The 60948-nt window shown below is 39.1% G+C and overlaps 2 protein-coding genes across 2 annotated transcripts; both read right to left on the bottom strand.

Moving 5' to 3' along the window:
* Positions 1–1979: 1979 nt before the first annotated feature.
* On the bottom strand, positions 1980–24159 carry LOC140884186 (uncharacterized). The gene is made up of 9 exons (XM_073290852.1): positions 23790–24159; positions 16644–16731; positions 16025–16138; positions 15588–15670; positions 4679–4793; positions 4383–4474; positions 3284–3349; positions 2829–2922; positions 1980–2265 (listed from the first exon to the last, which is right to left on the bottom strand). The coding sequence occupies exons 1-9, from the start codon at positions 24023–24025 to the stop codon at positions 2152–2154; spliced, it is 1002 nt and encodes a 333-aa protein (XP_073146953.1). The 5' UTR covers positions 24026–24159; the 3' UTR covers positions 1980–2151.
* An 892-nt stretch (positions 24160–25051) lies between these two features.
* LOC140880649 (probable microtubule-binding protein TANGLED) lies at positions 25052–31836 on the bottom strand. Its single transcript, XM_073285270.1, has 4 exons — positions 26342–31836; positions 26150–26259; positions 25990–26048; positions 25052–25917 (listed from the first exon to the last, which is right to left on the bottom strand). The coding sequence occupies exons 1-4, from the start codon at positions 26429–26431 to the stop codon at positions 25154–25156; spliced, it is 1023 nt and encodes a 340-aa protein (XP_073141371.1). The 5' UTR covers positions 26432–31836; the 3' UTR covers positions 25052–25153.
* Positions 31837–60948: the final 29112 nt, after the last annotated feature.

Genomic DNA, 60948 nt, shown 5'->3' with positions numbered 1-60948 from the left:
TAAAATACAACTCCAAAAATAATCAAACTTTCCAGAAATGTCTAAAAATAATGCAGAAATGATCGGCACATGAAATCTTAAAAATCGAGGCGGAGCGTGAAACTCACGAGCCGGTGTGACGGCACGTATGGCGGATCCGGCAGCCAAGCACGACTGAGCTTTGGCAGGTAGATGTATTATTTGATTATCTACAACTTTCATGTTGAACACATTTTGAAATTCACGGCCGATTTTGTACAGATTTTGAAAAACAAAGATGATGATCATGCTTGTTCTGGCTGTCTGAAAACAGTACTTCCGACAATGTTTTGGATGATCGACCGCCATATTTTTAAAGTAGAAAATATTTTGAACAACTTTTGTGTTGAAACCGAAGTGAAATCCATCCAAGAAGAATGAGAAAAAGAAGCTAGAAGTCACTACATTGGACACAAGTTTCTGGAATTTTTTCTAAAAACTGTTCTTCACGGAAATGAATTTTTTGGGAAGATTTGGATCAAGATATTGTTACACCTCCAACACTCTTCGACTTCTGGGTAAGGAAGAAGTGTTGTGTGAAAATTTGAAAATTTTTGGACAAAGTTTGGTATTTTTCCTTGAATTTTCCTTACTTTCCTCTTATTTGTACTCAACTTTCCCCTATTCTCTTTTCCCAACTTTTCTCTCTAAAGACTCACGTTTTTGGCTGGAATATTCAGATGAAAAAGGCTTAGAATGTTTCAAGCTTAAAACACCAAGTGTCAAGTTTTAAGAAATAAAATAATAAAATATGAAAAATAGATACTTGAGCACCAAGTATCAAGTTTTAATAAAATAAGAAAATTGTATATAATTTATTAATATATTTAGAATATTTGTAATTTTAATTTATTTTTTGATTTATTGTCTTCTATTTAAAATATTTTTGGGGAGAATATTAATAATACTAAAATTAAGTTTAAATTTTAAATAAACACCTCAAATAATTTTTGGGGTGTCATAGTTCAGTCCTAAATTTAATATTTGACAATTAAATTTAAGATATTCATCACATAAAAATCAAATTTTGACTACAAATTTGAATTTAAGTTCTAACTAGATATTTTTGAAAAATTAATTTGCTCAAACGCACGGATTATTGAATATAACTCAATTAGACCCAATTTGTGTGTTGAATTATTGTTTTGTTCGATTCAAACCATGCCCAAATCCTACTGAGGGTGAGGGAGGTTCAAGCCACGCACGGAATATCTTTTAATTTTTCACTTAAGCTCTCTAGCTTCAAGAGAATATATTTGAATTTATAGTTCCTAGTCATTGTTTTTTTATTGCACAACGGTAAAAATGATGAAATACTAATAGTGGCAAAACGACGAAAGATAAGATGACTTCGGATGTGTTCATGTCGGCGCAATGTTGTAAAGAGAGGGAATTTAGTGAATGAAGATGTGTTGTGTACTGCTCTTGGAATATCTCAGGAATCTTAGAAGACATTAAGACACCGTTCTGTTCACGATATTACTAATATATGTATAACTCATACCATCTCATCCCACGTTCTTCTCATCATATTATTTATCTATATATTAGCTATTTATTTTACATCAATCAAATCATTAATTATTTATCTCACATCAATCAAATCATTGAATTCAAATTACTATATTACCCCTTATAAATAATATAATTTTTATTTTATTTATTGTTAAAAGTACAAAATAGTCATTTAACATTTTTATATAAAATTTAATCAATCAAATCAAATAAACCATAATCTATCAATCAAATCCAATATTATTTTAACTATCATTTCTTATTTATTTTTTATTACATTATACTACTTATCTATATATTACTTATACCATACCTCAAACCAAACGGTGCCTAAGTCAATAATGTGCCGTGTAATTTCCTTTTAAGTGAAAACCAACAACCACTTGCCAATTTCTAATTGATATTACTTAAAGTAGCTCAACCAACAGGCTTGAACACGATAAAACTGTAGTTAAAATTTTCAGAAACATTTTTCGGAACTGAATCAAATAATTGTACATAAATACAATAAAACTTGGGCAATTTATTGCGAAAGATATACAACATGGAGCTAACACGGCGTTGTGAAACTGCCTTCAATCAGTAGGAAACATGACTACTGATGATAAGAAGATAAAATTATCTTGAAATCACTTTCATAAATCTATTTATTGAAGAGAAAATGCCTGCTGCTTGATTTAAAAATGATGATGTTCCCCTTTCTGGCCCGTCTCCTCCTCCTCCAAATATTATCTGCGCATATATGCAAAACAAAAACAACAAAAAACTTACTATACTGTCTGTCTAATTAATCTCGATCTTATCCAAATGTTTCATGCATGTGAAATATAGGCATGCGTCTATAAGATTATTTTGAAATTTATATTTGATAAACACATGTTATCCATGTGTGCATATGAAAGTGATAGAGAAAATCTGATTGTAAACCATCGGACATAAAATGCTCATACAACAGTCAGCTCGACAGCTCCTTCACATAGGATGATTAATTAGTCAGGTACTCTTTTGGTTTTGTTCTGCTTCTGTCTCCTAACACTCTCGTGTCACCAAAAAAATGAATGGAAAACATAAACTCTTTGTCTTAAACTTTTCTAAAGAAGCTCGAGATTATAATATTTCCTATACTTTCCTCCTTGAAACTAACAACATTTTCTTCACTTCTGTTAACGGAAGGTTGTAGTCGTTCATACACGTGCAATCTTATTTTTCAAGACGACCCTATCCATGCTGGCGTGTCCTTTTGCTATGAATCTAATACTGATTTAATTGAGAGCACAACATAAAGGAGAACCAACCTCGAGATCTTCTATATCAGGACGACTTATCTGTTCCTTGGCAAGAAGATATCTGTTGGGCCGCTCTTTATCATCAAAAAAGACCTTCCATGATCTGCCGGGAGAGAGTCCGATCATCACGAAAATGGATCAAACAAAAAGACTAATACTGTTATGATGGTATGAGTTGTCTTATACTGTGCACGCCAGAATTTTTTGTTATGCAACAAATTGCGTTATGATATGATTATGTAAATTATTTAGATTTACTAATTTTGAAAGAAGGAAATGAAGATAATAACTAAGGGCCAATGTAATATTTGGATGTCTCGTCTCACATTGAACTAAACTACCATAGGCTAGTTTCATTACAAGTCTCAATAAAGGTTCCAACAGAAGATTGCCGAAGAAGTGAGGGCCAAAATTCTTGAATGTCAACGAAAATTCATAATAGTTAAATTGAAGTACCTACTTACCCTGGATAACATCGAAACACAGCACCAGATGGAAGAGGTTTCATTGAGTATACTACAGTAAAAGTGCTGCAAAATGATATAATACATTAATATGAAAACATATATTACATGAAAATGAAAATGAAAATAAATGACACCAGAATTTCATTCGAATAATATAACTGACTCGACCTTCTGTAATGAACTATTTTGGTGAGACCTTCTCAACTTCTAAAACAATTTTCAAACATAATAGCAACAATAGATGCTGAGTAAGAAATGGAATTCAAAAGAAAAATGAAGGCAGAAAAAACACAATAAATTATGGGAAAATTGCATATATCATCCCTGTAAAATGTCGGGTTTGCGTATAACTCCCTGTGAAATATTTTTGAGCTTATAACTCCCTATGATTTCACATTTACAGCACGCGCATCCCATTCAAAATTTTAGTATAATAAAAAATCAAAATGACGAAATTGCCCCTATCTTATCTTCCCAAAGGAAGTACGGATCGGGGAAATTGATGTGTGTTTTGTTCTTCTGGATAGGAGGGTCACAGATCGGGTTTTTTTTGGGAAGATTGGTGGTCGGAGTTGGTCGGAAATGAAGGAGAACCAGTCGGCTTCGCGGTGAGTACCTGCGTAAGATTGGAGCTGGAGCCCGAAAAATTGAGGGAAGAAAATTAAGGGGAAAAGGTCGAGGCTTGTAGGGGAGGTGAATAGGAGTCTAAAGCAAGCAAGGCGACGTCGGAAATATGGCTGGCCGGAGTCGCGATCGGAGAAGATGAAGGTGACGGGTTCAATTGCCGAATTGATCGGGTATCATTTAAGGGTATTTTAGACCGAATTTATAAAAAACACTTGCATTTTCGCATCTAACATCGTGTGAGCCACAAAACACAGCGAGAGGCGTGCGCATGCTACCGATCCGAAAACATAGGGGGTTTTTAGCTCAAAAAAATTTCACAAGGGGTTATCAGCGAACACGGAATTTCACATGGGTGATATATGCAATTTCCCCATAAATTATTTATTTATGAAGGCTTGAGTAAAAATTCCTCCCAAAGCAATATACTGTTTTATAATATAAATAAATTTAGAGTCAAGAACTTAAATACCTTAAAAAGTTCCGTCGTAACCGACGAACATTAATTCCGACCCCAACATCCTCACTAATAAGGCGTGGATTCCACATGATCAGAGGCCTAGGCTGACAATATAGTTTAAAAAGTATTCCGACAAAAGGTCTCAGTAATATATTCTTCACATTTAAAAAAAAACACCTCAAAAAATAAGAAATTACAATAAAATATACTCCCACAGAATAAGGTTGCACAACAACAACTGTTAATATCACTAATTTACATTCAAATTCATTCACAAATACAACTGAAAAATGATAATGCAGTCGTACCGAATCATTTGAGATGTCGGATGCAATTCTTTCAACATATTCCAACATCTGATAATCGGGAACAACCATCACAACGATATCATCTTCATTATCTACAGGTTTCCTATCACCTAAACTGGATAACATAGATGATGAAGAATTACAAAACAGTTGAAAAATATTTTATGCTAGATAGCTGGGTTCTTTGCTACAAATTTCAGAAATATATGCAGAGACTTGGTAACGATCACTTGCACAAATATGGAGCTGAAATGTTAGATGTTCATATTGATTCAGGAAAACTGAAATACGCAAAATATTCAAATCCTAGAGATGAACTCTGTTACAAAGGTAATATCCTATCCTTAGCATCAGCTAGGTGTCACATAATTAAAAATGATAACTGATTCTCAACAAACTCTCTCGCCTCTCATTTATCCCCCTCCCCCACGAGATTCCCTATTTTCCTTATTTCTTGAGTAAACATTCTTTACAGTGTTTCTTTGTTACCCATTGGGATTAAATTTGTAGCAATACCCTCGCCTCAAGAGCAACCTCCTTGTCCTCAAGGCTGACATTAGGAAATTGGGTGATCAGATCAGCAGCATCCATCCACGCAGTTTCCTTTCCAATGGATCAACACTTGCTGCCTTCGCTTGCCTTCCATGTGTTTGAATCATCTAGCCATAACCTACTCCCATTTGTATTCCATGATCAGATCAGTGTCCATGCACATACAAAGTTTCTGCACAATAGATGGATGGACTGACCAATGCCTTCTGTTGAATAATAAACTCTTAGCTTATCTCATTTAATTGGATAAATGCTTATCTATTTATTTGATTTTAATTTTAAATTGTAGGATTAGATTGGTTTATCTTTCTGATTTGTTGAGATAGAGGTAGGATAGATCTTTATAAATAATGTAATGTATAGAATGAGATGAAAAAATCATCTTATTTCTGTCAAAGCGTACAGGAAATTAAATAGAGGATGAGGACACCACAGGCTGGTGACTATCCATAATTCCAGTCCTACAAACAAGGAAATAAAATCCTATCTAACCAAAAATATAACCTTGTTGAAGATTTCAGAAATCATGTAGAAGATATTGTAGATATTATTTTGTATACTCTTTCCTTCTTCTTGTTATCTAGAATAGGAAATGATCATAAGATCAATTAAGTGATTTAGTTACCTTTTATTCTAGGTATGTAACTTGTATAAAGGCTCTACATTATCAGTAAAAATGTAAACAAGATTTTATGGAATAATTATTCTTGTTTCATGGTATCAGAGACACCGATCCAAGCTGTTTCTGCATCCTCACATTTTATTTTTTTCTCCTCAAAATTACCATAGTCTCAGATGGAAAACCTCGGGTCACTTCATCTCAAACCATATCCTCAGATGGAAAACCTCGGGTCACTTCATCTCAAACCATATCATCTAATCTCTCGTTTGACAGTCATTCACTGCAAATCACCCAACACAAGCTTAATGGATTAAATTTTCGAGAATGGTTTCAATCTGTCATTCTTGTAATCAAGGGGAAGGGGAAGATTGGATATTTGACAGGTGTTGTCAAAGCCCCATCAGAAACTGACTCAAAATTCAGTACATGGGAAGTTGAAAACTCGATTGTAATGGCTTGGCTTATCAATTCTATGGAGCCGTCCATTGGCAGAACGTATCTCTACTACAACACAACCAAAGAGATTTGGGACGCAGTTAAAGAGATCTATTCAGACCTGGAAAATACCTCTCAGTGCTTTGAGATTCGATCGAAAATTTGAAACACAAGGCAAGACAGCCTGACTGTGACCGAATACTTCAACACTTTGATGGAGTTATGGCAAGAAATCGATCTCTTTTATGAAATAGGATTGGCTTGCACCTCTGATGAAGAAAAATACAAGACAATGCTTGAAAAATAGTGCACCATCGATTTCTTACAGGGCTTAAATCCAGAATTAGATGAAGTACGCGGACGATTGCTTGGCACAAAACCATTTCCTTCACTTCATGAATCTTTCGCTGAAGTCCGAAAGGAGGAAAGTCGGCGCCGAGTTATGCTGAATTCTTTGCGGCGGGATACTTTAAATTTAGATACCCAAGGATCGGCCCTGATCGTGCACAAAAAAGACTATGTGCGCGATATCCCGCATAGGCCATATAAACCTGATATGGCCCATGGGTATCAATCAAATAATCGCGATCGGGTTGTGTGTGATGTTTGTAAAAGGCCCAACCATAGTCGTGACATTTGTTGGGAAATTCACGGCAAGCCCACTGATTGGAAGTCCAAGAAGCAACGGCAACAGCCTAAATCAGCCCATATCACGGAATCCACTTCGACTGTCGCTTCTTCTGAATTTTCCAGCGAAGATTTGGACATGTTGCGCCAGCTATTGCAACAAACTAAACTGTCCACGGGATCTGGAAATCAAAACCCATGAACGCCTACTGCAGCTATGGCAAAGACAAGTATAATCCATCAGAATTTTCTATCAAAATCTCAACCAGATTGTTGGATTGTTGACACTGGGGCTTCAGACCATATGACTGGGTCAGAAGAGGTTTTTGATTCTTATAAAAATTGCAATAGCAGCACCAATGTTTGGGTTGCAGATGGAAAAATTTCACCTGCGATGGGAAAGGGCACGGTTTGTTTATCAAATATGAGTTTAAAATCAGTGTTGTTCGTGCCAAAGTTGTCCCTCAGTCTCTTGTCAATCAGCAAACTTACAGAGGATATGAATTGTGTTGTAACTCTTTATCCTTCTCATTGTGAATTTCAGGACAATTCTTCGGGAAAGATGATTGGGAATTGCAACAGCTTGACATTAAGAACGCGTTCTTGAATGGTACCCTTGATGAGGTGTACATGAAGATTCCACTTGGTTTTCAGTCTAAACATGAGAAAAATAAAGTTTTCAAACTGCAACAATCGTTATATGGGTTGAAACAATCCCCACGAGCATGGTTCACCAGATTTAGCTCCACTCTCATGCGATTTGGATATCGTCAGGGAAAGGCCGATCATACTCTTTTCATCAAAGAGAAGATGGAAGGAAGACCATCCTCATTGTGTATGTGGATGATATTCTAATTACAGGTGATGACAGTAGTGAGATTTGTCAACTCAAAGAAAAATTGAGGAATGAATTTGAGGTCAAAGATTTGGGATCATTGAAGTATTTTCTCGATATGGAGATTTCTAGAATTAAAGCGGGCATCTTCATTTCTCAAAGGAAATATAATATTGATTTGCTACAAGAAACATGAAAATTGGGGTGCAAACCAGTTGGAACCCCGTTAGAAAAAAATTGGAAGTGCAGGATTAAGAAAAATGAACCTAGTACAGACATCGAAAGATACCAACGTCTGGTTGGTAGATTAATATACTTATCTCTCACACGACCTGATATTGCATATGCTGTTAGTGGTGTGAGTCAATACATGCATTATCCAACTCAGAGTCATCTAGAAACAGTGAATCATATTCTGAGATATCTCAAAGGAACTCCTGGCAGAGGTCTCATGCTCTTGAAAAGTGATAATCGAAGCATTGAAGGATTTGTTGATGCAGACTGGGCTGGAAGTGATGATTGTAAATCAACTTCTGGATTTTGCTCGAAGCTGTGGGGAAATCTGGTTACATGGAGAAGCAAGAAACAAACTGTGGTAGCAAGAAGTAGTGCTGAGGCTGAATTTTGAGCTATTGCACAAGGGATATGTGAAGTTATTTGGTTAGAAAGATTTATGCAAGACCTGAGAATTCCCATCAGCACACCAATCAAGGTGTATAGTGATAGTAAATCTGCCATTAGCATTGTGAACAATCCAGTCCAACATGATCGAATGAAACATGTGAGGATAGACCAGAGTTTTATCAAGAATGAAATGGATGAAGGAGGAATCAAACTATGTTATATCTCTTCACATGATCAAGAAGCTGATATCCTTACCAAGAGTCTCACTAGATCAAGTCATGAAAATCTTTGGATCAAACTTGGAATGCAGGATATCTTTTCCTAAGCTTGAGGGGGAATGTTGAAGATTTCAGAAATCATGTAGAAGATATTGTAGATATTATTTTGTATACTCTTTCCTTCTTCTTGTTATCTAGAATAGGAAATGATCATATGATCAATTAAGTGATTTAGTTACCTTTTATTCTAGGTATGTAACTTGTATAAAGGCTTTGCATTATTAGTAGAAATGTAAGCAAGAATTTATGGAGTAATTTTTTTTAATATAAAAAACAGATATTTTATAAAAACTTAATAATAGTTACATATGAAGGTGGACCAGTGGTCCACTATATTCTCTATACAAGATCTAGGACAATGCTAATTGAAAACCAAACTTCAATCTCTATACAATTCTGAAACTGAAAATGATTCGAAGAGTGGTGAATTTTGTAACCAAGCTGCTACTCTCAACTTAATCTTATCCCAAATATTTTCCTCGAAACCTCTTCTTCCTAAAAAATCCTCCTATTTCTTTCCAGCCAAACGATCCAACAAATGCAATGAGTTATGGCTGTCCAAAGAATTCTCCCCCTATTGGGCAAATAGCTCCCCAAATCTGTTGCGAACAATTTCTTCGTAGTCTTCGGTGTCACCCACGACAATCCCAAATCCTTCAATGCTAACCACCATAAGGATGTTGTGAAGGACAATGCACCAACATGTGGTCCTGACATTCTTCCTCTTGCTTGCAAAGGACACACCAATTCGGATTTAGGAGACATTTTGGGAACCTCTTTTGGATCATTTCACAAGTCAGCAGCCTACCCAGTACTGCAGCCCAAGATAAAACCTTTACCTTTGAAGGAATCGGAGCTTTCCATATGGATTGAAGAAGATCATCTTTTGGGAACCGACTTTCCGAAAAAAAAGAATGAAAGAAAGATTTCACTGTAAACTCACCTGAAACATCCTATTTCCAACACCTAATATCCTCTCCTCCCTCCCTAAAACTAACTGATCCTCATGGGATCTTCCCAGAAGGACAACAACATAATTCCACACTCCCCCTCAAGCTAGGAGATATATGTTGATCATTCCCAGTTTGGAAGTAAGATTCTCAAATGTGCTTCTTGGAATAGCCTTCGTGAGAATGTCAGTTGTTTGCAATCCAGTTGGTGTATAAATCAATTTAACCATTCCTTCCTCAATTTTCTCTTTGATAAAATGCCGATCAATCTCCACGTGTTTTGTTCTGTCATGATGCACGGGATTTTTCGCGATACTGATCGCAGATTGATTATCACATAGCAATCTTATGGAGCCTTCATAAGAAATCTTCAACTTTATTTAGAATTTTTTTCAACCACATTCCTTCACAAATTCCATTAGTCAAAGCTCTAAACTCGGCTTCGGCACTACTTCTGGCCACAACTGGTTGCTTTATACTTCTCCAAGTAACTAGATTACCCCAAACATAGATACGATACCCAGATGTTGATCTTCGATATGTTAGGGAACCTGCCCAATCAGCATCTGAAAATATCTCAAGAGTTTTGTTATTTCCCTTCTTGAAGTACAATCCTATTCCCGGAGTCATCTTTAGGTATCTGAGGATACGATATTTTGCATCGAGATGTTCTTCTGTAGGATCATTCATAAATTGACTAGCTACACTTACTGAATATCCAATGTCAGGTCTTGTATGAGATAGATAAATGAGTTTGCTCACAAGGCGTTGATATCTTCCTTTTTTTATAAGATCTTAGAATCTCAGGGAATTATTGATTCCTATTGTTGTATCTATACATTCTGTCCTTTGTGACCTAATGAATTCATTCAGAATTGTTGTGCATCAATTCTTTTATGGTATCAGAGAAATTCCAATCCATTATTTGAAAAAAATGGAAAAATGGCGTCTGAAGAACCAAAGGTCGAGTCATCTGAGGGTAACAGCCATTCCACTGTAGCCTCAGGACAATCTCCAGGAGATATGACACCCTCTCTAGTCATTACTACCCACAAGTTGAACGGATTTAATTTTCTGCAATGGTCTCAATCTATGAAGTTGTTTCTCCTAGTCAAAGGAAAGTTCGGCTATCTCACAGGTGACAATCCCGATGCCCGAACCCACTGCTGCTACGTTTAAGACATGGGAAGCCGAAAATTCAATGGTCATGGCTTGGCTCATTAACTCCATGGATCCAACCATTGAAAAATCCTATTTGTTTCTTCCATCTGCTCAAGATTTGTGGGACTCAGTCAAGGCGACATACTCCGATGTCGGGAATGCCTCACAGATGTTCGAACTAAAAACCCAGATCCGCCGGACAAAGCAGGGATCCCGATCTGTCACAGAGTTTTACAATCAGTTGGTGGGATTGTGGCACGAGAGTGATCTCTACATTGACTTCCAATGACACTGCTATTGACCGGCTCCATTTCCAGCGATTTCAGAATATTGAGCAGGTCTTCGACTTCCTTTCAGGCCTCTCTAAGGACCTCGATGATGTTAAAGGTCGTGTCCTCGACCGATCTCCCTTTCCAAACATCCGGAAGGTGTTTGCTGAAGTCCGCCGAGAGGAAAGCCGGCGAAAGATCATGTTAAGCAATGTTGTTTCCCCTCACATTCCAGAAACATCTGCGTTGGTCTCTCGGTTTGAAGATCAGCCTCGTCGCGCTGGTAGGCCATGGTGTGACCATTGCAAGCGTCTGAGTCATACCAGGACACCTGCTGGAAATTACATGGTCGCCCGCTTCATCACAAATCATCTCGTCCTCCGAGAGACAGCAAAGCTCTCCACACAGTTGCTGCCTCCAGTCCCAGTAACGAATCATTGCCAAACGAATCCCCTCTCTCCAACAGAGAAGTTCTCGAGCAATTGTACAAACTCGTCTGCCTCTCATCCCATTAATCACTCCCCATCCATGTCCTGCGTACACCGAGGTAATCTCCCGGTTGCTCTAAATGTCAATCAAGGGGATTTCAGTCCTTGGATTATCGACTCTGGAGCTTCCGATCATATGACCTATGACTCCCATATTTTTTCAACCTATGTTCCTAGTCCGGGTAATCTTAGGGTCACCTTAGCCGATGGTACACCATCCACAATCTCAGGTAAAAGTTCCATAGTTATATCTCCATGTTTAACCCTACAATCTATACTCCATGTTCCCAAATTATCCTGCAATCTCATTTCTTTAACCAAGCTAACCGCTGATCACAATTGTGTAGCTAAATTTCTTCCTAATCTGTGTGAAATTCAGGAACAGGGCTCAGGGAGGACGATTGGCACTGCTGAAAGACATGGGGGGCTTTATTACTTCAAGAGACCTAATCTTCTATATGGACAAGCTCTGCAAATTAGTAGTAGTCCTTTTTATTTCTCTCGTCACCTTGAAATAATGTTGTGGCATCAAAGATTAGGTCACCCCATTTTTGGTTATTTAAAATACATGTTTCCCTCTCTATTTATTAATAAAAATCTATCTATGTTTCAATGCGAAGTGTGTCAAATGGCTAAACATTACCGATTTTGTTTTCCACCTCATGTGTACCAAGAATCTAATCCTTTCTCACTCATACATAGTGATGTGTGGGGACCATCTAAGGCTACTAATCTCAAGGGAACTAGGTGGTTTATTACCTTTATCGATGATCATTCACGATGTTGTTGGGTATATTTACTAAAAGAAAAATCCGAGTCCATCCAAGTGTTCAAATATTTTCATACCATGGTTAAAACTCAATTCAACACCAATATCCAAGCTTTACAAACGGATAATGGGGGTGAACTTTTTAGCCAAGTATTGGGAGACTATCTTTTAGAACACGAGATCATACATCATAGCTCTTGTACGCATGGTCCTCAACAAAATGGTGTTGCCGAACGGAAAAATAGACATTTACTCAAGATTTCTAGAGCATTAATGTTTAATTGTCATGTTCCTAAATACCTATGGGGAGATGCTGTTCTTACAGCAACATATTTGATCAATTGGATGTCATCAAAAGTCCTTACGTATGCCACCCCTCATCAAACGCTCACCCAATCTTTCCCCGACAATAGGTCCTTTAGTCATCTACCCTAAAAAATATTCGGGTGTACCGCCTTTGTTCATGTTCATCAACCAGGTCGGAGCAAACTTGATCCACGAGCTGTTCGTTGTGTTTTTATCGGGTATTCAGCCACACAAAAGGGTTACAAATATCTAGACTCAGTCACAAAACGCATCTTTGTCAGCGCCGATGTCATCTTCTTCGAGAATCTACCGTATTATCCCAAATCTTCCCTTCAGCGGGAGACACAATCCTATGAAGGTAATTTTTGGGAATACGAGGAAGAACCGATAAACTCGAGTGTGTCTAATCCTAGGAGTCCATGTCTGCCAACCATAGATTTTATCCAAGACAACATCCCTCCTACCCTTGAATCGGCTGACCCCCTACTACTAAACCGCCGGAGCTTCGTGTTTATTCTAGGAGAACAGGTACTCGAAGGGAGCCTCCTATAATCTCAGAGCTGCTATCATCCGATCCGGGTCTTCAACAAGGTAACCCTTCATCTCTTTCTCTTTGTGACAGTCCTGACACTCCTATTTCTGTACATCCAGCCCCTGAACTGCCAATTGCTCAAAGAAAAGGCACTAGGACTTGCACAAAAGTTCCTCTATAATCCCTTGCCAAGTTTGTGTCCTCATCCAACCTATCTGAAAAAATACAGAGCCTTTATATCTCAACTCACTGATGAACAGATTCAAGAAACAATACAAAAATCTATAGGTATCCCAAAGTGGAGAGAGGCAACTCTAAAAAAAATGGTACTTGGGAAATTACTAATCTTCCCAAAGGAAACAGTTGGTTGTAGATGTATATTTAACATCAAATACAACTCAGATGGGACAATAGAGAGGTATAAATCTCGCCTTGTAGCTAAGGGATACACACAGACCTTTGGAATTGATTATCAAGAGACCTTTGCACCCGTCGCCAAGTTAAATACCGTGAGAGTTCTTCTTTCGTTGGCTGCCAATTTGGACTGGCCGTTGCACCAGTTAGATGTGAAGAACGCTTTCCTCAACGGAGACTTGGAAGAAGAAGTTTTCATGGAGTTGCCTCCGGGATTTAAGGAACAAAGTGAAAATGGCAAAGTTTGTTGGTTGAAGAAAGCATTATACGGTCTCAAGCAATCACCTCGAGCATGTTTTGGAAGATTTGCAAAGTGTGTTACGGGGTTCGGGTACACTCGATCTCAATCTGATCATACCCTATTCTACAAACACTCTACAACTCACAAAGTCACAATTCTTATTGTCTATGTTGACAATATCATCTTAACCGGAGATGACCTTGATGAGATGAGAGAGTTAAAGAATAAATTGGCAAGAGAATTTTAAATAAAGGACCTCAGAAATTTGAAGTTTTTTCTTGGCATGAAAGTGGCTCGTTCTGGAAAAGGAATTGTAATTTCTCAACAAAAATATATCCTTGATCTTCTTAGAGACACAGGATACCTCGGATGTAAGCCCGCTCCAACTCCCATGGATCCTTATAAAAAATTCAGCCAACGGAAGGAAGAAGCTACAGTGGATAAAGAGAAATATCAACGGTTGGTTTTTGGACGATTGATATATTTGGCTCATACTAGACCCGACATTGGACATGATGTTGGGGTCGTTGGTCAATTTACGCACTCACCAAACCGAGAACATCATGAAGCAGTAATTCGGATTATTCGGTATCTCAAGGGATGTCCGGGAAATGGCCTGATTTTCAGGAAGCAAGACACTCGATTTCTCACTGCCTATACCGATGCGGTTTGGGCATGATCATCAATCGATTGAAGATCAACCTCCAGTTACTGTAATTATGTGTGGGGTAATTTGGTGACTTGGAGAAGCAAAAAACAAGGAGTTGTTGCACGGAGTAGTGCAGAGGAAGAATTTCGATCCATGCCACACGGGGTTTGTGAACTTCTCTGGCTTCGACGGATCATTCAAGAGTTGAAACTTCCTATGGACTCACCAATAAGGCTCTTATGCGACAACAAGGCAGCCATTAGTATAGCCCATAATCCTATCCAACATGATTGAAGAAAACATGTAGAGATTGATCGACACTTCATTAAAGAGAAGTTGGAGAATAATGAGATTTGCATGCCTTATGTTCCTTCAAAAGATCAGGTGGCAGACATCCTAACTAAGAGTCTTCATCAGCCTACATTTCGAGAAATGGTTAGCAAGCTGGGAATGTTGAACATTTACTCTCCAGCTTGAGGGGGAGTGTGAGAAGTTATTTATGTATATAATTCTGATATAATTATACATATATTCTAGTCACAGTCAATAGGTAAGTTACCTTTTTTATAGGATCTTAGAATCTCAAGGAATTATTGATTCCTATTGTTGTATCTATATATTCTGTCCTTTGTGACCTAATGAATTCATTCAGAATTGTTGTGCATCAATTCTTTTAATGACCAAAGGGTAGAGAGAAGTTGTACAACCACAAAATAGAAAGTAAAGAAATACATGGAGGACATTGATATTAAATTCTGAAAAACAAGATGATAATCTGGATTATAATGAACACCAAAACAAGGAAAAAGAAAATATTCCTCTAATGTCCCCACTCTCAAGGAAATACTCAATCTCCTTATCTAAGCCTAAGCTAGGACTCAACAGATACAATTAAACTAGAATACCCCTCTAACAAACTCTAATCTCCCAAGTAAGTTTTCTAGAAAATTTGGGTCCAATAGAATAATATTGGCTATCTACGCCCCATATATCTGGTCTCGAAAACGACCAGTAATGACAACACAAATATAAAATGCTTGTTTTCATATGATCGTACTCTCAAGTGTCACAAATTGAATCAAGGATTATGAAATTCATAATCAAATTATAATAGGAACTCTTATTGAAAGATAAATGAAACCTCCGAATAAATTTACCTGGAGAAACTAAATTTAGCATCTTTCCACTTGTACTTTAGCAAAGCAGCAGCACCGGCATCCGGAAATATGGCTTTAACCCTCTACAACCAAGAGCTTTTAGTCTAAATCTAAATTATATTAGAATTTAGAACTGACTACAATTTTTTTTTAAAAAAAATTCCAGAGCGGGAACTACATAGTACATCATGATCTTCTTGATTAGATTTGATAGAATAAGCTAACCCTCACATTCCTATATAACGCAATTGAACAAAAATAAACATAAGATAAAATACTCAGGTACAATGTCGATGTGTATTATTAATCACCACCCAGTTTCTTAAATATTCAAAATGATCTAGCTATCAAAATACTGTCTTTCAACCCTTGGAAGTGCTGATGGTGATGTTCATCCCTAAAAAGCCTCCTACAAGTACTACAAAAAGGAAACAAACCTGGCATCTTGTTTCTTCCATTAGGGTATCCAAGAATATCTTTGACAGATCCCAAAGTTCAATTTGTGCCCCTTCATCATCAAGAAACTGCAACTGTGGAATTAATAATTCAACCTAAAGAAAGAAACAAAGAATAGAAATCAAAAGATATATCATAGCATCAAGTCTTTTTGAAATTATAGTTTGATAATTAGTAAGTGAACCACGGGATAGCATATATTAAGTGCATGATCTTACACCCTACCCCCCCCCCCCCCCAAAACCAAGACACACACACTAACAAAAACGCGAATAACTGAAGACAACAATCCCATAAAATACGGAAAAAATATCCAATGCAAGCCATACAGAGCAGCAGTCATGTTCCTCTGCTTTTGATAGTTTATTTTAGAAGCATTAAAGAAGGTCAGTCTCTGCAAATAAAGAGTGAAAGACTAAAATGTGTCCTTATGTCCCAAAAACGTGCATGTGTCAACTTAAGTTCAATTGTGTACATGTATCTTTTTTTTTTAAAAATAAAAAACGAGATCAATTTTGTACATGTATCGATGAACCATTAACCATTAAATCACTTAAAATAAACAACTCTAACATAATTGACACATCCAAATATTCATACTAAGGCTCTTGTTCCTCCTGAAGAAACAAACTCAGCGCTTGCTTGGCCAGACTGCCGAACTGCACCCTCCAAATCAGAAGGCAAGCAACTGAAACAAAATATAAATGAAACAAATGTTATTTGTATTTACATCACCCTGCATGTACGGCTACAAATATGACGCGAATATAGTACAAATTAGCTTTCGAAACTACTCAACCTAAGAATACAAGTAAAAAATATTGCTATGACGTAAAACAAGGAAGACTCCAATGAGAACAAATTCTATCTTTGTTGTGCAGAACAATTACTATGTTGTGCATAACACCACGAATAATCTTCTTGTGGTTATATCTTATCTGATACCCTTACTTTATGTTACTTGCATATCCTCTCTATAAACTTAGGCCAAGGCTAGGCTGCGTAAACCAATGGATGCTAGCACACATTTTTGGATTGTCATAGAAATGGAAGAAGCCTGAATAATGAATCAACTGATTTGTCTAGAAAGGAAAAAATACGGACCGCAAAATGGTCATAAGATCGGCATATTCCTGAAAATTTCATCTGGTTGATTATTCTTTTCCTGCAAATGCATTTTCATTGTGTAGGTAAACAGAGGAAATTCAAATATATTTCCTACTTATTAGACTGTAATTCTGAAAATCACTAAAGATTTCAAATGACTCCAAAATTCAAACCTATTTCTAACTTTTTATACTATAATCGCACAAATCACAATAGATTTCAAATGACTCCAACATTATGTGGACTTGAAATGCATCAGATTAGTACAATAATAGCATAAATAAGTAGGAGATTTATTTGAATTTTCTTTGTTTAAGTTATCTAAATAAAGAAAATTATTGCTTAACAGAGAAAAGACATGAAGGGAAATATCCTTTTTATTCAATTAATTATAATGAAGGAATACATCAGACTATATAAAGGTTCTGCAGAATAAAAATACCATCTAATCTAATCTACTTTTAATTTGAAATCTAGGAGATAAGTTCTTATCCATATCACTACTGATCCAAGGAGTTAGTCTCTATCTTTTAGATTCAACACTCCCCCTCAAGCTGGGTCGTATATGCTGATCATCCCCAGCTTGGAAATCATGTCTTCAAACTTGGGTTTGAAGAGAGCTTTTGTGAGGATGTCTGCAACTTGCAACTGTGTCGGAATGTACTTGAGACCCTCGATTTTACTCTCAAGTTTTTCACTGATGAAATGACAATCAAACTCAACGTGTTTGGTTTGATCATGATGGAATGGATTCTTGGCAATACTTAAGGCAGCTTGATTGTCACACAATAGTTTCACTGATTGATGTCCTTTCGGTTGTAGTTCTTTGATTAGTCTTTGCAGCCATAGCCCTTCGCATATCCCATTAGATAGGGCTCGAAATTCACCTTCCGCGCTTCTTCGAGCTACCACCGACTGTTTATTACTTCGCCAGGTTACTAAATTTCCCCACACAAAAGTGCAGCAACCTGACGTGGAACGTCTATCATATGGGGAACCAGCCCAATCTGCATCATTGTAAAATTTGATATTCTCGAAGGGGTTTTTTCTAAAGATTAATCCTCTCTCAAGGGCCCTTTTCAGATATCTCAATACCCGATACACAACATCCATGTGCTCCTCAGTTGGATTATTCATAAGTTGGCTGACAACACTTACAACAAACTCAATGTCCAGCCTCGTGTGAGAGAGGTATATCAGCTTGCCTACCAGCCTTTGGTATCGCCCTTTATCAACCAAAAGGCTGTCTTTTTCTGTTCCTATCTTGACGTCGGGGTCCACAGGTGTATCAACTAGTTTGCACCCAAGCATGTCTGTCTCTTTTAGAAGATCTAGCACACATTTCCTTTGGGAGATTGAGATTCCAAGTGATGATCTTGCCACCTCCATTCCCAGAAAATATTTCAAATATCCCAAGTCTTTCATTTTGAATTCCCTTCAGAGCAACAATTTCACATGAATCATTTCCTGCGTATTATTTCCTGTGATCAACATATACAATGATAATAGTGATTTTTCCTTCTTCCAAGTGTTTTACGAACATTGTATGATCTTATTGACACTGTTTGTATCCATATCCCTTTATAAACACCCGTGAATCGATGAAACCAGACCCGAGGTTACTGTTTTAGACCATATAACGACTTCCTTAGCCTGCACACTTTGTTGACAGTGGATCCTGATTCAAATCCCGGAGGGATGTCCATGTATACTTCTTCTTCAAGGTCACCATTCAAAAAAACATTTTTGACATCAAGTTGAGAAAATCCACTTGCATCCAATGATCGTTTTTCCAGGTGGAAGGTCAGTGATCTGTCATGTGTTATTCCTTTCAAGTGCCCTTGTTTCGTCAAAGGCAACAACCTTCCAATTTGGATCTTGGAGAGCTTCTGTGACATTTGACGGAACTTGAACCTGGTTCAAGTTCGTTACAAAGGCTCGATATCCAGGTGATAAACAATCAAAAGAGATAAAATTACATATAGGATGCTGAGTGCAAGACCTGACTCCTTTTCTTAAGGCAACATGCCTTTCATCATAAACAACAAGTTCAACTATAGACCAATCAGAATTAGCAATACCTTGACCATTTTCCGTGGAATCTGACCTCAAAGGAGTGTTATTGGCTGGCTGATCTTGTATATGGTCATGTACTCATGTTGACTCCCAAGTTGAAGTTTCTTCCTGCGAGCATAGACCTGGAATGGTTTATTGGTGAGGGGTGGATCAGAAAGAGGCTGAGAACCACAAGATGGGCTGGGGTATGGAGTGGTATCTCCATGAAATCGAAAATGAGTTGGTTATAGTCCCAATTCAGAGATTCATTGCTGATATTCTCCCCATGACTCGCTGAATTGGGGAAAAACGGTTCTCTCTAGAAATGTGACGTCCATGGAGGTATAAAATTTTCGGGTGACTGGGGAATAGCATTCACAACCTTTTCGTTGGGAGAATAACCCAGGAAAACACATATGATGGCCCGTGGTTCCAGTTTACTTCGATGTTGGGAATGGATGTGAACAAAAGCTGAACATCCAAAGACTTTGAGAGGGATATTGTGAGTATTTGGGTAAAAGTCCACGAGAGTCTGGATAAGGGTTTCGTGGTTGAGGATACGAGAAGGCATTTGATTAATGAGGTATGTTGCAGTAAGGACTGCATCACCCCAAAAGTGACGCGGAACATTCCTTGTAAACTACAAAGAACAGGCAACTTCTAGCAAATGCCGGTTCTTTCGTTCAGATACACTGTTTTGTTGAGGGGTTTCCACAAAGGAGCTTTGGTGAACAATTACTTGAGTAATTAGGTAATCACCCAAGACAGAGTAGAGTTGAAGAAATCTTTGGCACGATCAGTTCGTAGGATCTGAATTTTAGTTGAGAATTGGGTGTGGATCATCGTATAGAAATTTTTTATGGTTTGGGAAGTTTCAGTCTTGTCTTTCATTAAGAATACCCAAGAGAGGCGAGTATGATCATCCACAAACAATAAGAACCAACGAGTGCCTGTGATATTTTTCACGTTTGATGGACCCCAAATATCACTGTGAATGAGTGAAAAGGGCGATGATGGTTTGTATGATTGTGTTTCGAATGTGGTTTTCGAATGTTTAGAGAATTGACAAATATCACAATGCGTGAACCTGGAAATTTTATTGTTGAATAGAAAAGGGAACAATTTTTCCAAGTACACAAAATTGAGATGTCCTAATCTATAATGTCACAATAGGATATCATTATCCTTATTTGCATGAAAAACAGAATTGGAAAACAAGGGGCTGGATGAACTCGAGGTCATACTTCGAGGAAGATCCTTCATTTTGAAGAGGTACAGCCTACCTACAGAGATCAGCACTGCCAATCGTCCTCCCCGATGCCATTTCCTGAAAAACACACAATTCAGCCGAGAAATTAGTAATGCACTTCATGTCATCATTCAATTTACTGACTGAGATTAAGTTGCAGGCCGAATCAGGTACAAATAGGACTGAATGTAAATAGATATCCTTAGAAAGTTGTACTGAATCGGAACCAAACACTTTAGAGCATGAACCATTTGCTATACAAACTTTGTGGGATCCCTGACAAGGAATGTAGCATTGCAATAGGGATAAATTTCAGTCATGTGATCGGATGCACTTGAGTCAAAGAAGTGGATAAGTCTTGCTGAGTGGAGTTAGCATAGGACAAATCACCTTTTTGAATAGCGCTGCCAGTGGAAATATTTGGTGTATTTGTTGAGAATTGGGCCTGACAGATTAATTTTTGAAGGGCCTCCAATTGTACAGTAGTAAATGGGGCTGGTTCAGATAAAAAAAAAATCAAAGGCAGTGGAATTGGCACATCTTTCGCGTGAGGCGATTATTGGCAGTATCATCCAAGGAGGGCCGATGAGAAGCAAGGGCCGAACTGTCGATCGGTGTGTGGAAGTGGCTGAACCCAGCATGAATTTGCGCCAGCTTTCTTCTTGGCGTACCCGAAGGTTAGGTAAAGGTTTAATGCCTAGAATACGGTCGCGCACCTCATCAAGATTCTGATTTAGACCGGAAAGGAATTTGAATATACGTCTCTTTTCAACAATTGACTTGAAGAGAAGGGCATCACCTGAGCATTTCCAATCTTGCATCTCAAATAAATCTAATTGCTGCCATGACCGAGTTAGGCTAGTGAAATAAATCGTCACATAAACATTAGCCTAGCGTAAATCATGGAGCATGCATTCAATTTCAAAAATTTTAGAAGTATTATCCTTGGAGGAATATGTATCTCGTGCGGTGTCCCAAATCTCCTTCGCCGTCGTATATAAAAGGAAATTTTCGCCGATTTCCTGAGTCATAGAATTGATTAACCAGGACATAATCATGCTGTTTTCGGATCTCCATGTTTTCAACTTTTGGATCTGTGGTTTTGGGTTGAGGCGCAACACCAAAAAGGAAATCTGTCTTCTCCTTTGCCACAGATGAATAACATTACAGATTGAGACCATGACAGATAATTCTTGCCATTTAATTTGTGGCATGTGATTGGGATTGTGGACGATTCGTGAAGTCCAGTTGTTGGACTTGCAGAGTTGATGATGTTAGATGAGTCGGAGGAAGAAGGCCCTGTCGGAGATGCCATGCCGTATTTTGTCATCTGTTGCTATCTCTCTGATACCATACCATTTCGTTTAATAGAGAAAAGACATGAAGGGAAATATCATTTTATTTCAATTAATTATAATGAAGGAATACATCACTACATATAGAAGTTATGCGGAATAAAGATATTGTTTAATCTAATCTACTTTTAATTTGAAATCTAGGAGATAAGTTCTTATCTAGATCACTACTGATCCAAGAAGTTATCTAATCTCTATCTTTAGATATTCAACAAAAATACATTCAAAATCGTGGAATTCAAGTGACTCAAACCAATTAAATGCACCCTTAAGGAATTGACAAGTTTCTGCTGTTGTAGCTCCATTCATTAACAAACAACACAGGACACGGCTTACAAACTTTTGAAAAAAAAAATTGCATTTTAACTCATATAAAGTAAATCTACGAAACACAGCGAAAATTTTCTTAAATAACTTCGGTGTGAGCTGGTATTTTTATCCGCCATCTCATAGTGATGACTATAACACCCATATAACTGAACTAAGACGCAATTGTAATGCCAATTTCTTGTCTTTCCTCCACCGAAAAATATAAATAAGCTACATAACAAATATGTTCTAATGAATCTTGAAACTCCTTTAGAACTTTGGGACTCTTTGAGATGAATAGTTTATAGTTATGATACCACATCTTTTTCATTTGAACCGTAAATCTCCTACTTGCCGAACCTGACACCATTCAGTAAATGTTTTCACTTGAAGCTACCATGCAATTATGTCCTTCGCATTTATACCTCGACCTTCGAGATTCCTGAGTCTTCTTATGAAAATAAAAACCCTTTTGAGATATTGGTCTCTTGCGTTATTTTCAACAAGCAATGTACTATTTCTTAAAAAAAAAATGAATGAACAAAACATGTTATTATCAGAAATAAACTTGCACCCTAGCTCACACGGACCTTGAGCATTCTGATTGAGCCATTCGTGACCTTGTATAAATGTTTGTGATTTGTATCGTAAGCAATTGCACATACTTTGATTCACGCGATTTCTTATATTCCCTTGTATCCCGTGTATAGTAGAATGGTACCATAGTTAGTATCTACTGAGTCGGATGACTAACCGTTAGAGTTGAACGGCTCTCGGTGTTCATAATTTTAGAACATGTGTAATGGGCCATGAAGCCCATGGCTAGCCCAAGCTGATGGATATCTTAACAATAATTTCCGTTTGCGTTTATCTTGTATTTTCCTTAGTTTAACCAGTTTAATTGATTTGTTTGAAATTTTGAATAAAAAGGGATAGAGTTCTAGATAGGAAGAGGTCTTAATAGATTGAGTTTATCTTTTCTTTTGCAAACAGCATGTTTTTGTATTTATTCAGCACACTTTGATGAAATCCCCACAACAATAGTTGTCATGAGAATGAGGTTCTCTCCTAATGAGCCTCAAAACGAAGAGATCAAAGGGTTCTCTCTTCAACGAGCCTCCAATCCCTCGCTTTTCACTCATAAATCCCACCATAACGAGATCCATGATTTGGAACCATAACAATATGGCATTAAGAAATGTTGTGAGAATCAATTTTATGACTCTTGGTGTTATAGGGAACAGTTTGTGGTAGAAGCTATGCATGAACAGATGACATGAATAGTATATTATCAAGCAATACTTGTATTTCTAGGTACTACAAATATTTGTACGACTGTATGTGAAATACGTGCAAGTCTTCAAGATATTTATGATGTTTCTATTTTAGCTGAGCACCAGTTTTAAGATTTCTGGATCGAAATCCTTTTTGATAGGTGGTGCGTTGTAATTCCTCAAACTAGAACATGTCAGCAGTCAGATACAACTTACAAACATTTTAAATTAATGTTAAAAATTTAATGGTGATGGCTCCTTGCTATGCTATGTTCTTGGACTAATTGTATAATCTTGTGTATAAAATCAAATTTGGGCGATAAAAGCACTAATTCAACCCCCTTCCCATCTACCTATATCAACCATTTAAGAATAGTAAAATATATCATTTTTGCACCTGTCGTCTTCTTCCTCTGCATCATTGGGTTCTTGAATCAACGGTTGCTGTAGGTCATCGTCCTTGATATTTTCTTGGAATCCCTCAAACTTGGCCTGACATCTAGAAGTGGAAACTGAAATCCCATCGAACCCACAAGTTCTTGAACGAAACAGATGCGTAGGAAAATGGACGGTGGTGGGTACTTTGGGAACAAAAGCAATGCAACCAGCGAGGTTTGAATATGCGGCAGCCATATTCGCTCTGCTTGTTTTCACGCCCAATCAGAGAGTCTAATATCCCCACCTTTGCTTTGGAGGGGATAACATCAATAATCAGAACGGTTCAACCAACAAGTGAGTCCCACGTAAGCAAGCCCAAAACTTGGGCCGAGAACATCTGCTGTTTTGTGGATAACAGTAGACGCAGCTGACCATTCATTTAATAGGAACGTGACGTGTTTTCTTTTTTCTTTTAAATGGCTTCAAAAATCAAGGTTAACAAATATAGTTTTTTAGACTTAATTGCAGGCAACAAATAAAAAAAAAAAGGAGAAATAACTCAATACATATGACGTTCTGAATATGTTGTCCAAATTTCAGTCAAATCCGGTTAGATTTCCGTAAACAACCTTTGCAAGCAGATTAAGTATAAACCATATGCTCTTTAAAAAAAAAGTATAAACCATATGCACAAATTTGACTTTGTGTGTCAAGTGAAATCGAAGAGTGAGAATTATCTGCTTAACCGCATGAATAGGATTTTTCTACTCCTTCGAAAGTTCTAGAGATGGCTTGGAAATGCGAAGATATATTCTCAAAAGAGTAATAAGGTGAAAATTGTCTTTAAAAAGAAGAAAGATCTGGACTCTCTAGTGAAAAAATGTATTACTTCATATAGTGATTTCATTTCATTAATTTCTCATCATTCTTCTACTCGAAGAATAACGTTCCCATACAAATCTTGAGATAATGTTTTTGCCTACTTGTCGAGTTGTCTTGCTCGTGGGAGTTTGGGTATGCTTTTATCACATATTTTTAGTCCTCATCCATTTTGTGGTATGATTTTACATGATAATATTTATTCGAGCTGTAGAGCTTAGTTTCGGAAACTTTCAGTAGGAAAATCATACACCTACCCCACCGCGAGTAGATGACACCAAACAAGAAAGTCCACCTGGAATAAAATTTGTAAAAAGGGGAAAATATAAAGTTAAGAGTAAAAAGACTTGGAAGGGATAATTAATAAAGAGAATACTACAATCCTTTTGAATATTCACCACTTAAACTGGCCGGCAAGCAAACCAGAAATAAAATAAACTTTGGACACTAAAAACTTCTTATATCCTAGATATCATCGAGAAGGTAAACTCAAATTCTCTGAGGTCAGAATCGAACTGACATTGACATCATCGGACGCTGTTTAAGTCCACTTATCATCTTGGTTCCATCACTGTTCCTGTGTACATGTTTTCTCCCGTTCAATGGTGAAATCAGCCTGTTTGCTATCCTCGACGGCGAAAATGATCTACGAATCTTTGATGCAGTAGAAATCTTCGGCGATTTCTTGGCCAAAGCCACTGGTCTTGTTGGAGAAATCGAAAGTGTAGGGCCTTTAATTTTCACTTGAAACTTTGAACCAGCTGGAGGAGACTTGATCAAGAACTTGTGCGGTGTAGCCGTCCTTCGCCCAATCACCGGTGACTTAGTCTTGCAGAACTTTTGATGATGAGACGTAGGAGACGTCGAAAGGAATAATGGGTTCGGAAACAATACTGTCTTTCTGGCCCATGGTTTATTCCTTGGGGACACTCGATTAGCTATATACCTACAGTTTTCTTTGTCACACTCCCTTTTCTCAGCCGGTGAACCCTTGAAGTTTATTCGGGATCTTGCCCGTTGGATACGCGGGACATTGAATTGGGATCGGATGGTTTGCAACACGGCTTGCTTCTCTTTCTTTCTTCGTTCATGAATCTTGGAATCGTCTGCATTGAACCTCTGTTTCCTCCTTTCTGTGATTGGAGTTTTTGGGTCATCTTTAATGGAAACTGATTCCACTATATTCCTTGCAAATTGACTTGCTTTCATGATTTCTCCAATTGTTTCTCCTAAAAGCATAGCTGGAAGAGACATTCGTCTCCATTCCTCTGCACACCACAACTCACTATTGTCATACAACTAACTGAATCACATGTTTATTAAAAAGAATGTAAAAGAACCTGTGTTATCTGTTAGCATTTTTCCTGGCGAAGACCTTCGGGAATTAACATTTTTCATCCTTCAAAATTTTTATAATCGAACAATAAATCAATGGGTGCTGAAAAAGTCTTCAAACTTTTAGATAAATGCTTAATAAACCAAGTTCCCGATTATACGTACCTCGTGCGCTCCTGTTTACAGTTTGGATTAAGATTCCCACCTGAACTCACTTTCTTCCCATCATTCACTGCGTATCGAAGCTCTTGCAATCGAGCCATACACTTATCCACCTTCGATACCACACACAAATTACAACTTCTTCCCCAAATTCAGAGTTTATTTAACATCACAAAGCAAAACAGAAATGGGTACCTTTTTAACTGTTTCTCTGAGAAGAGTGGGGCTGAGAGGTGGCAACGCCACCAATCTCCGCTGCTGCTTCGGTGGGCTTCTTGCAACCATCTTTTCGCACAATCGCTGTCCAGATTTTTGTGTGTTTTCTCTCCCAAATGAGTGTAAAAGGTCAACAAGAAAATTATATTGGAGCAACGTAACTCACTTTTGGCTCAACGGATAGAATGACTTGTGCGTTTTTTTGGTAACGGTCGAATCGATATTTAAATTAATTAATACCATTAAATTAATATTTCCACTTTAACTCTGATTTTATCTTACTTAAATTCCATTTAATGATTGATTCAATTTTTATACGTTATGCTAGTGTTTCTGTTTGAATGGTGAAAATGATAATCGGCAGACATTAGAAAAAAATTAATTTAATTGAAATATTAAATTCCGAGATGGTTAATGATGTTATGGGATATATCCCGAGATATCGTCTGATATCTCGGGATATATTTATTTTTTCGCATGAACTTAGATCGGGATTTGTGATCATCAGACAAATTATTGGTGGTAATTGGTGTTTGATAATTATTAATGGATATGGGTCTGTCAAATATTTACTATCTACATCTGGGCTTGGACTTGTCAATATAATTAAATCATGGGCCGCATCCCATGAGACCAGAGACCTGCATATCATCTGATCATGGGCTTTTGCCCTCTTAGTTATGGGCTGACATCAGGGGCTACACGTCTTCCACGATCTACATCACAGGGGACACCAGTACACGTCTTCCACGATCTACATCACAGGAAAGTTTTTACGATATATACTGGTTCTTCCTGATTACACAGACAAGTTGGGAAGAGAGTTTCTACACTTTCTTCCCCATGATGTCTCTCACAATTTTCTTCTATATTTTTCTCCCATGTTTCTCTGCCTGACTTAGGCATCGGAGGGGTCACGCCGGGAGAAATCCTGGCGCCCCTGACCGGTTTATTCATGATTTTCAGGCAAAGACAGTCGGAGGATTCACAAAGACGACAAAGGAATTTTTTGGGATGTCATCATTGGCGTCGTCTGTGGGAAATTGAGTCTGAGATGTTGATTTAATTTCTCTCTTTCTCTTAAAAAAAAGCATCCGAGCAGAAAGAATTCCTCTCTTACTCCCGCTGTTCCTCTCTTACTCCCGCTGAAAAAAAAGGACGTACCTTAACCAGGACATTCTTGGGTTTCTTCCATCGGTTGTTGCGGCTTTTTCAAGTTTCTTCAATTGTTTCTACAGCCCAAGTCTTGAACCAGAAAACATCTTCATTCTCGAATTTTCTGCTGCTCGATGGGGTGAAGTAACATGAGCAACAGATTTTTGGTGAAGGTGGGCCGCCGCAGATTTCATTTCTGCTTAGGAATTAGGGCTCTTACATTCCGACTTTCGGATTTCGAATTGCTGCTGGGTTGGGGTTGCTTGGATTCGATTCTAGAGTGTTTATGGGCTTGTTGTTCGTATGTTGAAGCTATTTTCTTGACTACCCTGTGGTTGCATTTCGAGCTTGAACAGTTTTCTGTCTGCTCAAATTTGAGAGCTTCGAATTGCCATATATGTTTTGGTTCGAGTTACTGGTGCGTGAAGGCTGTTGGGGAGCGTTTGATGCAATGTTTATCATTGTTTGGAGTTTTTGTGGTGCTATTCTGGCTGCCTTTGTTACTTACGAACATGTCTCAAAATTCTGCCCGCCAAGTGTTTGACATATTGCTTGCTGATTGGATTATGGTTTCTCTGATATGTGGGGAACGATTTCATGCTCCTCGTTCTCATTATAAGTTGTACGTCGCAGTTAGTGCTTCTTTGGGCTTCCTTAATGGCCCAGTAGATAACGTTTCTACATGGCTGCTATATTGTGCATCCATCGAATCGGCGCGCGACGTTATCCTGAGGAATATGATGATATAATTTTGATCTTTGGCTTAATATTTTCTTTTAAGTGCAGGGACAACACCTGAAGCATGATTCCATTGGCAATGATCTCGGGCCAATACGAGGTGAATACATCAGGAAGAACAAGGGAAGTCAATACATAACCACAAAGTTTTCTTGGGGTGTTTGAATGTTGGGAACCGAGGCGCTACATCTCATTTATGTTTTGCTTGCAATGGACTTCTACTTTTTTAATTATTAAGAGCTGTAGCTCGACATGATGCATCGACTTCTAGCTCGGTGCCACGCCTCGATTCCTTCTGTTGCGCTCGGTGTTTGATGCATTTTTTGAATTGGTTTTTCACATTTGCCGAGTTGAGTTTTGGCGGGACAGTGGTGGACGCAAAGCCGTCTCCGGTGGTGATGGTGTTCATCTCTAGGAGACCCAACACGACCACATTGCAAATTCGGAGGTCTCGTATGGTGAAGTCGGGCTTAAATATCTTACGACATAAGGAGCTTGACAGCTTGATTTGGAGCAGTCGGGCCCACCGGGCTTGGGATGGACGTTTGGAGGGAGTCGGGTTTCCTTTCCTAAATCCTATGAGCCCAGCGCATATCTCCGGGAGAAAGATAAGTATTGATTTTATATCATCTCAACTTATGCAAATATTATACGAAATGACTATCATTCATATAACTATAGAAGAAGGTAGATTGGTGAACAGAGTGAGAAAGGTCGGTTGCTTAAATACATTGCATACTGGCGGTATAATTTGGATTTAATCATCTGTGCCATTATAATTAGTGGGCTCGAATTTTTATTAATGGGTAAGGTTGGTGGGCGAGTGCTTATATATATATATCATTTCTTATCTATGGCATTCATGAGATTACTGATGCTTGTGATTTTTATGGGGATAAAACTCAATATCTAGGTGACATTATCCTTATTTGACTTTTTCAAAGTCTTACGTTTGTCTCATTGGCTCACTTGTGTATGCTTGGAATTGATATATTTACAAAATCAAATGAAGTGCATAAAACAGAGAAGGAATATTTTAAGTCTTGAAATATTCCGTAGCTGGGAGTAATATTCACATGATGGGTTTTGTATGCCTGGGAACTAGTTAATATTAGAGAAGAGATTTCATTATAACTTTTTACATAGGGCCATTGGTTTGATTGACCCACTTTTGGTGGCCTCGTATTTTTGTTTAGGCCTTTTTATAGGAATCGGGCATGCAATCTAGCAGTAAGCCCCGTCAAGATTTATTGCTCGGGCATGCGATCTAGCAGTAAGCCCCGTCAAGATTTAATTTTCGGGCATGCAATCTAGCAGTAAGCCCCGCCAGGATTTATTTATCGGGCGTGCAATCTAGCAGTAAGCCCCGCCAGGATTTATTACTCGGGCGTGCAATCTAGCAGTAAGCCTCGCCAGATTTATTTATTGGGCATGCAATCTAGCAGTAAGCCCCGCCAGGATTTATTTCTCGGGCATGCGGTCTAGTAGTAAGCCCCGCTAGATTTATTTATCGGGCATGCGATCTAGCAGTAAGCCCCGCCAGGATTTATTTATCGGGCATGCAATCTAGCAGTAAGCCCCGCCAGAATTTATTTTTCGGGCATGCAATCTAGCAGTAAGCGCCGTCAGGATTTATTTATCGGGCATGCAATCTAGCAGTAAGGCCCTGTGATCTTTATTTAAATTCTCGGAGTTTCAAGGCCTGGACACTCATTTAAAAGCCCATGGCAATATCTCCGCCATGGCAGTCCAGAAAAGTCCATGGCACTGTATACGCCATGGCATCCAAAGTCCGGGAGGTTCCAGGCCCCGGCATCCATTCAAGCCCAAGGCATATATAAGCCCTTGTCATTATATAAGTTCGGGAGGTTCCAGGCCCCGGCACCCATTCAAGCCCAAGGCATATATAAGCCTTTGATATTATATAAGCCCGGGAGGTTCCAGGCCCCGACACCCATTCAAGCCCAAGGCATATATAAGCCCTTGTCATTATATAAGCCCGGAAGGTTCCAGGCCCCGGCATCCATTCAAGCCCAAGGCATATATAAGTCCTTGGCATTATATAAGCCCGGAAGGTTCCAGGCCCCGACACCCATTCAAGCCCAAGACATATATAAGCCCTTGGCATTATATAAGCCCGGGAGGTTCCAGGCCCCGGCACCCATTCAAGCCCAAGGAATATATAAGCCCTTGACATTATATAAGCCCGGGAGGTTCCAAGCCCCAACACTCATTCAAGACCAAGGCATATATAAGCCCTTGGCACTCTATAAGCCCGGGAGGTTCCACGCCCCGGTACCCTACAAGCCCAAGGCATTTATAAGACCTTGGCACTCTATAAGCCCGGGAGGTTTCATGCCCCGGCACCTATTTGAAGCCCAAGGTATTCTAAGCCTTGGCACCCTACAAAGCCCGGGAGGTTCCAAGCCCCGGCACCTATCTAAAGCCCAAGGTATTCTAAGCCTTGACACTCTACAAAACCGGGAGTTTCCATGCCTCGACACCTATCAAAGCCCGGGAGGTTCCATGCCCCGGCACCTACCAAATCCCGATGCATTCGGCACTACAAGTCTATTGACTTGGCATGGGAGATTATTGGATCATTTTCTCATCAATGACTATATCGAGTCAAACCCGAGGATTTTATGTTCTTCAACAGTTATTATATTATTTTGACCCCTCGTCAAACACAAGTCCATGGCCATTCTCTCGACCTTGCATGCATGAAATCTTCTTACCTGACTGATCGATTCGACTTTAGGAGGGTGATTGGCGCATTCTTGTCTAAGTTCATGGATGAAGTGAACAAATCGGGATAGCGAGTGGTGACTCTAGCCCGACTTCTTAAGGGGGGTGTAGTGATGTTATGGGATATATCCCGAGATATCGTCTGATATCTCGGGATATATTTATTTTTTCGCATGAACTTAGATCGGGATTTGTGATCATCAGACAGATTATTGGTGGTAATTGGTGTTTGATAATTATTAATGGATATGGGTCTGTCAAATATTTACTATCTACATCTGGGCTTGAACTTGTCAATATAATTAAATCATGGGCCGCATCTCATGAGACCAGGGACCTGCATATCATCTGATCATGGGCTTTTGCCCTCTTAGTTATGGGCTGACATCAGGGGCTACACGTCTTCCACGATCTACATCACAGGGGACACCAGTACACGTCTTCCACGATCTACATCACAGGGAAGTTTTTACGATATATACTGGTTCTTCCTGATTACACAGACAAGTTGGGAAGGGAGTTCTCACAATTTTCTTCTATATTTTTCTCCCATGTTTCTCTGCCTGACTTAGGCATCGGAGGGGTCACGCCGGGAGAAATCCTGGCGCCCCCTGACCGGTTTATTCATGATTTTCAAGCAAGGACAGTCAGAGGATTCACAAAGACGACGAAAAATTTTTTTGGGATGTCATCAGTTAACATTAAATTAATATATTGTATAATAGATATCAAAATGTTTATTTTTCATTTAGATATTATTCATAGGGCTATTTTTTGCAGATCTTATCCGTTATACGACTCAGACCCACACATATTTACAATATAGAGTTATACTTTTGGCGTAAAAAGTAATTCAATATACAACTGTTACTACTACATAAGTATTACTACTGCTATTACTGAGAAAAATTGTCAGGGATTCTCACCAAATGTTGCAATTTTCTCACGGTTCTTAAAAGGGTAAATTGCATAAACACCCCTGTGAAATTTCGAGTTTGCAAATAACTCCCTATGAAATTTTTGGAAAAATTGCAATTTTAGTCCTATAAGTTGGCCTATTTTGGATTTTAGTCCTGTAAGTCATCAAATTTTTGTATTCATACAGTAAGTTGGTTTTTTCTTTGGTTTTGGTCCTTTTCCACCGGAAATCATTAAACTCACCGGAATTTGCTTATTTGGCACCGATGTATCCTACCCAACATGTCTTAAAATCCATGTAAGCAAAACAAAATGACAAAAATCCACCTAATTAAATAACAAAAGGCCACGTAAATTCCAAAAAAGAGGGAAAAAGTTGTTCTTTCCCTCCAAGTTCCAATCTCCATTATTACCCACTTGCTTCCTATTCATAAAACACACGCACCAACCAAATTTTCTCTCTGTACTATTAGCTATGGAAAAAAGATAGAAGAAGACGATAGATTTAAAACTGATTAATTTATTCATTTATTCACTCCCTTGTCATGGATGCTTAAATTTATTTATTATTGTTCGGTTTCATCCAATAATTAAGGTATTGAACAACTTGATTAATTTTGTGATATATAAAATTTTCAGCATTAGCAAAACAGATTTTATCAATACGAAATATAATTTAAACTTATTATTTGTATAGTTTTTTTTATTGATTTTAATGATATTATTTAGAGAGTTTCACTTCTAACTCATTTGCAAATCAATAAACGGATGGTTCTTGGATTTTATTACACTATGATCTATTATTTCAAAAATTTTGATGACAAACATATGCAAGTCCGATATATATGGTATTTACATTTAATTTCAATTTCATTACAAAAAAAAGATCAATAACTATAACTCTTTGTTAATTAATTCGGACCCATTTGCTAAAAAGTAACACAAAATTTTACAAATATTGCTTCCAACTGACTATGCCATAAAGTAACCAAAAATATTTCCAACAAGACAAAAGACAAAAATATTATCAATTTTATATGTTCAACCATCCAAAACGAAAAATATCCAAACATTAAAAATCAGCAACTTTATTTGTCCAGATATCATCCAGCAAACAAACATCTAAAATTAATACAACCCAAAATGAACATCCAGAAAAATAAACTGCAGTCATCCAAAATGAACATCAACATTCACCCAAAAGCAACAGCTTCATTTCACGTGACCCTTCCCTTTGTCCTTTGTTTTAGTAACTGAACCTTCAGCTTTATATGATGAACCCGAGCGAGACAGAGCAACAAACTTCTTCCCTCCTTCACGTATTATCGGCTTAACAGTTGTGCAAGATTGTGTGATGCATCTTTCAATGCTTTGTATGAAGTATCCTCTGGCCGAAGTTGTAGGTGTCATTATGTTCACCGTAGGAGTTGGTATTTGGCACTGTTGGAACTGGTCATACATAGAGGGGGGAGCAATTGGAATTAGTGATGGCACACATGCAGACCGTGCAATTTCTTGAAGTGGTTGTTGTATATTATCATATTTTTCCTGTATGTATAGAGGACGCAAAACATATTTATGAGCTTGGCAAAGGCAGTTTAAGAAATAATCAAATATGAACTTACACTGCTGGTTTCAAAAGAACTACTTTCTTTTTCTTTTGGTTTTTTGTAGCTAGTTAGCTTCTCCAAATTTCTCTTACTCGCATCCATATCGGAACAAACTTTCCTCTTCACCTAACACAAGAACACGATTGGTTAAATAATAGTTACAAAAAATTAATTCCAGCAACATGCCACAAAATTTTAAAAGAAAAACACATACCTGTAATTTTGATGGTCTTTGACTTGGCAACTCTTGTGTCAACTGACTTGAATATTGATCTTCTGACTCAATAAATTTTTCCACATCAACAAAAACTCTATTCTCCTAACACAAAGACATTAATATATGAAAATAAATTAAATAAATTTTAAATTCAGTAATATGCAAAAAAATTTTGAATGAGAAAACTTACATGTGACTCAATCACTGGTTTTGCTCCAACTATACTCGGTTGGTCATTCTTCAAAGGGCATGATCTTTTGTTGTGCCCCTTAACCCCACAAATACCGCATTTTATTGTTTTTTGTTGTATTTTCATTTGATGTTCACTCATTAGAACTTTGGCCTTGCCCCTTGATCTTTTCTTCCTTTTAAACTCAGGTTCATCTCTTTCTCTTCGTCTTGATTTTTTTGGCCTTCCAACAGTCCTACCAAAATTTGGTGGCAATGGAGGAATTAACTTCGAGGGCGGTCATTCATTCCTGCCATTTATGGGAAAAATTGCAGGAGCATACACTAAATTATAGGTTTCCAATCTGTAACATTTATCCACAAACTTTTCATAATCCAATCCTTGTGATAAAATGGCACTTAATGCATGCTTGCATGGTATCCCGCTCACATTCCATTTCCTACACCCACATGTTTCCTTTTCTAAATCAACATTATATTTTGTCCCATCAAAGCATGATATTTGGTAATGGAAGTTATCAGATTTAATGGGAATACAATCTCCAGTTTGATTACGATTTTTATCTATGAGTTTCTGGATTTTTGGACAAAAGGATCCATTCCATCTCTCGGTTGCTCTGTCCCTGTTTTTCTGCATTTTTTTCATCAAATATTCCACAATCCATTTGCATATAGAAACTATAGGCTTGTCTCTTGCATCTAAGATATTACTGTTAAAAGACTCGCAATCGTTATTTAATAGCATGTCACACTTAGTATTATCATTGAAGTGTGATCTACTCCATTGACTAGGTGGCTTGTCATTAAACCATTCCACTGCACTTTTATCCAACTCCTTTAATATTTCCATTCTTCTTCCAAACTCGTTCACAGTTGTGGCCATAGCACAATTCCATAGCGCAATCTTAAATGCTTGACCTCTAAATCCAGCTCTTTTAAAATTTTCATGCAAGTGCCGAACACAAAACCGATGATCAGCGCCCAGAAACACCTCATTGAATGCCTGAACCAAACCTTTTTGTTTGTCTGACATGAAAGTCCACTCATAATCTTTCTCAATGTTTAAATCTAACTTCAACAAACTTAAAAACCAACCCCATGTTTCCCCTGTCTCGTTATTCACTATGGCGAAAGCAATGGGAAAATTTTTATTATTTGGATCTATACCTAATGCTGTCAACAACACTCCACCATGAGGTCCTTTCAAATGACACCCATCGACCCCAATGAAATGCCTACAACCAGATAGAAACCCTACCTTTGAAGCATACAAACACATGTAAAGTCTGTCAAATCTATTATCACAATTTTCTTCCTCAATGCCTACTATAATTGTACTCCCAGGGTTCGTTCTCTTTATCTCATTTGCAAACTCCCAAAGCAATGCATACTGTGAATCTGCCTGGCCCTCAACTAGTTCAATAGCCTGCGATTTAGCCCTATATGCTTGATAATCGGAAACACGGCATCGTAGATCTTTCATTATATGAACCTGAAATCCTTTCACATTTCTCTTGGGGTCTGATCTGATCTTGTTTGCGTATTTCCTAGACAACCAGCTTGATTTCAAATTTTTTATGTGAAAACTCATTCCACAAGTATGATTAGGTTCATACTGCCTTATTTGATATGTACATTCTCCGAAAAGCTTCAACGCATGAAGCTTCCATCCACATTCCATGTTAGCACACTTAGCATACATTCTGACATTGTCATTCTTGGTAATCTTCAAGTTTCTTTTTGTTTTGATGGCATGTGAGTGTACTGCCTGCCTTATCTCATCTCTGTTGCTAAAAATCATGCCTAACTCAAAAGTAGGATCATAATATTCCACAGTATTAAAAACAGGAAAGTTCTTCACATCATTTTCACCATCTGATCCTTCACAACTTTTCAAATCATCTTCATTATCAATGTCACTATCTTCACTAGACTCCACATTTCCAATTTCAATGGGTATCACTTGTGATTCATCATCTCCTCTAAACCACTCAGCCTCTTTGTCCACATTATCATTGAAAAGCTTGTCATCCTTGTCATCATACTCTTCTTCATAATAATCCTGATCATCCTCATCAGTTTCATTCAAACTACCTGTACTTACCTGTTTTTCCACCCCCTCATTCTCAATTCCCTCCTCGGTATCATCACCTTCTGCATCTTCTTGCCTCAACCGATTTACCTTATCTATCTCCCTTGATCTCTTATTTTCCTTCCTCGTGGTTGCACTCACATTGTTATTCTTAGCCAACTCTGTTACAAAGTTATTTATTGGATAAAATGATAAAAAATAATAATAATAAATAAGAGCAAACTAACTCAATTTTTTATATAAAAGAAAGACTTGTATGGAGGAGACAAGTGGTTTACTCCTTCCCACAATTTTTGTTGATATAATATAATACAACAATTTATTTTGCACGAACTTGCTCCGGTAAATATTACTTAAAACTCTTAATGCATAACTCAAATCACTCACAAAAAAACTTGAATAAACTGTATAGTGCAATGATCCACAAGATATCTATTATTAAAACCAAATACGATGGCAATAGTGGCCACAATAGCATTTTACAAAAGTTTCACGATAGGGACCACCACCATGACATTCCAGGAACAGTACCTCACAAAAACAGAGTTTTCACAAAAACAGAGTTTTTACAACAACGTATAAATTCCAAAATACGTACCATATTCGAAAGGAGACTGTGTAAGCTTATTCACTTGTGGAATTTTCATTTTTAACATAGATTTGTTCTTAAAAATATGCGAGACTTCTTTGGAGTACTTGTTAATGGGGGTGGAAGACGATGCGGTGGTTTGAGAGCATTTTGTAACTGATGGAGGGTTTTGGTTGGGATTGCATTGTTTTTTCTAATTAGTTTAATTTACGTGGCCTCTTGTTATTTAATTAGATGGATTTTTGTCCTTTTGTTTTGCTTACATGGATTTTAAGACATGTTGGGTAGGATACACCGGTGCCAAATAAGCAAATTCCGGTGGGTTTAATGATTTTCGATGGAAAAGGACCAAAACCAAAGAAAAACCCAACTTAATGTATGCAAACCAAAATTTGATGACTTACATGACTAAAATCCAAAATAGGCCAACTTATAGAACTAAAATTGCAATTTTTCCGAAATTTTTTTAAGCTAATAACCCCCTGTGATTCTAGATTTGTAGCATACACACCTTTTTAAGTTAAAAATTGACAAAAATACCATTGCTTAAATAAATAATTAAATTAATTTTGTTTTATAATTCTATATTTAATTGAGTAAAATAATCAAATTTTATTTAAATAACTATGAAAATTATATATAATTATTTTATCATAATATTTGTCATACACGAAATATATTTTAATATTAAATTATCTTATAACATTAAGAGCATTTTAGTAATTTTTTAGCCAGAAGGAGGTGTATGCTAAAAATTTAGAATCATAAGGGGCTTTTAGCTCAAAAAAATTTCATAGGGGGTTATCATCAAACACGCGATTTCACAGGGGTGATATATGAAATTTAACCCTTCTTAAAAATCATGGCTATTTATCTTTAGAGTTATTTGCACCAAACACCCCTGTGAAATATTGAAAATGCACACTTCTCCCATGTGAAATTTTAATAGGCATCTTCAACCCTGACCTTTTAAAAAATTAGCACACTCGCCCCTTCAAATGAGTGATTGTTGCGCACGCGCCCTGTAGTAACCCAGATTCCATTTTAAGATAATAATATGATAAACATGATTAAGAGTTGGTAATTAATCAATTTCGGAGTGTTATTGGACTTCGAAAGGGAATTTGGGCTTTTGACTTTGGGCCGGATCGGAAGATCTGAACCCAAATCGGAAGCTCCGATCCCAGCCACTTCGGAAGCTCAGCGGAAGCACCGAGATCGGAAGCTCCGATCCTGGAATGGACGTTCCGATCTCCGGCTGCCAGCTTTACCCGATGACTCAGCCACGAGTTTTGACAAGTGTTGATCGGAGACGAGATCGGAAGCTCCGATCGTCGGATCGAACGTTTTGATCCCGGCGTGTCATGCATACAAGGCGTGAGCTGGATCGGAAGCTCCGATCCTGAGATCGGTGGTTCTGATCCTGGCTGGAAATTTTGCCTATAAATAGGGTTTCCCAGATTCATTTCTAAATATGAATTCCGAATTTCCTTCTTCAGTTATATAGTGTGAGTTATGCACTTGAGGGCCCTATCAGTTATAATAGAGGTTCTGGAATAACCAAGTTGTGGTTATAGTCATCCAGGACTAGCATCTCCAAAGGGCTATCTACGGACGAAGGTATGGTCCGGGAATCTATTTAAATTTTGGGAGTACTTATTAGCTTAGTTAAGGCTTATAGAACTTGTGTAGTGATACGGTGAACTTTTGAATATAGGCTTGGAACCTAGGATCTACTATACTTGAACTAGCCTAGAGGTACGTACACATCGACTGAGATTGCCAGCGAGTATACATGTAGTAGCCCGTACCCTAATTGAGTAATTAAAGGATTAATGCTAATTAAATAAATTGGGTATCGGACGGATCGGAAGCTCCGAAGGCAGGATCGGAAGCTCCGAACAGGATCGGAAGCTCCGATGAGCGATCGGAGGCACCGATAATATTACGTCAGGCATGACGTGTGGTTGGATCGGAAGCTCCGATCAGGATCGGAAGCTCCGATCACCCCTATCCGAAGTCAACAAGTGATATTTTAACACGTGGCAGATCAGGATCTTCGGAAGCTCCGATGGCAGGATCGGACGTTCCGATCGAGGTTCGGACGTTCCGATCAAGGATCGAAAGTTCTGATTGTTGTCTATAAATAGAGGGCCGAGGCTTCATTTCCAATTGCCAATTCCGAGTATTTCCCTCTCCTTTCTAGTCTATTTGAGTTGTTCTAGCCTTCCTAGGCTTGACCCGGCGGTCGGCGAGGCGTTTGAAAGTCGTAGCAGAGTTGTGCCCAAGTTCTGGAGGCATCGACATCAAAGGGCTAACGACGGACGAAGGTATAGCTTTTGCTTTCTATAAATATTTAGGAGTATGTAATAGCTTAGTTAAGGCTTTTAGAGCACTTTAATGATAGTAGTATCATTTGGCAGTGTAGAGCAGACTATAGGCGCGGACCTAGAGTTGGTAGAGCTTGCACTGATTTGAGGTACGGAAGTACTGTTCGAGATATCCTGACTGAGTATGCATGTATTATGTGACTGCATAGTTTATATGTCATTGATTTATGCTGCATTCATTTGCATACTGAGCTATCTCCTTCGAGATGTCTGTTAGTAGGGTTTTTCCCTATCCTGTTAGTGGTTGGACTTCCATCGATTTGGGTCCGGCATATCCACTGGTATTATGGTATGGGAGCCACCTCCTGAAGCGACGGCACAGCGTGCTACATACCAGGGCCCGATCTGTCTCTGTTATCTGTTCCTTGACCTCGAGTTTATAGGGAGTTCACTTTGCATGCATGTATACTCATACTCTCATACTGAGCGTTTTATGCTCACGTCTCGTTCTCTGTGTTTCTGGACACCCTATTCCATGGGGCAGGTTTGCGATTGGACGAGGCGGGTGGATCCAAGAGGGGCTAGTCAGTGGTTGACCAGCCGGAGCTTCGTTTAGGTTTTATTTCTGTTGTTGAGGTTGATACTGCTATTCGATTTGGTTGTATATTATTTGGATAAATTACAGATTCCTTTACTTGGGATTGTATAACGTTTATAGTTTCCGCAGTTTTATTCTGATATCTGTTTAATTAAGTTAATTGTATGCCTAAGTTCTGTTAATAGGTGATCCGGGTAAGGGTCACTACATTTATGGTATCAGAGCATGCAAAAGAATTTTTGGGATTTAGTCTCATCATGAGGTATTTTTGTAGATGGCAAATCGTGATGACCAGAGTTCTCATGGCAGTATTGGTGGGCGTTGGGGTGATGCCGACCGAGAGCATCGTCGAGAACGGCGTCATCGTCAACATGACGACGAGCGTTTCACTGTGCGTCGATTCTTAGCTATGGGTCCTAAGCCCTTAGTTGGAGGTGAGTCTCCGGAGGATGCAGAGAACTGGTTAGACCGCATGGAGATGACTTTTCAGACTTTCCAATGCACCGAGGAGCAGAAGATGGAGACCCTTGGCTATCTTCTGGATGGGCGAGCCCGTAGGTGGTGGAGGTTTACTTCTGCACCCTTTATTGCGGCGAGAGGAGTGGCCACCTGGGCCGAGTTCCACACAGCTTTCCAAAAGCGGTATTTTCCTCCTGCACTCCGTCAGTCGAAGGCAGGCGAGCTACTGAGTCTGCGACAGGGAGCCATGTCTATCGATGAGTATCAGCAGAGGTTCTTTGATCTGCTATCCTATTGCCCCGAGATTGCTGATAGCTCAGAGATGAAGTATAATCTGTACCTTCAGGGCCTTAACCCTGAGATCCATGACCGTGTGGCAGTTGGCGACGACATGTCCTACGAGGGTTTGGTGAGCCGTTGTCACCAGGCAAAGGACAGCATTCGGCGGAACAGGTCTTTCCCTCAGTCGAGGCCTGCTAGTTCTTTGGGTCCCCGTGCCCAAACTTTTAAGAAGTCTGGATCTACTTCTTCCTCTGGTTCTGGAGGTGTTGTCAATTTCGGTAAGAAGGACAAGTGTGATCACTGTGGGAAGAACCATCCATCCGACAAGTGCTGCAGAGCTTCTGGAGCTTGTTTCCGTTGTGGAGAGACTGGTCATATCCGGAGGGATTGTCCACTGTCTGGGGGAGGCGGTTCTGGTTCTGGTTCAAGATCTGGTTCTCAGGCCACCGTTCAGCAGAGGTCGCAGGGACAGCCTGCTGGGAGTTCTCATTTGAGGCCACGAGCTTCTGGCCAGGTGTTTGCCTTGAGGCATGATCAGGCTGTGGAGGAGAATGAGAAAGTCATCGCAGGTACATTTCTGCTTTATGGTATACCTGCTCTTGTATTTATTAACACTGGTGCATCTCATTCCTTCATTTCTGCACGTTTTGTTAAGAGGCATAAGTTACCATGCATTGCACTAGACGTAGTGATGTCTGTTTCTACTCCGACGGGCCAATCTGCTTTGGCTAAGCATCTAATAATGGGTTGCCCTTTAGAGTTCGAGGGTAACATTCTGTTAGCGAATCTCATGGTCCTAGCGATGGACGACTTTGATTGCATTCTGGAAATAGATATGTTGACTACCTATCGAGCTTCAGTGGACTGCTATCAGAGATTAGTACGCTTTCATCCGGAGGGGAGTGAGAGCTGGTTTTTCTATGGTGAGAGAGCGCGACCCCCGATGCCTTTGGTATCAGCTTTGAGAGCCTGTCGAGCTCTAGAGTCTGGCGGGGAAGGCTACCTTATCTATGCAGTTGATTTGTCCGCTGAGAGTATTGGGATAGAGAGCATTCCTGTTGTGGATGAATTTCCAGATGTGTTTCCTGATGAGATTCCAGGTTTTCCTCCTGCTAGGGAAGTCGAGTTTGGCATAGAGTTGATGCCGGGTACTTCACCTATTTCTCGAGCACCGTATCGTCTGGCTCCGTCAGAGATGCGTGAGCTGAAGAATCAGCTACAGGATCTTTTGGACAAGGGATACATTCGTCCTAGTGTATCTCCTTGGGGAGCTCCTGTTCTCTTCGTGAAGAAGAAGGATGGGTCGATGCGGTTGTGCATTGACTATCGGCAGCTAAATCGAGTCACTGTGAAGAACAAGTATCCGTTGCCTCGTATTGATGACTTGTTTGATCAGCTGCAGGGCACGTCAGTTTACTCCAAGATTGACTTGAGATCTGGGTATCATCAGTTGAGAGTTCGTGATCAGGATGTAGCCAAGACTGCATTCCGTACTCGCTATGGGCATTACGAGTTCCTAGTGATGCCATTTGGTTTGACTAATGCACCGGCTATATTCATGGATATGATGAACCGTTTCTTCAGGGAGTATTTGGACAATTTTATCGTGGTCTTCATTGACGACATCTTGGTGTATTCGCGTAATACGGAAGAGCATATTTCTCACTTGCGGTTGGTACTGCAGACTCTTCGAGATGAGCAGTTGTATGCCAAGCTGAGCAAGGGTGAGTTCTGGATGGATAGAGTGGTCTTTCTTGGCCATATCATATCCAGGGAGGGGATTTCTGTTGATCCAAGCAAGATTGAAGCAGTACTTAATTGGTCGCGTCCGACGACAGTTGCTGAGATCCGTAGTTTTCTGGGTCTAGCCGGGTATTATCGTCGCTTCATTCTGAACTTCTCTCAACTAGCTCGACCTTTGACGCAGCTTACCCGCAAGGGTGTGGATTTCGAGTGGTCCTCCGAGTGTGAGGAGAATTTCTGTGAGCTTCGACGGCGGTTGACTTCTGCGCCGGTGTTGGCATTACCGTCAGGATCTGGAGGATATGTGGTATACACGGATGCTTCTCTTCAGGGGTTAGGTTGTGTCCTGACTCAGAATGGGCATGTGATCGCATACGCTTCTAGACAGCTGAAGCTTCATGAGGACAACTATCCATTCCATGATTTGGAGTTAGCAGCCATTGTGTTCGCTTTTAAGATCTGGCGTCATTATTTGTATGGAGAGAAATTTGAGATCTTCACTGACCATAAGAGTCTCAAGTATTTGTTCACTCAGGCGGAGTTGAACATGAGGCATATACGTTGGATGGACTTGCTTAAGGACTATGATTGCGAGATAAAGTACCATCCGGGAGCTGCTAATCTCACCGCTGATGCTTTGAGTCGCAAGGTGCGACTATCCGCACTTCAGACTTGTTCGATGTCTAGTGCGATCGGTGACTGTTGTACTTCAGGTTATACATTCAAGCATAAGAAAGGTATGCAGAGTATCCAGATGTTTGCGATATTATCTGAGCCAGATTTGTATTCGCGGATCCGAGAGGCTCAGATGTCTGATTCAAAGACCCAGCGTTTAGATCGTCTAGCTAACGAGGGTAACTCGTCTGGATTTCATTATCAGTCAGATGGCTTTCTGTGTTTGTCTGGTAGGCTTGTGATTCCACAGGATGAAGAGTTGCGAGAGGAGATTTTGTCTCAGGCACATCGCACTAAGTTGAGTATTCATCCTGGGAGCAACAAGATGTACAAGGATCTACGTACTCGTTTCTGGTGGAAAGGAATGAAACGCAGTGTTTATCAGTTTGTTTCGAGATGTTTGGTGTGTCAACAGGTCAAGACAAAGCACCGACGACCTGGAGGATTGCTTCACAGTCTGCCTATTCCTGAATGAAAATGGGAGTTTATCACAATGGACTTTGTGACCCATTTGCCGGTATCCCCGAGGAACTGTGATGCTATCTGGGTTGTGGTGGATCGACTCACCAAGTCAGTGCATTTCATTGCCTATAGCCGGGAGTACAATGTGGATCGTATGGCACGGTTGTACATTCAGGAGATCGTTCGACTTCATGGAGTGCCTGTGAGCATTGTCAGCGATCGGGACCCCAGGTTTACTTCTAGATTCTGGGGGAGTGTTCAGCGTGCGATGGGTACTACTCTCAGTTTGAGTACTGCCTATCATCCGAAGACTGATGGTCAGTTGGAGCGCACTATCCGTACTTTGGAGGATATTCTTCGAGCGTGCGTTATGGATTTTGGTTCAGCCTGGCAGGATCATTTGCCATTGATCGAGTTCGCGTACAACAACAGATATCATACTAGCATTGGGATGACACCTTTTGAGGCGTTGTACGGGCGACGTTGCCGTACTCCACTCTTCTGGGAAGAAGTGGGGGAGAGACAGGCTGAGGGACCGGAGTTTATCCAGCAGGCGATAGACATTGTTGATCAGATCAAGAAACGGATTAAGACTGCACAGGATCGTCAGGCCAGCTATGCTAATACCAAGCATAGGCCATTGCAGTTCGATGTCGGGGAGAAAGTGTTTCTGAGAGTGTCACCTTTCCGCAAGATTCTCAGATTTGGCCTTAAGGGCAAGTTATCTCCCAGATTTATTGGTCCGTTTGAGATCTTGGAAAGCATTGACGATTTGGCTTATCGACTAGCTTTGCCACCACATCTATCTAGTATTCACGACGTGTTCCACGTATCTCTGTTGTGATGGTATGTGGCGGATGAATCTCATATTATGCAGCGGTCTGAAGTTCAGGTGAACAAGGATTTGACCTATGTTGAGAAACCTATTCGTATCCTGGATTATAAGGATAAGGTTTTACGGAACAAAGTCATTCCTTTGGTTTTAGTTTAGTGGCAGCGCTGAGGCACTGAGGAAGCTACTTGGGAGCTTGAGGACAGGATGCGTGAAGACCATCCTGAGTTGTTTTGATTTCATTATTAAGTTGTATTCAGTTGCAACTCTGTAAACGTTTGATTTGAATAAAGAATGTTTCTGATTTCTGTATTGCAATCGGTACTTAAGATCTGATTTCGAGGACGAAATATCTTAAGTGGGGGAGAAAATGTAGTAGCCCGTAACCTAATTGAGTTATTAAAGGATTAATGCTAATTAAATAAATTGGGTATCGGACGGATCGGAAGCTCCGAAGGCACGATCGGAAGCTCCGATGAGCGATCGGAGGCACCAATAATATTACGTCAGGCATGACGTGTGGTTGGATCGGAAGATCCGATCACCCATATCCGAAGTCAACAAGTGATATTTTGACACGTGGCAGATCAAGATCTTCGGAAGCTCCGATGGCAGGATCGGACGTTCCGATTGAGGTTCGGACATTCCGATCGAGGATCGGAAGTTCCGATCGTTGTCTATAAATAGAGGGCCGAGGCTTCATTTCCAATTGCCAATTCCGAGTATTTCCCTCTCCTTTCTAGTCTATTTGAGTTGTTCTAACCTTCCTAGGCTTGACCCGGCGGTCGGCGAGGCGTTCGAAAGTCGTAGCAGAGTTGTGCCCAAGTTCTGGAGGCATCGACATCAAAGGGCTAACGACGGACGAAGGTATAGCTTTTGCTTCCTATAAATATTTAGGAGTATGCAATAGCTTAGTTAAGGCTTTTAGAGCACTTTAATGATAGTAGTATCATTTGGAAATGTAGAGCAGACTATAGGCGTGGACCTAGAGTTGGTAGAGCTTGCACTGATTTGAGGTACGGAAGTACTGTTCGAGATATCCTGACTGAGTATGCATGTATTATGTGACTGCATGGTTTATATGTCATTGATTTATGCTGCATTCATTTGCATACTGAGCTATCTCCTTCGAGATGTCTGTTAGTAGGGTTTTTCCCTATCCTGTTAGTGGTTGGACTTCCATAGATTTGGGTCCGTCATATCCACTGGTATTATGGTATGGGAGCCACCTCCTGAAGCGACGGCACAACATGCTACATACCAGGGCCCGGTCTGTCTCTGTTATCTGTTCCTTGACCTCGAGTTTATAGGGAGTTCACTTTGCATGCATGTATACTCATACTCTCGTACTGAGCGTTTTATGCTCACTTCTCGTACTTTGTGTTTTTGGACACCCTATTCCATGGGGCAGGTTTGCGATTGGACGAGGCGGGTGGATCCAAGAGGGGCTAGTCAGTGGTTGACCAGCCGGAGCTTCGTTTAGGTTTTATTTCTGTTGTTTTGAGGTTGATACAACTATTCGATTTGGTTGTATATTATTTGGATAAATTATAGATTTCTTTACTTGGGATTGTATAACGTTTATGGTTTCCGCAGTTTTATTCTGATATCTGTTTAATTAAGTTAATTGCATGCCTAAGTTCTGTTAATAGGTGATCCGGGTAAGGGTCACTACAATACATGTTTATATGTTGCATTTATTTGGCATTATTATATGGCATGATGTATGATTTACCGTTTTCTATACTCATATGTCATGTGCATATACACGTTGAGCCTATACCTTGTTATACCTGACTATAGAGCCGCTCAGCTCTATACTCGATAGTCTGTCACTGAGAGTACCGCGACGGCGGGGGCATTTATGTTTGTCTACTCTGGTGTACTAGACGAGTGTGGTTGCACCCAGAGGTTGATCCGTGCGGTGGCAGCACTCATGTGGCGCCGGTACTGAGCATGACCTTTCCGATGACCCTTTACCAGTCATCATGTTGCATGCATTATATACATATATTTACTCATGTCTATGTACTGGGCGTTAGAGCTCACGTCCTAGTTGTTATCTTGGACACCCTATTCCATGGGGCAGGTTGCAGAATGGACGGAGCTGGTAGTTCAAGGCAGGACTAGAGAGCAGGAGCTTTGAGGAGTTTATTATACAGCAGGATTCGATATAGCTGTATAATGTTTACTTTTAAGTTTTTGATATGGTTGTATCACTACAGATTTAAGCCTGGATTATGTTACTAAGCTGATATGTAAATTATGGTTATGTTTCCGCACGTTTTTACTCTGTTAAGTATTTTGCTGTATTAAGTTTAATGCATGCTATTAGTTGCCAGTTAGTAGGTGATTCCATACAGGGTCACTACATTTTTGGTATCAGAGCATGCATAGATTTTGGGATTAGTACTTGGGATTTAGTTTAGTCTTGAGTAATTCTTGCGCATTTGGGATTTTAATGTGCAATTCTTTTCAGGATATGGCTGACAAGAGTCACGGTAGTGTTGGCCAGGGAGGTGGTCATCATCATCGTCACCATCATCATCAGGATGATCGACATCGTCCTCATGAGGGTAGACGTCGCTACACTATTAATAAGTTCATGCAAGTAGGGCCGAAACCCTTGGTGGAAGGCGAGAATCCTGAACAAGCTAGGAGCTGGATGTCTAAACTCGAGATTACTTTTCGAGCTTTTGAGTGCACTGAGGAGCAGAAACTGGAAGTTCTAGAATTCGTTCTAGAGGATCGAGCACGTTTTTGGTGGGATGCCAAGGCTGCTCAGGCACGTACTGAGAGAGGACAGGTGACTTGGGGAGATTTCTGTCAGCAGTTTTAGAAACTGTATTTTCCTCCGGCTGTTTGCCAAGCACGATCGATGGAGTTGCTTACTCTGAGGTAAGGATCAATGACTATTGATCAATATCAGCAACGATTTCTTGATCTGCTACCTTTCAGTCCCCATATCAATGAGAGTGATGCGTCGAAGTATGATATCTTTCTACAAGGTTTGAACCAAGATATCTACTCACAGGTTATCGTCTGTGATGACCTGGTATCTTATGAGACTTTGGTGAAACGTTGCCGTCTTGTGAAGACCAGCAACAGGCGGGCACAGTTGATGATGCCAGCACAGCCTAGTGGATCTTTTGAGCCTCGAGCTCAATCTGTTGTGAAATCTGTACCTACGTCTTCTTCTACTCCTACTACTTCGTCTGGTTCTCGTGGTTCATGAGGTACATTCCGTTTTGGGAAGAAGAAGAAGAAGGAGTAGTTTTGTAGCCACTGTGGGGGGAAACATCCTGCAGCTTCATGTCGGAGAGCTATAGGGGCGTGTTATATTTGTGGTCAGCAGGGACATCTGCGGAGAGATTGTCCTCAGCGCATTAGTTCTGCTAGTGGATCGGGATCCCAGGTTGGATCTCAGGCTTCTATTTTTCCACTTCAGCAGCCAGCACCACAAAGTTATTCTGGTTATCATCCCCAGACTCAAGGGCAGGTGTTTTCTCTGTCTAAGGAGCAGGCTACTGAGGGAAGCGATCGCATGTTGGTAGGTAACTTTTTGTTATGTGGTATTCCTGCACTTGTCTTAATTGATACTGGAGCATCGCATTCCTTTATTTCTAGTCGCTTCGTTAAGAGACATATATTACCTTATGTATCATTAGATATGGATTTAGTTGTATCTACTCCGTTGGAGCAGGAGGTAGTAACTAAGCGTCTAGTGATGGGTTGCCTTCTGGAGTTTGAGGGTAATGTGTTATCGGATAATTTGATGATATTAGCGATGACAGATTTTGATTGTATTTTGGGAATAGATATGCTGACTTTGTATCACGCTACTGTGGATTGTTATCAGCGTCTGGTACAGTTTCATCCTGTTGAGGGTGATAGCTGGTACTTTTATGGTGAGGGTGCGCGACCTCCGATGCCACTTGTATCGGCTTTGAAGGCATGTCATGTCTTAGAGTCAGGTGGGGAGGGCTATCTCATCTATGCAGTTGATATGTCCGCGAGTAGTCCAGGTATTGATCAGCTACCGGTTGTCAGCGAGTTTCCTGACGTATTCCCTGATGAGATTCCTGGTTTTCCTCCGGTTCAAGAGGTTGAATTTGGTATTGATCTAGTACCAGGAACTACGCCTATATCCCGAGCACCTTATCGTCTGGCACCGTCAGAGATGAGGGAATTGAAACAGCAGTTACAGGATCTGCTTGATAAGGGATATATTCGTCCGAGTGTTTCTCCGTGGGGAGCACCTGTTTTGTTTGTCAAGAAGAAGGATGGATCGATGCGATTGTGTATTGATTACAGGCAGTTGAATCGTGTCACCATCAAGAATATCCTTTGCCGCGGATTGATGATATGTTCGATCAATTACAGGGTACTTCTGTCTATTCTAAGATAGATCTGAGATCTGGATACCACCAGATGCGGGTACGAGACTCAGATATTTTTACGACTGCTTTCAGGACCAGATACGGGCATTATGAATTTCTGGTGATGCCATTCGGTTTGACGAATGCACCGGCAGTCTTTATGAATCTGATGAATTAGGTATTTCGAGAATATCTGGATAGGTTTGTCATCGTCTTCATTGATGATATTCTTATCTATTCTCATGACAAGGATGAGCATGCACAACATCTAAGGATTGTTTTACAGACATTACGAGATAAGCAGCTGTATGCAAAATTGAGCAAGTGTGAATTTTGGCTTGATCGGGTAGTGTTTCTCGGTCATGTGATTTTTAGTGAAGGAATATCTGTTGATCCTAGTAATATAGAGGCAGTGCTGAACTGGTCTCGTCCGATGACGGTTGCTGAGATTCGTAGTTTCTTGGGTCTAGTTGGATATTACCGTCGGTTCATCGAGAATTTTTCACAGTTGGCCAGGCCTTTGACTCAGCTTACTCGGAAAGATGTTACCTTCATTTGGTCCTCAGATTGTGAGGAGTCATTTCACGAGCTGCGGAGACGTCTTACTACTGCACCTGTGCTAGCTCTACCTTCTGGATCAGGAGGTTATGTTGTCTATACTGATGCCTCTGGTCAGGGGTTGGGATGTCTGTTGACACAGCATGGACATGTTATTGCCTATGCTTCTCGACAGTTGAAGACGCATGAGAATAATTATCCAGTGCATGATCTCGAGTTAGCCGCCATTGTATTTGCGCTCAAGATTTGGAGGCATTATCTTTATGGTGAGAAATTTGAGATATTTACGGATCACAAGAGTTTGAAGTATTTATTCACTCAGGCGGAGTTGAATATGCGACAGAGACGCTGGATGGATCTTTTGAAGGATTATGATTGTGAAATCAAATATCATCCAGGTTCTGCCAATCTTACTGCTGATGCCTTGAGTCGGCAGGTGAGACTTTCTGCACTTCAGACTAATGAAACGGAGTTGAATATGCGACAGAGACGCTGGATGGATCTTCTGAAGGATTATGATTGTGAAATCAAATATCATTCAGGTACTGCCAATCTTACTGCTGATGCCTTGAGTCGGCAGGTGAGACTTTCTGCACTTCAGACTAATGAAATATCTCATATGATTCAAGAGTGATGTTCATTGAGTTTTACGCTCAAGCACAAGAAAGGGAGGAATGTGATTCGTTTGTATACTATTCTATTTGAGCCAACATTGTATTCTCGAATCAGAGATGCTCAGATATCTGATGTTAAGACTCAGCGTTTGGCACGTCTAGCCAATGGAGTTAATACATCTGGATTCCATTTTCAGACAGATGGTTTATTGTGCCTATCTAATCGAGTGGTTGTACCTAATGTTGCGGAGCTCAGGAATAATATTCTTTCTCAAGCTCACAGGAGTCGATTATCAGTTCATCCTGGTAGCATGAAAATGTATAAGGACTTGCGAACTAGATTCTGGTGGAAGGGGATGAAGCGAAGTGTTTATCAGTTTGTTTCGAGATGTTTGGTTTGTCAACAGGTCAAGGCTGAACATCGACGACCAGGTGGATTACTGCAGAATCTTGAGATTCCCGAATGGAAGTGGGAGCATGTAACGCCCCAAAATTATCTTAATGGACTTTATTTGAGATAATCAGAGATTTTAGAAGTCGAGGGCGGATTTGATTTTGATCAGGGACTAGAATGCAATTTTTAGAATTTTCAGGGACTAAAACGCAATTATTGGATTTATTAGATATTTATAACTGTTGTTGACTTTCTAATCACTCCATCTTCATCCCCTTCAACTTGATCCTCCATGGAAACCGCCCCTTTGTGATTTCAAGCTTTGGGATTTCCTTTTTAGCTCGATCCGTCCGTTGGAATTTATTTCTGAAGGCAGATTAGCGATTACGACTGCGAGAGCTTCGTTCTATAGTAAGTTTTTCTTTGATCAACTAGACTTCTATTTTCGGATGTTTTTAGAATCGATTGAGTTTGGAGTATGTTGATCTTGGCAGAGTTCTGATCGTTTATTCTTTGTTGGTTTTGAAATAGAGCGTCGTTCGGAATTGTTTTGATTTTTGGAAGATTATTTCGAAATTGGAGATTTTAGATTTGAAGGATTTGAATTGTTTTGATGATATTGAGATGATTATGAGTTTATTGAATTGATATCTTGCTGTCTGCGTTTCCGATTTGATCAGTTTATAGCCGTTATGCCGTCAGTTTGAGTTTTGGACTTCGTTCAATATTTTGATCGTATCGAGTTTGATTGAGCTTTTGGATGTCGATATTGATCCTTATGACTTCTTCTGTTAGATTGAAGTGAAGTCAACAGAGTTGCGAGATAGTAGCTTTGGTCAGTTTGGAAGATTGAAGTCGGTACAGTATCGAATTTCTTATTTTATCAATCGAAGAAGTGTGATTGTGTTTTGAATGAATTTGATTGGATATTGATTATTATCCTTGTTATTGATTTCAGATTGAAGTACCTTCGAAGCGAATAAGGTAAAAGACGACTTAGAATTGAATGGAACGATTAACTCGAATTAGACTTTATTCGAGTGTTCCGAAGAAATCACATACTTGCTTGATTGAATGTTTATTTGAATGCATGAGATTATATATGCATTTATATTGACGAAATCATGTTAGAATGATTATTTGAATTGATGAATGAAAGCATGATTGAATGCTTATATGAACTGATGATTGAAATGATATTAGAATGCATGAGATGACATATGTATTCATATTGAGCCTTGATTCATTTCAATTTGATTAGACGATATAGAGATTGTAGTTGAGTGACCTGGTTGGAGATTTTATACTTGTCAAATAAACTCTCTATAATGCTCTGGAGTCTAGAGGATTAAAATATGCCTCGTCCACCTCGAGAGGGGAGTTCGGTGTGATTGTTGGATATTTTAACCTCGGGATCCCAAACCGAAGAAAGAAAGAAAGAAGAATTCCATTTGATTATCTGAGTCTGATAATCCAGAAGTTTTAAAGACATGCATATCATTTTAATTCAGTACTTGGATTAATTACTTGAATTCTATCTTGATGTGATAGATATATGGAAGTTGATACATGTCATGACTTGATATGTTTACGTGATTTATATCTGAAGTTGATATATGACTTGGATTGATGCATGTATTTATTTATATGTTTAATTGACATGCATGATAGTCTCTTTTACTGGGAATTATATTCTCACCGGATTATCAGGCTGTTGTCTTTGTTTGTATATGTACTTGGAAACAGGTGGGGCAGGATCGAGTCAGAGATGACAGAGATGGAATGTGGATGAAGAATAGAAGTGAGACTTCGAGTTAGAATCGAAATGCATGCCAATTTAGTTTATGTTTTGAAAGCATGTTTAGAACTAGAATGTTGTATTAAGTTTAATGTATTGAATATTAGAAATCGTTATGAATTATTAATATCGACTTGAGCATGATAGATTGATTATTGCATGATATTGAAATGGGATTAATGCATGTTGGTCATTGCATATTGATTTGATGGAAGTGAGATTGGATTTTGGAGATTGAGCATGCCTTGTGCTGTTCTGCTCATTTCTGCAGAAGTGTGCCGCTCGATCGGGTGATTATTACCGATCGAGCGAGCACCCCTGAAATTCCGAGGCAGAGAGTTGGACATTTTGTCCGCTCGATCGGTAGGAACTTACCGATCGAGCGGGGGTCCTGGACAGAAACTTTCATTTTCTTGGCCACTCGATCGGTTGAATCTTACCGATCAAGCGGGCACTGTTCCTTTGAAATAAATTTTTTTTTATTGTTTCTTATCGTTTGACCTTTTTATGATTAACAATAGGATTAAATCTTAATTAGATGATTAGAATCAGGGTCTTTCATTAAGTGATATCAGAGACATAAGATTCTTGGACTGAATTTAGAAAAGAGCGGGGTAGATTGAGTCCGCTTGAATTTAATTTCTCGCATGTGATTGATTAATTCTATGATTGAAGAATATGCGAGCATGCTTTATGATTGAGAATTATTTAAATTACTTAGATATGTGATTTAAATTTTAAAGCATGAATTAATTGAGATATGAACTGTTTCGGGTTACTGGTTACATTTTATACTCTTGAGATCGAATGAGTATGTCGAGCTGAGATTGTTGGACACCGGATAGATGTGATTGAGATGTTGTGTCCTAATCCTCTTGAATAAGATTTTCTACTCGGCAAGTTTGAACAGGATTCAACTAGTAGCAAACCCGATTGTACAGATTTTTTTTGTGACTGAACTGATGGAAGCATTACTGATGAGATTTCAGTCTATTAACCCTTCAACTCTGAGGAGTTCTGAGAATGAGTTTGGGTGTGAAAGCTGATTAGAAGAGATCGATCAATTGTTTGATTCTTTTAAACTACAGCGATGAATGACGGATTCAGTTAGTTGGTTACCAACTGCAAGGCTTTAGTACTTGCTCGAGGATTCACAAACTCTAACTGCTCTTGACGATGATGAAGCAGGTAACTATTTGATTCTAGTCTTTAGACTCTTTTGCTGTTAGATATTGATGCAACTTTTTCTTCTTATTGAGAAGTTAGATTGATGCTTCCTCTACTATAGACTATCTGAATTAGTTGCGGTGAACTTAGTTTGAAATTTTGAATTTTGTTTCGATGAGAGTTGATTGTACTGAACAGTTCTATATTTCAGTTATCAGTTTTTGATTTTATTATCGATTACCGAGTACAGAGCAACCGAGTTTGATTTCAGATAGTTGCCAGATTCAGATACGAGACGATAGACGAATGGATTTCCTCCGGTAAAACTACTGAATTAAGAATTCCTTTCTTATTGTTTGTTGATTACCGTTGGTTACAGAAAGGTGCGGAAGAATGTTTGATGTATGTAGATGATGTCTTCAATCAGCCCATGTTGGTTGTTTTAACAGAGATGTTAAGTTTGCTGATGTTGTTCTGGTTAAGATTCCAGATTTGCCTCCGAGTCGAGAGGATGTGTTCAGCATTTATTTTAGATCAGACATCATTGACTGATAATCTGAAGGGAAGAAGTTTCAAAGATTGAGTTCGGAATGAGGTACGACCGGTTTGAATTTTATCGTACAGATTGAATTGGAATTGCATCTGCAATGTTTATGAGTCCTTTGAACCGAATCTTCCAGAGGTTTGTAGATGAGTTCTTGAGTATTCTTATCGATGAATCTTTTATCCTTCGAAGATCCGTATTGATCTTTCAGATTCTTTAAGAATTGTTCGTAGATTTGCATGTCGATCAATTATGCTATTCTTTTGACGTCTGAATCTCGTGAGACCGAGTGGTATTTTCCTCGATCTTTTCTCTGGGAAGATGGAATTTTATTGAATACCTCAAGACTAGAGCTGTTATAAATTGATCTGGATCGACGTCCTTATCTGAATTTGAAGATTTTTGGATTTAGCGAATTCTATCGCGAATCCTTTGATGAATTCTTATTGCTGAGAAGACGAATACTCAACATTTTTTTGCTATTCTGTTCAGTTGTATCTTTGATGACCTATTGGTGCTTTGCACTCTTTCTTATTGAGTATTGAGACGTATTCTTGTTTAGAAGAACTCCTTGTTATCTTGAGCATCGAAGAATCTGAAGACGCTCGAGACGCATTGTTAGTTACGATTTGAATCTCACATATATCTTATTGCTTGGAAGATTCAGTAATCTATTCTGATCTTGGAAGATAGAAGTTTTTATTGTCGCAGTCCGAACTGATTATGAATTGGGAAAGAGAGTTATAGAGGACGATTAATCTGACTGCGAATTTTATTGTTATCCAGAGAACTGATGGTAACAGCTACAATGGTAAGCTGTATGATCTGATCTTATTTTTATCTACTTCAGTTGTCTTCTTTGACAGATGATTGCGGCACTTTTGTTAGAGTCTGGATAAGATGGAACGTTTATCTTGACTCCTTCATTCGACTTCGAACCAGAGTTGATTGAGAAGATTGATAACGCTTTGGAATCTGATTCGACCTTTCAGAATCCGATGAAGATAGATCAGATCTGAGTATAATCTGAGTTACAAGTTTTTATTGATGTATTATTAGCGAATAACTTTTGTTGTGCCAGATGTTTCGGTTTGAGACAGAGTATCAGGAGTTTTGCACTTTGAAGTTTATTCAGAGTTCTTTCAGATGATCGGAAGATGTTTGATGAATTAAGGAATCAGATCGAATAGAAGATGATGAAGCATGAAGTTCGAAGTAGGGTTTCTGATGTTTTGAACTGTCAGCAGTCAGAGAGAGAGAGCGATCCGAATTTTTGTTGTACAGTCTATTCAGATTCAGAAGGGAATTAAGATCGCATTTTGTTGATTTTCGTAGCAAGGCTACTTTGTTGAGTCTGAGATGAGATGTCACCTGAGTATCGTTGATCGAGTTATGGAATACTCTGTTAAGAATTCTCGATTCTAAGAATTATTTTTTTATTCTGTAGAATGACTGTTGTTACAGAATAGTATGAACGAACTCTCGAAGCTTTACAGTTGATGTTTTGAATTGTAACCTGAACTGGTTGATGTGCCAGTGGTTATTGAACAAATGAAGTTGTTTGGAATGAACTTCTAGATTGGTCCCGATTGTCAGAATGAGTTTGAAACTGTATTTTTGAAGAATTTTCTGTTGACCGAATCTCTCAGAAGTATGAGTTGAAATTAGGAGTTCTTATTGATGAATTCTTGTTTTCTGGATGTGAGAATTTTACTGATCGTTCAGAGCCTTCTACAATCTTTTCAGAATTGTACGCCGATCAGTTGTAGACTAATCTCGATGTTTGAATTTCTGATCGAACCGAAGCAATTCTTTGATCTTTTTATCTGATGATGGAATTTCTGATTATCCGCTCTTCTGTATTCTAAGTTTCAGTACTGACGATCTTGCTGTACTTGGTTTCTTCTTATTGAGATTTTTGATTTGAATCTATTTAATAGAAGGAGTGAATGCAGCAACTGATGTTTCGAACCAAAGAATTTATTCTTATTTCATACTGTCTGATTTTGATTGATTGATTGATGGAATCCGCTACAGTTTTCTGTACAGAATGATTTTTATGAAGAACAAAGAATTGATATCTTGTCAGAGGTTGTCAGATGTCATGAATTTCCGAAGTCTGTCGGTCTAGACATAGATCCTTGATGTTATGGTTCTTTCGGCATAGACTTGGAAGAGAATTTTGTTGTTGATTTCAACTACTTTTGATTCGATACCCTCAGAACCACGGACAGCCAGATCAGATGAGTCGAACTTTAGAAGAATTTCATTGAGTAGTAGTGCTCGATCTAGCACTAGTTGACAGAATGCTTGATGTTCGTGGAAATTTCGTGCAACGACAGAGTTTGACGAGTTTTTGGAGGCACATTATAGAAGTTGTGCGAGAATAGATGATGATCGAATTGAATTTTGAGATTAATTCCCTTTGTCTCTTGGTTTAGAACGTAAGATGATTCGAATTGTACTGAGTTTAGAAGAATTTTCTGACGACGATGAGTTGAATTTTGATAGACGGACGGAGTATTGATGAAGTAATCGACTAGAGTTTCTGACTTCTCTGATTGATTGAGATGCCGAACTATTTGAGATGAATGATTCAGAGTTTGATTGGAAGAAGATTCTGGACTTAGTTCCGAGATGTAAATTCTTATTGCAGTCCTTTGACTATCCTCGACCTTGTGATAGACAGTGATTGATTTCGAGGACGAAATCTATTCTTAGAGGGGGAGAATTGTAACGCCCCAAAATTATCTTAATGGACTTTATTTGAGATAATCAGACATTTTAGAAGTCGAGGGCGGATTTGATTTTGATCAGGGACTAGAATGCAATTTTCAGAATTTTCAGGGACTAAAACGCAATTATTGGATTTATTAGATATTTATAACTGTTGTTGACTTTCTAATCACTCCATCTTCATCCCCTTCAACGTGATCCTCCATGGAAACCGCCCCTTTGTGATTTCAAGCTTTGGGATTTCCTTTTTAGCTTGATACGTCCGTTGGAATTTATTTCTGAAGGCAGATTAGCGATCACGACTGCGAGAGCTTCGTTCTATAGTAAGTTTTTCTTCGATCAACTAGACTTCTATTTTAGGATGTTGTTAGAATCGATTGTGTTTGGAGTATGTTGATCTTGGCAGAGTTCTGATCGTTTATTCTCTGTTGGTTTTGAAATAGAGCGTCGTTCGGAATTGTTTTGATTTTTGGAAGAATATTTCAAAATTGGAGATTTTAGATTTGAAGGATTTGAATTGTTTTGATGATATTGAGATGATTATGAGTTTATTGAATTGATATCTTGCTGTCTGCGTTTCCGGTTTGATCAGTTTATAGCCGTTATGCCGTCAGTTTGAGTTTTGGACTTCGTTCAATATTTTGATCGTATCGAGTTTGATTGAGCTTTTGGATGTCGATATTGATCCTTATGACTTCTTCTGTTAGATTGAAGTGAAGTCAACAGAGTTGCGAGATAGTAGCTTTGGTCAGTTTGGAAGATTGAATTCAGTACAGTATCGAATTTCTTATTTTATCAAACGAAGAAGTGTGATTGTGTTTTGAATGAATTTGATTGGATATTGATTATTATCCTTATTATTGATTTCAGATTGAAGTACCTTCAAAGCGAATAAGGTAAAAGACGACTTAGAATTGAATGGAATGATTAACTCGAATTAGACTTTATTCGAGTGTTCCGAAAAAATCACATACTTGCTTGATTGAATGTTTATTTGAATGCATGAGATTATATATGCATTTATATTGACGAAATCGTGTTAGAATGATTATTTGAATTGATGAATGAAAGCATGATTGAATGCTTATATAAACTGATGATTGAAATGATATTAGAATGCATGAGATGACATATGCATTCATATTGAGCCTTGATTCATTTCAATTTGATTAGACGATCTAGAGATTGTAGTTGAGTGACCTGGTTGGAGATTTTATACCTTGTCAAATAAACTTTCTATAATGCTCTGGAGTCTAGAGGATTAAAATATGCCTCGTCCACCTCAAGAGGGAAGTTCGGTGTGATTGTTGGATATTTTAACCTCGGGATCCCAAACCGAAGAAAGAAAGAAAGAAGAATTCCATTTGATTATCTGAGTCTGATAATCCAGAAGTTTTAAAGACATGCATATCATTTTAATTCAGTACTTGGATTAAATACTTGAATTCTATCTTGATGTGATAGATATATGGAAGTTGATACATGTCATGACTTGATATGTTTACGTGATTTATATCTGAAGTTGATATATGACTTGGATTGATGCATGTATTTATTTATATGTTTAATTGATATGCATGATAGTCTCTTTTACTGGGAATTATATTCTCACTGGATTATCCGCCTGTTGTCTTTGTTTGTATGTGTACTTGGCAACAGGTGGAGCAGGATCGAGTCAGAGATGACAGGGATGGAATGTGGATGAAGAATAGAATGAGACTTCGAGTTAGAATCGGAATGCATGTCAATCTAGTTTATGTTTTGAAAGCATGTTTAGAACTAGAATGTTGTATTAAGTTTAATGTATTGAATATTAGAAATCGTTATGAATTATTAATATCGACTTGAGCATGATATATTGATGATTGCATGATATTGAAATGGGATTAATGCATGTTGGTCATTGCATATTGATTTGATGGAAGTGAGATTGAATTTTGGAGATTGAGCATGCCTTGTGCTGTTCTGCTCATTTCTGCAGAAGTGTGCCGCTCGATCGGGTGATTATTACCGATCGAGCGAGCACCCCTGAAATTCCGAGGCAGAGAGTTGGACATTTTGTCCGCTCGATCGGTAGGAACTTACCGATCGAGCGGGGGTCCTGGACAGAAACTTTCATTTTCTTGGCCGCTCGATCGGTTGAATCTTACCGATCGAGCGGGCACTGTTCCTTTGAAATAATTTTTTTTTATTGTGTCTTATCGTTTGACCTTTTTATGATTAACGATAGGATTAAATCTTAATTAGATGATTAGAATCAGGGTCTCACAGAGCACGTGACTATGGATTTTGTCACCCACTTGCTTATGACTACACGTCAGTGTTATGCTATCTGGGTCGTTGTTGACCATTTGACGAAATCAGCACATTTCATTCCTTATAACCGGGAGTATTCTTATGATCGCATGGAATGCTTATACATCCAGGAGATAGTGCGATTGCATGGGATTCTAGTGAGCATAGTTAGTGATAGAGACCCGCGATTTACCTCACGTTTTTGGGGTAGTTTACAGCAGGCGTTGGATACCACTCTGAGTTTGAGCACTGCATATCATCCGGAGACTGATGGGCAGTCAGAGCGCACTATTCGTACGTTGGAGGATATGCTACGTTCGTCTGTCATGGATTTTGGCTTATCTTGGCAGGATCAATTACCTTTGATCGAATTTGCCTACAATAACAGTTATCATCGTAGTATTGATATGGCACCTTTCGAGGCATTGTATGGTCGACGGTGTCGTACTCCGTTATTCTGGGATGAAGTCAGGGAACGGGAAGTCGAGGGTCCTGAATTGGTGCAGCAGATTGTAGACAAGGTAGATTTGATCAAACATAGGATCAAAGTTGCTCAAGATAGACAAGCCAGTTATGCGAATATTCGCCGCAGGCCACTTCAGTTTGAGCCTGGTGAATATGTGTTCCTACGAGTATCACCTTTCTGGAAGGTGATGAGATTCGGTGTGAAAGGCAAGTTATCTCCTCGTTTCATTGGGCCTTTCCAGATACTGGAGAAGATTGAAGATGTTGCTTACCGTTTGGCTTTACCGCCATCTCTTTCCAGTATACACAATGTTTTTCATGTGTCGTTGCTTCGACAGTACATAGCTGATGAATCTCATTTGATTCAGTCTACTGATATTCAGCTAGAGCCAGATCTGTCTTTTGTTGAACGACCAATCCGTATCCTAGACAGGAAGGAGAAAGTTCTTCGGAACAAGACTATACCACTTGTGATGATATAGTGGCAGCGCCGAGGCGTTGAAGAAGCAACTTGGGAAACTGAGAGTCATATGCAAGCGGAATATCCTGAGTTGTTTGCTTTGTATTTTTTATTACCATGTAAGATGTAATTACAGTTGTAATAAAACATGGTTTGATGTTTCATATTGTTATCTTGATTTGTCTTTAGATGTTATTTCGCGGACGAAATATCTAAAGGTGGGGAGAATGTAGTAACCCAGATTCCATTTTAAGATAATAATATGATAAACATGATTAAGGGTTGGTAATTAATCAATTTCGGAGTGTTATTGGACTTCGGAAGAGAATTTGGGCTTTTGACTTTGGGCTGGATCGGAAGCTCCAAACCCAGATCAGAAGCTCCGATCTCAGCCACTTCGGAAGCTCAGCGGAAGCACCGAGATTGGAAGCTCCGATCCTGGAACGGACATTCCGATCTCCGGCTGCCAGCTTTACCCGATGACTCAGCCACGAGTTTTGACAAGTGTTGATCGGAGGCGAGATCGGAAGCTCCGATCGTCGGATCGGACGTTCCGATCCCGGCGTGTCATGCATGCAAGGCGTGAGCTGGATCGGAAGCTCCGATCCCGAGATCGGTGGTTCCGATCCTGGCCGGAAATTTTGCCTATAAATAGGGCTTCCCAGATTCATTTCTAAATATGAATTCCGAGTTTCCTTCTTCAGTTATATAGTGTGAGTTATGTACTTGAGGGCCCTATCGTTTATAATAGAGGTTCTGAAATAACCAAGTTGTGGTTATAGTCATCCAGGACTAGCGTCTCCAAAGGGATATCTACGGATGAAGGTATGGTCCGGGAATCTATTTAAGTTTTGGGAGTACTTATTAGCTTAGTTAAGGCTTATAGAACTTGTGTAGTGATACGGTGAACTTTTGAATATAGGCTTGGAACCTAGGATCTACTATAGTTGAACTAGCCTAGAGGTACGTACACATCGACTGAGATTGCCAGCGAGTATATATGTTTATATGTTGCATTTATTTGGCATTATTATATGGCATGATGTATGATTTACCGTTTTCTATACTCATATGTCATGTGCATATACACGTTGAGCCTATACCTTGTTATACCTGACTATAGAGCCGCTCAGCTCTATACTCGATAGTCTGTCACTGAGAGTACCGCGACGGCGGGGGCATTTATGTCTGTCTACTCTGGTGTACTAGACGAGTGTGGTTGTACCCAGAGGTTGATCCGTGCGGTGGCAGCACTCATGTGGTGCCGGTACTGAGCATGACCTTTCGGATGACCCTTTACCAGTCATCATGTTGCATGCATTATATACATATGTTTACTCATGTCTATGTACTGGGCGTTAGAGCTCACGTCCTAGTTGTTATCTTGGACACCCTATTCCATGGGGCAGGTCGCAGGATGGACGAAGCTGGTAGTTCAAGGCAGGACTAGAGAGCAGGAGCTTTGAGGAGTTTATTATACAGCAGGATTCGATATAGCTGTATAATGTTTACTTTTAAGTTTTCGATATGGTTGTATCA

The sequence above is a fragment of the Henckelia pumila genome, chromosome 2 (assembly GCF_033568475.1).
Source record: "Henckelia pumila isolate YLH828 chromosome 2, ASM3356847v2, whole genome shotgun sequence".
Lineage (NCBI taxonomy): Eukaryota > Viridiplantae > Streptophyta > Magnoliopsida > Lamiales > Gesneriaceae > Henckelia > Henckelia pumila.
The sequence above is the reverse complement of the archived record's forward strand: the minus strand, read 5'-3'. Positions and strand labels throughout refer to the sequence as shown.

Bases quoted from the DNA above. Each gene is read 5' to 3' on its own strand.
- LOC140884186 (XM_073290852.1), bottom strand. From the start codon at position 24,025: ATGGCTGCCGCATATTCAAACCTCGCTGGTTGCATTGCTTTTGTTCCC. The intron at 15,671-16,024 runs GTTTGTTTCCTT...TCTTGGTTGTAG, and splicing joins TGGAAGAAACAAGATGCCAG to AGGGTTAAAGCCATATTTCC. The intron at 2,923-3,283 runs GTAAGTAGGTAC...CTCTCCCGGCAG, and splicing joins GTGTTTCGATGTTATCCAGG to ATCATGGAAGGTCTTTTTTG.
- LOC140880649 (XM_073285270.1), bottom strand. From the start codon at position 26,431: ATGGTTGCAAGAAGCCCACCGAAGCAGCAGCGGAGATTGGTGGCGTTG. The intron at 26,260-26,341 runs GTACCCATTTCT...GTGGTATCGAAG, and splicing joins TCAGAGAAACAGTTAAAAAG to GTGGATAAGTGTATGGCTCG. The intron at 26,049-26,149 runs GTACGTATAATC...AAAATTTTGAAG, and splicing joins TGTAAACAGGAGCGCACGAG to GATGAAAAATGTTAATTCCC.